The sequence below is a fragment of the Arachis stenosperma genome, chromosome 7 (assembly GCF_014773155.1).
Source record: "Arachis stenosperma cultivar V10309 chromosome 7, arast.V10309.gnm1.PFL2, whole genome shotgun sequence".
NCBI classification, from domain to species: domain Eukaryota; kingdom Viridiplantae; phylum Streptophyta; class Magnoliopsida; order Fabales; family Fabaceae; genus Arachis; species Arachis stenosperma.
This window is the reverse complement of record NC_080383.1, coordinates 30,524,235-30,596,323: the sequence shown is the minus strand read 5'-3', so window position 1 is coordinate 30,596,323 and position 72,089 is coordinate 30,524,235. Positions and strand designations below refer to the sequence as shown.

General features: G+C 33.1%; 2 protein-coding genes across 2 annotated transcripts; both read left to right on the top strand.

Moving 5' to 3' along the window:
- The first annotated feature begins 42,827 nt into the window (after nucleotides 1-42,827).
- On the top strand, nucleotides 42,828-43,316 carry LOC130939658 (dehydrodolichyl diphosphate synthase 2-like). The gene has a single exon (XM_057867747.1). The coding sequence runs from the start codon at nucleotides 42,828-42,830 to the stop codon at nucleotides 43,314-43,316; it is 489 nt and encodes a 162-aa protein (XP_057723730.1).
- A 10,121-nt stretch (nucleotides 43,317-53,437) lies between these two features.
- On the top strand, nucleotides 53,438-59,616 carry LOC130940468 (dehydrodolichyl diphosphate synthase 2-like). The gene is made up of 3 exons (XM_057868597.1): nucleotides 53,438-54,000; nucleotides 54,971-55,038; nucleotides 58,985-59,616. The coding sequence occupies exons 1-3, from the start codon at nucleotides 53,569-53,571 to the stop codon at nucleotides 59,424-59,426; spliced, it is 942 nt and encodes a 313-aa protein (XP_057724580.1). The 5' UTR covers nucleotides 53,438-53,568; the 3' UTR covers nucleotides 59,427-59,616.
- The last annotated feature ends 12,473 nt before the right edge of the window (nucleotides 59,617-72,089 follow it).

Sequence of the window (72,089 nt, the reverse complement as noted above, 5' to 3'; positions counted from 1 at the left end):
AAGAATAACGGAATGAAAGACTTGGATATTGAACTCAAGCCTTCTCTCTACCACATCTCAGTTATACATCTTGTCAGCGACTCATCTTTGCCAACCGTTCCGTTCTACTTGTAATTTCAACTCAAAATCCTTAATTTGGCTCAGCTCTAAGTAGTTTCTCACTATTTTTCCAATCATACTACATAGATTTTATACTAACCAAAAAGAGAAAAAAAAAAAGAGAGGGTTAGTGAATCACGTGGAAATTTGGTGACCCCTCTCCCCTCACCCATTTTAATTCTTCTGCCTCCTGTATAATACTCTACCACACAAAGCCTTACGCTATAGTTATAAGTTAGAAGTGGCGACGACCCCTAAAACTCAGAAATACGTACATAGTATTTGAAGAATAATAATATATCTAGGAGCGTGTGAAGAAGGCTAACAAAACAATAATTGTATCGCACTCGAAACATTGAAAATATAAAGCATCAATATACAAAAAGGAAAAACACACACACACACACACACACACACACACACACACACATATATATATATGAATCAAAAGGAGATACATAGCAAATACTAGTCTCGACCTGCGAAGACAAGGCTGGCTAAAAGGTATAATACAACCTAGAAGTAAACAAAATACAACCTATTTCTCCATAAATCAACATGTAAGAAGGATATACATATACATATACAAAAGTGGAGAAATAAACAACACTAAGCATAGAATACAAAATGCAAAGGAGTTTTTCTTTCCATAAAGAGTTTACACTCAACGAGGTGCATCACGTCCTACATCTGAAAATAATAAAATCCAACAACGAATGAGAATTCGAAGATTCCTAGTAGGGTAATAATTTCAAATAGAGACTATGTAAAAAGATATGAACTTGCTAGGAAATTCTAAACTCCAATCAACACAAGGTTCAAGCCAAGGGTTCCACTAATCCGAACAGAGTGATTAGACTAAATCTCAGATAAATTAGTGATTTTAGATTCTTAACTCTACTCAATACATGTCATCATCTCTCTCTCTCTATTATAATTGTCTAAATTCAGCAATTTTATATTAAAATTCAGTCCTAATGGTATCGATGTATTCTCAATGTTTAGCCTCAACCCGGAGCAAGTGGGACGAGGCCACAACCCTTGCATCTACCCAAGCAACTCAAATATCAATCAAACTTATTTTCATCATCGAATCATTCAATCATTATCATCGCATCAAGAACAACCCTCAACATCACCATCCCAAGCATAAGGGATCTCTCAATTGTTCAAACACATACAAAACAATATAAAAAATGCACAAATAGAGAGAACAGATAAAACAAGTAGCTCAAATAGCATATAGATACAATTATTCAATAAGGCAAGCCAAATACAAGATGCACACCCAATCAATACACACAAATGCAAATGATGCATGCTTGTCCTACTGGTCATGAGCTCATACGTCGGTTATGTTGCCAGACCCGACTCGGGTAAGCAAGATTCACCAACCATCCTTACCCATAGGTTCCACAAACAAGCAGAATTCACCAACTGTCCTTGTCTGGAATACGCAAGCGGGATTAACCACCGTCCTTGCCTATCACATTAGACCACGAGTAAGCAGGATTAACTACCATCCTTACCGGGTACCTCGAATAAGCGGGATTAACCACTGTTCTTATCCGGAACAAATATCAGTCAATGCATAAGAGGAATTCACCACCATCCTTGCGATTGCAATAAATCTTGAGCAAGTGTGATTAACCATCGTCCTTACCTAGAAAACCACGAACAAGCGAAATTAACCACTGTCCTTACTCTTGTATAACTCAACTCAGTGTGCAAGCGGAATTCATCATCGTCCTTGCTACGAGTAAACATCAATTCACAGTAAAGTCTTTAATAAGCTTTTGAAATCATTAAGTTCATGAACCACATTCTCATTCAGTTTACCAATTCCTTCGTCTCGTGAGTAGGATAACACCACTGTCCTCACAGCGGGCAAGATAAAACCTCCATCTCCACAACTACACTACAACACGAAACAAGCGGGACAAGAACTCCGTCCTTGTCCGGTGCAGGTGCCAAAGCAATAACAAATCGGTACGCAAGCGGGATAACACCCAAATCTTGCCACAAACAGATATCCAATCAATACACAAGCGGGATATCACCCAGACCTTGCCGATCTAGCCATTTAGGCCATAATCAATCATTATCAGTGTTTTTAAGTAATTTCATAAGTGATTTAACTCATTAACCCCAATTATTTTTCCATCTCATCGATTTGAATCCATAAACCCTATTCATGTATCAATTTACCAATTTCTTAATCATGTGAATGGTATGGCCTCTGTCCTCATCGCGGGCAGAATAAAACCACCATCCCCATAACACGTCATTCGATTTAACTAGTCGTTTATCTGGGAATAATTCAATTTAATGCCTTCAATATACTCTCACTCCTTCTAAAGGCTAAAAACCAATTCTCAAACCTTAAACAGGGGTTACAGAGGTAAAAAAAAAGTAGATTGAATAGGCAAAACCGGTTAGAATCAACCTTTCCTGAAAAATAGGACAATCGTGTGTAGGCACAAAAACGCGCACGAAAATTATTCGATTCTGAAATGCAAGTTATGCATACGCATGGGTCATGCGTACGCATGATTTCGCTTTTGTGCGTACGCATGGTATTTGCACGAAACTATTTCACTTCTATAACACCTAATGTTCTGAAAACTAGACCAAACTGGCTAGTTCGACCGGATTAATTGGAAATCGGTCATCTAGCCGATCCGGTTAATCCGTAAAACCGCTGTACAAAAAATCGATGAAAAACTTGGTCAAACCGGCCAAACCGATCGGATTTTTTAAGCTTCAATTTTTTAATAATGTCTAAAATGGCGTCGTTTTGACGCCAAAAAAACCCCACTACCCAGCCCACCCACTAACCTAACCCAGCCCTAACGTAAATGAAGTCACTCACCACTAGTCACTATGCCTCCCTCCCTCCACCCAAATTTTCTTTTCCTACAACGAGTAAAACCTTCTCCATCATCCTTACCATAGTCGACGCCGGCAGTGACCACCAGCTGTCATCGCCTGCTGGGATAAATCTTGGGTTGGGTCTGCTCGTTTCTCTCACTTCTCTTCTCCTCGACGTCGTACAAAGGCATGCTTGGAGCTGTTGGCGTCGCCACCACAAAAGGGCTGCTCCATCATTGCCTCTACTCGCCTTTCCATTCTCCACCGCGCTTGTTTCTTCGGTTCTAGTTGCTTCTTCTAGTGACGTCGCCGTTTTGCTCGCCTCTTTGCTACAGTTCAGCTTGTTTCACTCTATTCTTTACCAATTTTCCCCCTTTTTTTATGAATTTATTTATTTTATTTCTAAAATTATATGTTAAACTAAAACAATTTTGTAATATGATTTTGTGATATTGTTCATTTGATTGCTGATAAAAAAATTAATAATGATATTTGTGATGTCGGTTGTTAATATAATAGTAAATCTGTAACATTAACAATGGAGTTGAAATGAAACAAAATAGGTTTAAGATGTTTAACAATATGAAAGTCTTGACTTTTTCTGAGAGATTTGATACTAATTAAATTTTTTTATCATTCTAAGTTGTTATTTTCTGCCAATGTTATTGCTGATGAGTTAATAATATTGAACTACTGATTTCGTTAATTTTCTGCTATTATTATTGCTATTTTCTGCCAATGTTATTGTGAACATGTTTCTGTATTGATTTGCGTATTTTTTTTGTTAATTTTTCTATATGTTGTGTTCTCTCTGACGGCATAAAGTCACTCTTGGTATATGGTAAAAATTTCTAGAATTAGGTAATTGTTGAGAATGTAGTTTAGATGGTCCTTTTTTATATAGATTGGTAGCATTTGTAATTAAATAATGGAGGGACCTTGTGTTAATTACTATGAATGCATTATCCCTATTAGTGTTTTTATTGAGCATCTTAATGTATCTAGTGTTAATGCTTCTGGTTTCATTGTAGAAGGGAATTATATTATGCATTAAGAAAAAATTGTATCTACTATGCTTATCTCTCTAAAATTATTTTTATATTAAATTTTTTTACCTAGAAATTTTTGAATTTAAATAATTAAAATTATATAAAATTTTTAATAATTTTATTTAATATTTAACTAAACTGGTTGAACCCTAGTTGAATATCGGTTGAACCATTAAACTAGTGAACCAGTCGTCTCACCGGTTTATTAACCGGTTCGGTTCTCGCAACCTTGGTAACACCCCTCATGCGTACGCAGGACCCCTATTTTTTGCAACATTTGCAGAGTTTAATTTTTAACCTCCAAATTTAAACCTTTATAACTTTTTGTGCAATGATCCATTTTCTTTCATTCTTAAACCATTTTAAAGATCTTTTCACTAGCTTTAATTTAAGATAAAAAAGTTCATCTAAATCTGAATTTCGAGCTCCAAGTTATGGCCCGTTGAAGTGGATCAAAAATATATTTATTACCAAATCCTCACAATTTCCCAATTTCATCAATTCTCACTTCAATTTAATCCCAAACCATTCCAAAATCATTTCCACACATTTCAAATACTCAATTAGCACTCCTCAACTATTCCAAGCCTAATTCAATCCATTTCTAACTTATTTAATACATCTATTCTCAACAATAACATAAAACATTCATATATCTAAATTCTCAATCAAACTTCAACATACATAGTCAATCTTATCAATCATCATTATAATCAATAATACCACTCAATTCACAATATCACATCAAATTATACTCAATCATCTCATTCTCATCCAACAAGTCACACTACTTATCTCAACTTACCACATAGGGGATTCATCACCCTATCACGGCCTCCGGCCTAATTTCCACAAGAATAAGCATCATATTCAATCATACCATAATATTCATATCCAATTTCATCCACATGACCAGATATTGCTCAACAAGCACATAGTTCTCATAATCATACTAAATCACAATCCATCATTAACATACATCATTCAATGCTATCCTAGGGCAATTAACCTAGGTTTTCACATAGTGTTACATAGTGTCTATCCAAAATTAAGACCCATACCTTAGGTAGCGTTTATTTTTGGAGACAGTACACAAAGACATGGATATTAAATAATTAAAACGTGTTTGGTAGCAGAGACATAAACAGTGGACATATTGTCTCTGGAACAGTTTTTTTAATTTTGGTGTCCACTCTTTAACGAGGGACAATGATGAACACGGGAATTAACAAAGTGGACACAGATTTTTTAATGAAAATTCTTTTCCATTTTATCCCTACATATTATTATTATTCCATTGTTGCCCTTTTTAAATCATATCATAAGCCCTAATTTTATGTGTTGTGCAGCAACCTTCTCCTCCCAGGTAATCTTCCCCATGCTCTCTGTTTCGTCTCTCCTTCTTCTCTTTTTTGGATTCTTTTTTTGTCTCACTTCCCAAGTCTAGCTCTCTGTCTCTTTTCTTTCTCTTCTTGCTCTCTGTCCCTTTTTCTTATTCTTCTTATTTCTCTTCTTTTTTCGGTGTTCTGTGGTTTAGTACTTTATCTTATTCTTCTTTCTTTTTCTTTGTTTCTTTTTCTTCTTCTTTACTGCGTGCTTCTCCTCTTTATTTTTTTGCTCAACTAATTTAACTACAACATTTCAGAAGCAAATTATTTATTAGAGCTTGTAACAACTTTTGAAATTCACGTGTTCTTCTCTTTCTCAGTCACGCATGTATATAACTCTGCCTTTTCTCTTTGCTTCTTATTTTCGTTTGTATTTTTTTTACTTTAAATTATTGGTTCTTGTGGCTTCTTTTATTTTTATTTATTTATATTGTTTGTGATTTGAAAATATAAAAATTGAATATGAACATGAGAAATTATTTTTCTAGTGTCAAAATTTTTAATTTATACAATCCTGCTGTGAATGAATGATTGAACATATATATTTTGTTCAGAATGGAATAAGGAATGGAAAAAAAATATATTGAAGTCTTCTTATTTGTTTGAATGCAAAAATAAAATAATTAGTTGGTTATGTTGTTATTTTTATTCTTATTGATTATTTTTAGTATTTATGTTATTTTATAATAAATTATGATTTATATTTTTTATCTGTTGTTAGGGAAGAATGGAACCATTGGACCAATCTGAACAATTTAGGCGATTTCTTTTTATTTTATTTTATGATTCAGATTGAACTTGAGACAGCCACAATATTAATTTTGATGTTAGCATTTTTTTATTTGAAAAATAGGAGAAGGAGACATTTGTTGATTAGGAATAGAGAAATTAATACTAATCCCTTGAGACGGAATGTGTTAAGCCAAATCATAGGAGGAGGCGATAGGAATTGTATTTGGGAATTAAGGATGAGCGTAGAGGCATTAGGAAAATTATGTGAGTTACTTAAAGTTCAGGGTGGATTAAGCGATGAATGTCATGTAAATATACTTGAGCAAGTGATTATATTTTTAATAATTTTAGCTCATCATAAAAAGAATCGCACACTCCAAGTTAGATTTTATAGGTCAGGAGAAACAATAAGTAAGTATTTTAATAAAGTTTTGTCGTCGGTATTACGTGTCCAAAGCCTATTGTTTGCAAAGCCTGTTCCTGTTCCAGATGACTGCATAGATCCCCGATGGAAATGGTTCAAGGTACGTCTAATGAAGAAATGCGGTTGTGGTTTTGTATTATATATGGTTTGGTATAGAGATAGTTTTGAACCTTAAATTTCTTTGCTTTAGAATTGTCTAGGAGTATTAGATGGAACATATATAGATGTGACTGTCCCTGAAGAAGATAAATCAAGATACAGAACAAGAAAAGGTAAAATATCAACCAACGTCCTAGGCGTATGAAATCGAGATATGAATTTTGTGTACGTACTTAGTGGATGGGAAGGATCCGCATCGGATTCAAGAGTCCTTAGAGATGCAATTTCACGTCGTAATAACCTCAAGATACCAATTGGTATGTAATAGTTAAATTTTAGGTAACAAAAACACTTCAAAATTTTTATTTCATACAATTTTCTTAATCCTCATAACGTGTCTCTTTTAATTTATAGAAAATTATTATTTAGTGGATGCTGGTTATACTAATTGCAAGGGGTTTCTAGCACCATATAGGCATACTCGATACCACGTACAAGAATAGGCTTATGGTAGAAATGTGCCTAGAAACTTTCAAGAATATTTTAACAAGAAGCACTCTTCAGCTAGGAACATTATTGAGCGTTGTTTTGGTTTATTGAAGAAGAGATGGGCAATTTTGAGGAGTCCTTGTTTTTACAAAATCAAGACACAAAATAGAATAATTATTGCTTGTTGTTTATTACAAAATTTTATTCGGCTTAATATGGACTCCGATCCTGAGGAGGACATGTCACTTGAGAATGAGCAAGTGCTTATTGGAGAGGAGCATGGTGATAACCAAGATGGCGACGATGAAATTATTGACAGTATAGAGGGCAGCAATGAATGGACTGTTTGGCGAGACAACTTAGCACATGAAATGTACAATGAGTGGATGCATAGCTGAATTAATTAGTTGGTTTATTTCTTGTATGTGTATTTTATTTGAATTATTATGATAGTTTGTTGTGTTGGATTTTGTATTGTATTGATACATTATAAAAATAATCTCGTGATATGCTTATGATATGCTTTTGTGTTGTATTGATACATTATATGTGTATTTTATTTGAATTATTATGTGTATTTTATTTAAATATATTGTATTGATACATTATAAAGATAATGTCATGATATCCTTAGGATATTCAATTGAATTTTGATTGAGTTAATATAGATTGTAGGGACAAATGGACAGACATGTTTGGACTGATGAAGAGACAGAGGTATTTGTTGGTTTTATGGAGGAGCTTGTGATTGAAGGAAGAATAGCTGATGCAGGTCAATATAGGCCCAGATCTTTTGAGAAACTTGCTGCAAAAATGAATGAGAGATTTCCAGGTGGTGGTTTTCAAATAACTCATTGCAAAAACAAGGTTAAGAGGTTGAAAGAGAAATATCAATTTGCTGCTGACATGGCAGTGATGAGCGGATAATTTATACGCTTTTTGGCATTGTTTTTAGGTAATTTTTAGTAAGTTCAAGCTACTTTTAGGGATGTTTTCATTAGTTTTTATGTTAAATTCACATTTCTGGACTTTACTATGAGTTTGTGTGTTTTTCTGTAATTTCAGGTAATTTCTGGCTGAAATTGAGGGACTTGAGCAAAACTCTAAAAAAGGCTGACAAAAGGACTGCTGATGCTGTTGGAATCTGACCTCTCTGCACTCAAAATGGATTTTCTGGAGCTACAGAACTCCAAATGGTGCGCTCTCAACGGCGTTGGAAAGTAGACATCCAGAGCTTTCCAGCAAAATATATAATAGTCCATACTTTATTCGGAAATTGACGATGTAACTTGGCGTTGAACGCCAAGTACATGTTGCTGTCTGGAGTTAAATGCCAGAAAAACGTCATGATCCGGAGTTGAACGCCCAAAACACGTCATAACTCAAAGTTCAACTCCAAGAGAAGCCTCAGCTCGTGGATTGATCAAGCTCAGCCCAAGCATACACCAAGTGGGCCCCGGAAGTGGATTTATGCATCAATTACTTACTCATGTAAACCCTAGGAGCTAGTTTACTATAAATAGAACATTTAACTATTGTATTAGACATCTTTTGACAATTTAATCTCTTGACTGTTAGCCTTTGATTATTCGGTCTCTTGATCACTCAGGGGGCTGGCCATTCGGCCATGCCTGAACCTTTCACTTATGTATTTTCAACGGTGGAGTTTCTGCACACCATAGATTAAGGGTGTGGAGCTCTGCTGTACCTCAAGTTTCAATACAATTACTATTACATTTTATTCAATTCTCTCTTATTCTGATTCCAAGATATTCATTCGCACCCAAGAACATGATGAATATGATGATTATGTGACGCTCATCATCATTCTCACCTATGAACGCGCGTGATTGACAACCACCTCCGTTCTACATGCAACCGAGCTTGAATGTGTATCTCTTAGATTCTCCAACAGAATCTTCGTGGTATAAGCTAGATAGATGCTGGCATTCATGAGGATCCGGAAAGTCTAACCTTGTCTGTGGTATTCCGAGTAGGATCCTGGGAATCCGGAAAGTCTAACCTTGTCTGTGGTATTCCGAGTAGGATTTCGGTAATGAATGACTGTGACGTGCTTCAGACTCGCAAGTGCTGGGCGTTAGTGACAGACGCAAAAGAATCAAGGGATTCTATTCCAGCAGGAGCGGGAACCAACCAGTGATTAGCCGTGCTGTGACAGAGCGCGTGAGCGTAGTTTTCACTGCGAGGATGGGATGTAGCCTTCGGCCAGTGTGATGCCTCCAGACGATTAGCCATGCGAGTGACAGCGCAGAGGACCATTTTCCAGAGAGGATATAAAGTAGCCATCGTCGAACGGTGAACCCCTATACACAGCTTGCCATGGAAAGGAGTAAGAAGGATTGAGTTGAAGCAATAGGAAAGTAGGCGTTCTTGAGCCATACAGTATCTCCATTCGCTTATCTGAAGTTCCCACCAATGAATCTGCATAAGTATTCTATCCTTTTTATTTTCTTTTTATTATTAATTTTCGAAACCATAAACCAATTTAATCTGCCTAACTGATATTTACAAGGTGACCATAGCTTGCTTCATACCAACAATCTCTGTGGGATCGACCCTTACTCACGTAAGGTTTATTACTTGGACGACCCAGTACACTTGCTGGTTAGTTGAACGGAGTTGTGAATTCAAATAAAGCCAATTATTAAATTTCATACAAGTACAAAGACAATAGATCACAATTTCGTCCACCAAGTTTTTGGCGCCGTTGCCGGGGATTGTTCGAGTATGGACAACTGACGGTTCATCTTGTTGCTCAGATTAGGTAATTTTCTTTTCAAAAATATTTTTCAAAATTTTTCTTTTATTTTTCGTTTCTCCAAAAATATTTTCGAAAAAATCAATAAAAATCCAAAAAAAAAAACTAGAAAATCATAAAAACTAAAAATATTTTTGTGTTCTTGTTTGAGTCTTGAGTCAATTTTTAAGTTTGGTGTCAATTGCATGCTTTAAAAATTTTCCTTGCATTTTTCGAAAATTCCATGCATTCATAGTGTTCTTCATGATCTTCAAGTTGTTCTTGATAAGTCCTCTTGTTTGATCTTGATGATTTCTTGTTTTGTGTTGTTTGTTGTTTTTCATATGCATTTTTTGTTTGTTAGAGTCCATGCATTAAAGATTTCTAAGTTTGGTGTCTTGCATGTTTTCTTTGCATCAAAAATTTTTCAAAATTATGTTCTTGATGTTCATCATGATCTTCAAAGTGTTCTTGGTGTTCATCTTGACATTCATAGCATTCTTGCATGCATTCATTGTTTTTATCTAAAAATTTCATGCATTGAGTATTTTTGTTGTTTTTCTCTCTCATAATTAAAAATTCAAAAATAAAAAAAAAAATATCTTTTCCTTATTTCCCTCCAAATTTTTGAAATTTTGGGTTGACTTAGTCAAAAATTTTCAAAATTAGTTGTTTCTTACAAGTCAAGTCAAAATTTCAATTTTAAAAATCTTATCTTTTCAAAATCTTTTTCAAAAATCATATCTTTTCCATTTTTTTTCTTAATTTCGAAAATTTTAAAAATTATTTTTCAAAATCTTTTTCTTATCTTTTATATCATATTTTCAAAAATATGCTAACAATTAATGTGATTGATTCAAAAATTTGATGTTTGTTACTTTCTTGTTAAGAAAGGTTCAATCTTTAAATTCTAGAATCTTATCTTGTAGTTTCTTGTTAGTTAAGTCATTTTAAAAATTAAATCTTTTTCAAAATATCTTTTTCTTAAAACTTTTATCTTATCTTTTTATCTTATCCTTTTCAAAATTTTATATTTTTCAAAAATTTGATTTCAAAATATCTTATCTAACTTCTTATCTTCTCATCTTTTTCAAATTTGATTTTAAAAAATCTTTTTCAATCAATTAACTAACTTTTTGTTTGTTTCTTATCCTTTTCAAAACCACCTAACTACTTTTTCCTCTCTAATTTTCGAAAATATCTCACCCTTTTTTCAAAAATTCTTTTTTTTAATTAACTAATTGTTTCATGTTTTAATTTTAATTACATTTTATCTCTAATTTTCGAAAATACTAACCCCTTTTTCAAAATTATTTTCGAAATCCCCCCTCTCTTTTCTTATTCTATTTAATTATTTAATTACTAACACTTCTCTTCATCTCTCTTCATCTAAAAATCCGAACCATTCTCCTTTCCTTATCCCCTTTCTTCTTCTACTAACATAAAAGAATCTCTATACTGTGACATAGAGGATTCCTCTTCCTTTTCTTGTTTTCTTCTCTTTCATATGAGCAGGAATAGGGAAAAAGGCACTCTTGTTGAAATTGATCCAGAACCTGAAAGGACTCTGAAGAGGAAATTAAGAGAAACAAAATTACATTATTCTAAAGGTAACCTTTCAGAAATTTTCGAACAAGAGAAGGAGATGGCAGCCGAAAATAATAATAATGTAAGGAGAATGCTTGGTGACTTCACAAAGCCAACGTCCAAATTTGATGGAAGAAGCATCTCCATTCCTGCCATTGGAGCCAATAACTTTGAGCTAAAACCTCAGCTAGTTGCCTTGATGCAACAAAACTGCAAGTTTTATGGACTTCCATCTGAAGATCCTTATCAGTTTTTAACTGAGTTCTTGCAGATCTGTGAGACTGTAAAGACGAATGGAGTTGATCCTGAAGTCTACAGACTCATGCTTTTCCCTTTTGCTGTAAGAGACAGAGCTAGAATATGGTTGGATTCACAACCTAAGGATAGCCCAGACTCTTGGGATAAGCTGGTCACTTCTTTCTTGGATAAATTCTTTCCTCCTCAAAAGCTGAGCAAGCTGAGAGTGGATGTTCAAACCTTCAAACAAAAAGATGGTGAATCCCTCTATGAAGCTTGGAAAAGATACAAGCAGCTGACCAAAAGATGTCCATCTGACATGTTTTCATAATGGACCATATTGGATATATTCTATTATGGTCTCTCTGAATTTTCGAAAATGTCATTGGACCATTCTGCAGGTGGATCTATTCACCTAAAGAAAACGCCTGAAGAGGCTCAAGAACTCATTGACATGGTTGCAAATAACCAGTTCATGTACACTTCTGAGAGGAATTCCGTGAACAATGGGATACCTCAGAAGAAAGGAGTTCTTGAAATTGATACTCTAAATGCCATATTGGCTCAGAACAAAGTGTTGACTCAACAGGTCAACATGATCTCTCAAAATCTGAATGGATGGCAACATGCATCCAACAGTACTAGAGAGGCAGCTTTTGAAGAAGCTTATGATCCTGAGAACCCTGCCATGGCAGAGGTTAATTACATGGGTGAACCTTATGGAAACACCTATAACTCATCATGGAGAAATCATCCAAATTTCTCATGGAAGGATCAACAAAATCCTCAACAAGGCTTTAACAATGGTGGACGCAACAGGCTGAACAATAGCAAGCCATATCCATCATCTTCTCAACAACAGACAGAGAATTCTGAACAAAACACCTCTAATTTAGCCAATGTAGTCTCTGATCTGTCAAAGGCCACTTTCAGTTTCATGAGTGAAACAAGATCCTCCATTAGAAATCTGGAGGCACAAGTGGGCCAGCTGAGTAAGAAAGTCATTAAAACTCCTCCCAGTATTCTCCCAAGCAATACAGAAGAGAATCCAAAAGGAGAGTGCAAAGCCATTGACATAGTCAATATGGCCGAATGCACAAGGGAGGAGGAGGACGAAAATCCTAGTGAGAAAGACCTCCTGGGACGTCCCTCAAGCAAGAAGGAGTTTCCTATTAAGGATCCAAAGGAATCTGAGGCTCATATAGAGACAATAGAGATTCCATTAAATCTCCTTCTGCCATTCATGAGCTCTGAAGACTATTTATCCTCTGAAGGGGATGAAGATGTGACTGGAGAGCAAGTTGCTCAATATTTAGGAGCTATCATGAAGCTGAATGCCAAGTTATTTGGTAATGAGACTTGGGAAAGTGAACCTCCCTTGCTCATTAATGAACTGGATACTTGGATTCAGAAAATTCTACCTCAAAAGAAACAAGATCCTGGCAAGTTCTTAATACCTTGTACCATAGGCACCATGATCTTTGAAAAAGCTCTGTGTGATCTAGGGTTAGGGATAAATCTTATGCCACTCTCTGTAATGGAGAAGCTGGGGATCATTGAGGTACAACCTGCCTTGTTCTCATTACAACTGGCAGACAAGTCATTGAGACAAGCCTATGGAATAGTAGAGGACGTGTTAGTAAAGGTTGAAGGCCTTTACATCCCTGCTGATTTCATAATCTTAGACACTAGGAAGGAAGAGGATGATTGCATCATCCTTGGAAGACCTTTCCTAGCCACAGCAGGAGCTGTGATAGATGTCAACAGAGGTGAATTAGTCCTTCAATTGAATGGGGACTACCTTGTGTTTAAGGCACATGGCCATCCCTCTGTGACAAAAGAGAGTAAGCATGAAGAACTTCTCTCAGTTTAGAGTCAAGAAGAGCCCACACAGTCAAACTCTAAGTTTGGTGTTGTGAGGCCACAACCAAACTCTAAGTTTGGTGTTAAAACCCCATATCCAAACTCTTAGTTTGGTGTTGGCAACTATACAACATTGACCTGATCACCTTGTGGCTCCATGAAAGCCACTGTCAAGCTATTGACATTAAAGAAGCGCTTGTTGGGAGGCAACCCAATTTTATTTATCTAATTTTTATTTTATTCTATTTTATTGTTATTTTGTGTTTTATTAGGTACATGATCATGAGGAGTTACGAAAAAATCATAAAAATTAAAAACAGAGTCAAAAACAGCAGAAGAAAAAATTTACACCCTGGAGGACGCACAGGCTGGCGTTCAACGCCAGTAAGATGCATCTGGCCGGCGTTCAACGCCAGAACAGAGCATCATTCTGGCGCTGAACGCCAGAAACAAGCAACATTCTGGCGCTGAACGCCAGGAATGTGCCCAGAGAGGAAAAACTGGCGCTGAACGCCAGTAACAAGCATGAAACTGGCGTTCAACGCCAGAAACATGCTTTACATGGGCGTTGAACGCCCAGAATGTGCACCAATGGGCGTTTAAACGCCAGAATGGTGTGCAAAGGCATTTTACATGCCTATTTGGTGCAGGGATGGAATTCCTTGACACCTCAGGATCTGTGGACCCCACAGGATCCCCACCTAACATATTCCCACCTTACCTCCTAATCCTATTTTACTCTTCCCCATGTCACACTTCCCAACAACTTCAATCTCTGAATCTCTCTTCCCAATGAACACTCTTTCCCAAAACCCTTCACCAATCACCTCAATCTCTCTTCCCAATTACTCCCTTCACCATTCACATCCATCCACTCTTCCCCATAAACCCCACCTACCTTCAAAAATTCAAAACCAATTTCCCACCCATTCTCACCCTAAATGGCCGAATACACACTACCCCCTCTCCCTATAAATACCCTTCCATTCTACTTCAATTTCACACAACACAAACCCCTCTTCTCCCACTTAGCCGAACCTACCTCTCCCCCTCTCTACCATATTTTCTTCTTCTTCTTCTTCTCTTCTTTCTTCTCTTGCTCGAGGGCGAGCAATATTTGAAGTTTGGTGTGGTAAAAGCATAAGCTTTTTGTTTTTCCATTACCATCAATGGCACCTAAGGCCGGAGTATCCTCTAGAAAAGGAAAAGGGAAGACAAAAGCTTCCACCTCCGAGTCATGGGAGATGGAAAGATTCATCTCCAAGAGCCATCAAGACCACTTCTATGATGTTGTGGCAAAAAAGAAGGTGATCCCTGAGGTCCCTTTCAAGCTCAAGAAAAATGAGTATCCGGAGATCCAACATGAAGTCCGAAGAAGAGGTTGGGAAGTCCTAACCAACCCCATGCAACAAGTCGGAATCTTAATGGTTCAAGAGTTCTATGCCAATGCATGGATCACTAGGAACCATGATCAAGGTATGAACCCGAGTCCAAAGAATTATCTCACAATGATTCGGGGGAAATACTTGGATTTTAGTCCGAAAAATGTGAGGTTGGCATTCCACTTGCCCATGATGCAAGGAGATGAACGCCCCTACACTAGAAGGGTCAACTTTGATCAAAGGTTGGACCAAGTCCTTATGGACATTTGTGTGGAAGGAGCTCAATGGAAGAGAGACTCCAAAGGCAAGCCAGTCCAACTAAGAAGACTGGACCTCAAGCCTATAGCTAGAGGATGGTTGGAGTTTATTCAACGCTCCATCATTCCTACTAGCAACCGATCTGAAGTTACTGTGGATCGGGCCATCATGATTCATGGCATCATGATTGGAGAGGAAGTAGAAGTTCATGAGGTCATCTCCAATGAAATCTACAAAATAGCCGACAAGCCTTCACCCATGGCAAGGCTAGCTTTTCCTCACCTTATTTGCCATCTATGTTACTCAGCTGGAGTTATCATAGAAGGAGACATCCTCATTGATGAGGATAAGCCCATCACCAAGAAGAGAATGGAGCAAGCAAGAGAGACCCCTCACGGTTCTCAAGAGATGCATGAGGAAGCTCATCATCAAGAAATCCCTGAGATGCCTCAAGGGATGCACTTTCCTCCAAACAACTATTGGGAACAACTCAACACTTCCTTAGAAGATTTGAGCCACAATGTTGAACAATTAAGGGTGGAACATCATGAGCACTCCAGCATTCTCCAAGAAATAAGAGAAGACCAAAGAGCAATGAGGGAGGAGCAACAAAGGCAAGGACGGGACATAGAAGAGCTTAAGGACATTGTTGGTCCTTCAAGAAGAAGACGCCACTAAAGGTGGATTCATTCCTTGTTCTTTATTTCTTTCTGTTTTTCGGTTTTTAATGTTGTGTTTATCTATGTTTTGTGTCTTTATTTCATGATCATTAGTATGTAACCATGCCTTAAAGCTATGAATAAATCCATTAATCCTTCACCTCTCTTAAATGAAAAATGTTTTAATTCAAAAGAACAAGAAGTACATGAATTTCGAATTTATCCTTGAATTTAATTTAATTATATTGATGTGGTGACAATACTTTTGCTTTCTGAATGAATGCTTGAACAGTGCATATGTCTTTTGATCTTGTTGTTTATGAATGTTAAAATTGTTGGCTCTTGAAAGAATGATGAACAAAGAGAAATGTTATTGATGATCTGAAAAATCATGAAATTGATTCTTGAAGCAAGAAAAAGTAGTGAACAAGAAGAAGCTTGCGGAAAAAAAATGGCGAAAAAATAGAAAGAAAAAGAAAAAACAAGCAGAAAAAGCCAATAGCCTTTAAAACCAAAAGGCAAGGGTAAAAAGGATCCAAGGCTTTGAGCATCAATGGATAGGAGGGCCCAAGGAAATAAAATCCAGGCCTAAGCGGCTAAACCAAGCTATCCCTAACCATGTGCTTGTGTCATGAAGGTCCAAGTGAAAAGCTTGAGACTGAGTGGTTAAAGTTGTGATCCAAAGTAAAAGAGTGTGCTTAAGAGCTCTGGACACCACTAACTGGGGACTCTAGCAAAGCTGAGTCACAATCTGAAAAGGTTCACCCAGTTATGTGTCTGTGGCATTTATGTATCCGGTGGTAATACTGGAAAACAAAGTGCTTAGGGCCACAGCCAAGACTCATAAGTAGCTGTGTTCAAGAATCAACATGCTTAACTAGGAAAATCAATAACACTATCCGAAATTCTAAGTTCCTAAGAGACGCCAATCACTCTAAACTTCAAAGGAAAAAGTGAGATGCCAAAACTGTTCAGAAGCAAAAAGCTACAAGTCCCGCTCATCTAATTATAATTAATATTCATTGATATTCTGGAATTTATAGTATATTCTCTTCTTTTTATCCTATTTGATTTTCAGTTGCTTGGGGACAAGCAACAATTTAAGTTTGGTGTTGTGATGAGCGGATAATTTATACGCTTTTTGGCATTGTTTTTAGGTAGTTTTTAGTAAGTTCAAGCTACTTTTAGGGATGTTTTCATTAGTTTTTATGTTAAATTCACATTTCTGGACTTTACTATGAGTTTGTGTGTTTTTCTGTAATTTCAGGTAATTTCTGACTGAAATTGAGGGACTTGAGCAAAACTCTGAAAAAGGCTGACAAAATGACTGCTGATGCTGTTGGAATCTGACCTCTCTGCACTCAAAATGGATTTTCTGGAGCTACAGAACTCCAAATGGCGGGCTCTCAACGGCGTTGGAAAGTAGACATCCAGAGCTTTCCAGAAATATATAATAGTTCATACTTTATTTGGAAATTGACGACGTAACTTGGCATTGAACGCCAAGTACATGCTGTTGTCTGGAGTTAAACGCCAGAAAAACGTCATGATCCGGAGTTGAACGCCCAAAACACGTCATAACTCGGAGTTCAACTCCAAGAGAAGCCTCAGCTCGTGGATTGATCAAGCTCAGCCCAAGCATACACCAAGTGGGCCCCGGAAGTGGATTTATGCATCAATTACTTACTCATGTAAACCCTAGGAGCTAGTTTACTATAAATAGAACATTTAACTATTGTATTAGACATCTTTTGACAGTTTAATCTCTTGACTGTTAGCCTTTGATTATTCGGTCTCTTGATCACTCAGGGGGCTGGCCATTCGGCCATGCCTGAACCTTTCACTTATGTATTTTCAACGGTGGAGTTTCTGCACACCATAGATTAAGGGTGTGGAGCTCTGCTGTACCTCAAGTTTCAATACAATTACTATTACTTTTTATTCAATTCTCTCTTATTCTTATTCCAAGATATTCATTCGCACCCAAGAACATGATGAATATGATGATTATGTGACGCTCATCATCATTCTCATCTATGAACGCGCGTGATTGACAACCACCTCCGTTCTACATGCAACCGAGCTTGAATGTGTATCTCTTAGATTCCCCAACAGAATCTTTGTGGTATAAGCTAGATAGATGGCGGCATTCATGAGGATCCGGAAAGTCTAACCTTGTCTGTGGTATTCCGAGTAGGATCCTGGGAATCCGGAAAGTCTAACCTTGTCTGTGGTATTCCGAGTAGGATTCTGGTAATGAATGACTGTGACGTGCTTCAGACTCGCAAGTGCTGGGCGTTAGTGACAGACGCAAAAGAATCAAGGGATTTTATTCCAGCAGGAGCGGGAACCAACCAGTGATTAGCCGTGCTGTGACAGAGCGCGTGAGCGTAGTTTTCCCTACGAGGATGGGATGTAGCCTTCGGCCAGTGTGATGCCTCCAGACGATTAGCCATGCGAGTGACAGCGCAGAGGACCATTTTCCAAAGAGGATACAAAGTAGCCATCGTCGAACAGTGAACCCCTATACACAGCTTGCCATGGAAAGGAGTAAGAAGGATTGAGTTGAAGCAATAGGAAAGTAGGCGTTCTTGAGCCATACAGTATCTCCATTCGCTTATCTGAAGTTCCCACCAATGAATCTGTATAAGTATTCTATCCTTTTTATTTTCTTTTTATTATTAATTTTTGAAACCATAAACCAATTTAATCTGCCTAACTGAGATTTACAAGGTGACCATAGCTTGCTTCATACCAACAATCTCTGTGGGATCGACCCTTACTCACGTAAGGTTTATTACTTGGACGACCCAGTACACTTGCTGGTTAGTTGAACGGAGTTGTGAATTCAAATAAAGCCGATTATTAAATTTCATACAAGTACAAAGACAATAGATCACAATTTCGTCTACCAGGCAGCCTGTAGCAGTTTTGGACAACAAAGAGATCCTAGCTGCTTATACGAAGGTTGGTTTACAAGTTTGATTTTGTTGAATTAATTTTATTCTACTTGATAGTCTGTCCTTCTTTGTTGATCTTTTATTTTTTATTTTTTCTAGAAACAAGGAGTAAGGTTGTATACTCCAAGAAAGCCTTTTCCCCTTTATACCCGCTTAGAAAAAATATTTTGTAAGGAAAGAGCAAATGCGGATGCTGCTGTATACGGCAATGACGTTGAAGAAGAAGTGCAAATGAATGGGTACGAAGAAATGGATGAAGAAGATACGGATATCTTTAACTCTAACCATGATTGCAGTGAATCTCTACTCCAACAACCAAATTCTGTAGCTTCATCTTCTGGGAAGAAACAAGGAAAGAAGTCTTCCTCATTTAAAGCGGCAAAGGATACCAAGATGATGAAGGAGTTAACTGACACATTGAAATATGTGTTCGATCAACAGGAAAAGCGTTTGGATGCTTTTGCCCAAGCTATGGTAAACACTCGTGAGAAAAAAAAGGCTGGTGATATACTTAGCGAACTTGGATTCACTGATGATGAAGTTATTTCTATTGCACTCAAGTTCTCCACAAATCCTCAACTGGAAAAAATGTTTTGGTCATTGGGAAATAGCCAGAAAGCCGGACTTATTAGAGCTATATTGCATACTTAGAATTAGAGTTAATCTCTTTTAGAGTTATCATTTCATTTTGTGCAGATTTAGGTTCAAACATGCATAATTTTGAATGCAAGATTTTGTTGATGTTAGTGCATAATTAGTTTTAAGTATTGGTTTTATTATGTTATTGCAGAAACTTGTTCAAAATGGGTGCTTAATTAATTTTAGTTTTTTTCTTCAATTTACAAATGTTTCTTTTGTTTATGTTCAATTAGAATTTTTAGTCTACTGTGCAGAATATAACTTTATTTATGTTAAGCATGTGCAAAAGTACTCACTAGAAATGATGAAATGACAATAATAAAATCACATGAGGAGAGTAGCACACAGAAATATCTAGCTCTCTCATGTACCAATAAATAAAATATAAATTGCTACTGTCTTGATCGAATATTAAACATAAAAAAAGAAATTAAAAAAGCAAAAGGGTTTGATATTGGAGTAGTTGTCATCATCAAACTTGAACTGCAACCCTTCCATTTGAAGTAGCTGAGAGTTGAACCGCAGCTTCTGGTTTTGTGCCAAAGGCACTCTCATCATTGTTCTTGTCTCCCTTGCAGGAGCAGTAGCAAGCATATAATATCAGCTGAACAAGTCCAGACACTGCTATAGTTGTGAAATTTGCTAGTTAGCATTTAGATTATTCAAACAAGGCATTAACAAACACACCTTCAGTCCACTATACCACATATTTCTACCATAGTTAAAACTTGACGTCTTAGTCAGCATATTAACAAGATTATGGTCCATACATTAGACTGCCTTGGCTAAATATTTTATCAGGTGTAGAAATTATTCAGCAAGAGACAGCACTAAAATATCAAGGAAAGCAATAGTCCAAATATACTAATCAATTCAAATGATCAAAATTAAATATTTCAGTGGCATTTTTGTGCATAGAGAAGAACAAGCGATATGTGCAATAAAAAAACATTTAAAAACTACCTTTACTACAACTGTATGTATAGCACATGCCAGAACCCCTGTCACCAGCACGAACATCAGCCTCCAGAACTCTTTCAACAGGTCCAGCAGCAGCACTACAACCAGCACCAAGGGAAAAATGCATTCGATTGCAGAATGCCTTCACAGATTTTATATCATGAAGAATAAATATAAAATCCATAAGTTCGCCACCAATCTGGGAATACAAGATCAACACACAAATCTAAGCCATGCCAAGATTTTAAATACCTATACTAACTCGAACTTCTAAGGGTAATATTCAGTAAATGCAAAAGAGTTGTGTAAAGATAAAGTCACAAAAAATATTATGTCAATTAAGATTAAATAGTAAAAGAAAATTAAACACAGATGTATTTTGAAATAGGTCCACATCCATTCCTTCTACTCTTTATCCGGTTTTCACAATTAACTCATAATAGTATGCATAAACATATTGGTGAAATAATACTACACAAGAACTAAACATGCATATATTCACCTTACCTGAGCACCCCATCCTAAGCCCAGGGAGAGTACAGCTAATGGCGCAGACCATGATCCATCTGCTCTTCGAACAACAACCAAACCAGTACCAATTTTGTAAGAGAGAAGTGCACCAGTTTTGGCAACAGTTAAGATCGCTAGGCCTTTGGCATTTTTTAGTATCAAGCATATAATTTCAAAATCCATACCCACTTCACCGTCACGATCAAACCCTTCTTTTTCACCTTCCAACTCTCCTTCACTCTCCTCTTTGTCTTCCTTATCCTCTGATTCATCATTACCATCAGATTCAGACACTTCATTTGCTCTCACTTTATCTTTATCATTCTTATGCACCCTTTTATGTGGTGCCACCCCTTTGTCATGTTCTTAATGTACGGTGGCAGAACTATTACCCTTCTTTTCATCCTCCCCCGACACATCCTTCTCCTTATTCGACACGTCACCAAAATGTTGCTTTTCCTCTGCCTTAGTCTCCTCCTTCTTGTGTGGTAGTTGTGTTTGTGTTTGAACCCCTTTAGAAGAAGTAGAAGAGGAGGAAGAAGGTTCTATAATGTCTTCAAAGCTTTTTCTTTGTGTGGTAATAGACGAAGACGAATTTGAGAACACCCCTCACACAAAGATGAAGCACAAACCCAACATTGTCACAGCTGTCATCTTCACCCATAACCCATATGGGCGTTTCACTTTCCTAACCAACTTTACAATGGCCATACATCACTCACTCTAAATTCACCACGATCCCAAAATCCACTAGAATTCAACTAATCTTGCACGAATGGAATTGAATCAGACCGAGTCAAGCCATTATATCTAAAATCACAAATCCACATCCACTACACTCTAGCTAATCTAATTGGGGCAAAATTAGCTAACAATGAAGTAAATTTCTCAATTCTCACACACCCTTAATCTAAAAATCTGAAGTTCAGCGCAAGCTAGCTTTATTCATCTACATCTAAGTAAAAGATTAAGAAAATGTTGAGAACAAACATAGCATTATTCACTCACAACCTAATAGGCACCAAGCTAGATTTATCATATATGAATCTAATAGGCACTTTATAGTGAAATTTTTAATGAAATTCTCAAATCTGAGAAGGCACCGTACCTGATGAAAGTGAGGATAGTTAAGGTGTTACTGTTGATAGGAAAAGTGTCAGTTTCAAAGTGACTCAAGAAGAAAAGAATAGAAATAAATGAGATTTTGGCAAAAATAGAAAATGGGTGTTTGAGTTATTGGAGGTGGAAATCAAGAAGAGATTAAAAAGATGATTTTTTTTCTTCCTTTTTTCGTGCTATTATAAGTTTGAGATTCGATTGAGGAATGAAGAGAAGTACAGAAACAACTACTATTTATTTCCTGAGAGATCAAGCACAGAAAGTTCATTTCCTGAGAGATCAAGCATAGATAAATTAGACAACATTCCCAAACCTGAAGGCATTCTACCAGTTAAGCTATTCCCAGAAAGTAACACAGACTTCAACAAAATCAAACCACCAATTGACTCAGGAATAGAGCCAGTTATTGAGCAAGAACTTAAATCAAGCACCTGGAGTGCACCAAGGTAGTTTTATTGCTTTTGTCACCAAACCACTCAGGAATAAAACCATTAAGCACAAAACCTGAAGCATTGAAGGAAGCTAAACGGGTAAAATTGGCAAGTGCATCAACAGAGAAACTTGGGTGAAGATTAGCTTTATGTGTTCTTCTGAAACCGGAAATGTTGATTCCGATAACTGAACCCTTTTGGCAATGAATCCCGGTCCAATCCTGGCACGGTTCGGTTTTTCTTGGCCAATTTTTTGCTCTTATACCCAATGAAGATCGAAGTTGAAGCAACAAAAACCATTCGGTTCTTGAACTCGAGAGGGTTAGGGAGGGCAAGGATTAGAGATACATGGAAGGAGGGGAGGGATGTGTATCCAAACATAATACTAGACATTACGTTAGTGTCTTGTCCATCATATCCAAACACAATACACAAACAATAATTTTTAATGTTCTGTTCTGTTCTATCTTTGTCTCAGTGTCATGTTATGTCCTGTCTCTGAAAACAAACGCAGCCTTAATGACGCCGGTTTCCAACACTTGAATTTTGCTATGGATGGATCCAAGCTATAACCAGTTCACCAAACTTTTGCCAAGCGCTCCACAATCAACCAAAGCGACCAAATTTACACCAATAAAAGTAGAATTAATTTGACAATTTAAAGCCCTAAAATCATAATTTTAACAATTAAGCATAATTAAGAGAGAATTCACAAAAGCATGCTATTTCAATGACTTAGTGCAAGTTTATGTGATAAAATTCACTCATTTAAAGTAAAAAATTATCATCAAATATGGATTCATCAAATAGACAAATAGGGAGAACAGATAAAGCAATTAGATCAAATAGCATATAGATACAATTACTCAATAAGGCAAACCAAATACAAGATGCACACCCAATCAATACACACAAATGCAAATGATGCATGTCTGCTCTATGGCCTATGAGCACATCTGTTGGTAATACAGCCAAACCTGACATGTTCGGTAGCAAATCCTGGACAGTCCCTCGGTGCATGTATCCCAAAGAGGTATTCACTTCTCTTGGGAGAATTATCCGGAAAGGTCTAAGTGTCCGGTCACATCTTGTAACGAAGGGTCAAAAAAGTCTCAAATCTCAATCCGGAGCAAGTGGGGCGAACCATTGCATCTACCCTGGGAGTTTCAATCTCAACTTGGAGCAAGTGGGGTGCACCACTGCATCTACCCAAAGAGTTCTAATCTCAACTCGGAACAAGTGGGATGAACCACAATCCTTACATCTACCTAGAAAATTTTAATCTCAATCCAGAGCAAGTGGGATGAACCACTGTATCTATCCAAGGAGGTATCATATCAATCAAACTCCTTTCCATCATCCAATCACATCAACCCATCCTTTCAATCACTTCCAACTCATTTCGACTCAATAATTTCTTTCCCAATGCTTTCTACCCTCTAATCTACCGTCTCTGTACTCAATATAGGGGTTACAAAAGTTTACAAACTTTCCAAGAAAGTCAAACAGGTAAAAACAGAGATTATGTAAGAAAATAGGACTTATGCGTACGCATCACCCTTGTGCGTATGCACAAATCAAAAGTACATCGCAGCTTGTGTGTACGCATGACCAGTTGTTCATATGCACAACTTGTAAAATTTTTCTCGTGTGTGCGCACACCCTTTTCACGTACACACGACCCTTGACACCCGTTCTGACCTGTGCGTGCACACAACCATGTACATGCACACACATACCAGAATTTCTAGTTTTTTTGTAAGCTCTTAAATTTCATATTTTTACACCCAAATTCAAACTCTCATAACGTTTTCTACAAAATTCTTCATACATATATATATATATATATATATATATATATCCTTTCACAACAACAACACATCACACTCTCATATTAAAAACTCACAACCAAACTAAATTCAACCATTATTTCAACCAATTGCAACATAGCAACAATTCACAACAAATTAGATCAATTACCCAATTCTACATAATCAATTCATCAATCATAACATAATCACACCATCACTTACCTCAACTTACCAAGAGATTTTCTCACCTTATCAAAGTCTCCGACCTAATTTTCATATCACTTGCCATAATAAGAAATCATTTCACAATTTCATATCCAACTCAACAATTTGATTCACAATTCACAACAACAATTAACAATAAATATCCATTATATCACAATTTCTACACTAAACTAAACAATCAACCACAATAATCCTAGGTCTACTAGTCTAGAATCTCATGTCACATTACGTGGTATTTATTCAAAACTTAAACCCATATCTTAATATCGCAAATCTAAGCTTCCAAGCTTCCCTTCCAAAATTTTCAAGAAGCCCCAAATTGACTCACACTAATGTCCAAGTTTAAATTTCACAAGTCTACTAAATCAAGCTTCCAATTACTCAATCTAACACCATATCATACAATTTGTCACAATATCAAAACTATAGCTCATATAAATTGATGAATAAAGAGAAAAAAAGGATTCTTATCTTTACTCACTGAATTTAATGATAGAACCACCAAAAATATAAGCTAGAGAATTTCCATAACATTAAAATCACCAAAATTTTTCAATACCCAAGCTCAAAACGCGAATTCAGATTTGAATGAGAAACTGGAGCTGAAATTTCAAGTTACTCACTAGACTAATTGAATAGAATTGAAGATGATGAGATAAATTTTTTGTGGCCGCAAACGGCTCGTCAATCGAAACTACGTAGCAAAAGTTATGGTAATTTAAAGGTGATGGAAGTTAAAGTTTATTCTTCCCCTTTCTCTCTTCTCTTCTCCGCGAGCTCTCTCTCTCTCTCTCTCTTTCTCTCTCTCAAGATGGAGAGATGAGTGCTGAATTCCATTAAGTTATGAGCTTATATATGTGTGGGCTTGGAATTTGGGCCCAACATAGACCCGTTTGGTGATTTTTGGCTTGTTTGGCCTAACTTTGAACCAAAACCTTTAAAATAAATATCCGGGTTTCTATTTTAAATATTTTTCTCATTATTTCTACATTTTAAATATTTCCTCAAACATATTTAAACCGCCGGTACAGAAAATTTTAACGCCGGTACGCGTTTTTCCAAAATAATTATAGTTTCGCGCTCAATTTAATTTTCTTAATTCAAATTTTACATTTAAAAGCATAGATTGTAAAATTTTTACATATTCTGGGTGCCTTAATCCCAATTATTGCAGTTTTAACTAATTAATTTAGTTAATTTAATTTTCTCAAATTTTACACTTTATGTGCAATTTGGACAAATCAATCTCTAAAGTGAAGTACAAAATAGTACCCAAAGAGTTTTAAAATGCTCAAAAAAATTCCTAAACAATTTTAATTTTTTTTAAATAGTCATTTCAAATTATTGTAACACCCTAATAGTCAAATCCTTATGCTCGAGTCATAAGTCAATGATATTACGGTGGTATGACTCTCAGGTGGATCTTTAATATATAAATATAAGTATAACTAAAAGAAGTATTAATCGAGAATCCTGAAAAGAGTAAAAATAAATTCACGAAGACGTATCACTCACGTTTTGATAACAAAAAGATAAACCGTGAAGTCGAAAGCGATATAATGATAAAGGCATAAAGAAGAGAAAGAGATGGACAACATATAGATATATAACATAAGTACATAGCCACTAGTCGCGACCCGCGAAGTTTAGGCCGCCTAGGGTACAGTATGAAAGTAGTTGATAACAGAATCTCCTAATCTCTCCCAAAAAAAAACATAAGAGCCTCTATAGGCAAGTTTAAAAGAGTTCAATACATAATGTAAGCTTTCCAAATAAAGGTGGAGAGATTCTAAGCAAAATATAAAGTAGATAATATAAAGATCTTTGCCATCTCTCAGATGAACCACAGCTCACTGCTGAGTACATGGACCTGTATCTGAAAAACAAGAGATATATACAGAATGTGAAACCCCGACCCATGGGTTCTCAGTACGGTAAAAGTGTCAAATAAATACAATGCACTGCAATCAAAACTCACTAAGCATCCTAAACTTCTTTTCACCAAACATCCACCATATGATCTCGCTAATCCATAAATAGGCAACTGTTATAAGGGAATGCTAAATCTAATTCAGATTTCTCATGCTTCCCAACTTTCTAACTCTTCCACGAACCAGAATCAGAATCATAAACAAAACCATCACCAGTTGTTCTGTCTCAATAATTCTATATCAATACATCATATCCTCACTTGGAACAAGTGAATTTACTTCACTACGTCTACCCAGGGAGTTCAAAATATCTCATTCAATAAACATCATCATTATTCATTCACATCATCAATCCACCTCATCAAGAACAGCCCTTAGCATCCACCGACACCAGCATGTGGGACCTCTCAATTGTACAAACACAAGCAATACAGATAAGTAATGTACAATTAAAGTACAAGTAGAACAAGTAGCACATAATCAGGTAGCATAGCATATATGATAGCGGTGTTCATGGATCGGATCCGATCCGCATATCCGCGGTATTTATTCGAATCCGATTCGAAAATTACGGATATGGATCCGATCTGCAAGGTAATCGGATCGGATTGGATCTGCACACTAATCGGATCAGATTGCGGATTTTGTGTTGATATCCGCATATTCGATCCGCATATCCGCGTATCCGCAAAAATAAAAAAATAAATAAGTAAATATTCTTTTTATATTTTATTTCAACTAATAATTATCATATATATTGTATTATTTTAATTTATTATTTAAAAAATATGTTTAATATATTTTAAGATTACACATTTTTAAAAAAATAGAAAAATGAATTTTATTGATATTTTTTAATAAAAATAAGCTTTTAAAAATATGTTTGTGTTTTGCGGATATATCCGATATCTGATATCCGATCCGATTCACAAATGTGCAGATCGGATCGGATCGGATCCAAGCTTGAAATATGCAGATATGGTATCCAATCCGATCCGATTATTTAAGTGCGGATCGGATTGAAATTTCGGTCATATCCGATCCAATTCGATCCGCGGTCACCCCTACTAGAAAGGATTCTATATTTAACTCATGAGATTTTGATTTTATTTTGTGTGAAATCTTGGAGCCCTATTTCTATTCATTAGTTAATTACTGATAGTTCATTCATATGTCAGAAAGACCCAAGATATAATTTGAGAGGAATACTAGTGTAATCAGTGATTAATTCGGCATAAGTTTGCTACATAACCCAATTTTTTCCTTCAAAAAGAGTGATTAGTAGTACATATGATGTTTGATATTTCGACGGAAAAAAAATCGTTCCTATTCTCGCTGATTTAATCTTTTTTGCTTTTGTTTTTACAATATCCAAGCCAATTTTATTTAAACCAAATTTGTATAAGCAATTATAAAATCAGATATAGTGTGTGTTTGGATTACATTTGCAAATGAAAGTTTGTATAAAATTGATTTTCTAAAATTGATTTTGATGAAAAGTAAATTTGTGTTAACGTGATTTATATTTGACAATCTTTATATCCAAAATGAATTATAGTAAAATAAATGTTGTTTAGATTATAGTATTATACTACTCATAATAACTTTTAGATGAAAAATTAATAAAAAGACATCAATTTAAATATTTTTTATATTATCCTATCATCTTAATTTAGATATTTAAATATTATTGATTGATTTTATAATAAAATTAATATTTACTTACTTAGTTACTAATTAGAGTAACATATGAAAGTTAATAAAATATATTTTATATTAAAAATAAAAATATATTTTATTATTTATGAATAATTTTTTATTTAATTTGTCTTTTTAAATGGGATAATAATCTATATTATAAAAAATTATAATAAAACATAATATACAAGCATTATAATTATAAATTTTACATAACTGAATAAAAAATAAAAAATTTCAACTAAAACAAAAATATTAGAAATAAAAAATAGTAAATGATAAAAAAAAGTTAATATAAACAAAGAAACAATAAGAATTGCAAAAAATAACAGTATACATAAAAAATCAGAACATTAACAAAAATAGTATAAACATTATTTATCATATAAATAAAATAAATATAATAAAAAATAAAAATATGAAAGAAAATATTATAAATTTTATAATGTCAAACAAAAAAAATATTTTATAATTTTTTTAATACTATCAGTACTCTTTAATTTAGCATTATTTTAAACTATAAATTTTTATTATTTATAATTCTATTATTACTTATAATTAATTTTTTTTATTTATTTTGTCCTTTTTGGTAGGATCAATTCATATTATACAAAATTTTGATAATAAATGTAGTGTATAATAATTATAATTACAATTTTTACAAAGTCAGATAAAAAATAAATTTTTTTTATACAAAACAAAGATAGAGTACATCAAAGAATAGGAAAAAAAACTTATACAGATAAGAAATAATAAAAATTCCATAAAATTAGCAATATATATATCATATGAACAAAAAAATATAAAAATTAAAATATAAAAGAGAGTACTAAAAATAATAAAAAAGATTAAAATATTTACCTTTCTAGTAATTAAAACAAATCTGAATAATTTTAATCAAAAAAATTGAAACAAAAAAACTACGAAAAATTAGAAAGAACTACCGTGTGTGAAATCATAAAGATAATAGACTAATAGTTATCGGTATCTTTTTGAAAAAAAAAAAATAAAAAGTAAGGTTAATAAAAAGTTGTCAAACATAACAATAAAACATTAAAAAAAAAAAATCAAACGCACTTCTCTATTTTTTCTCTCTTTCCCAATGCATTTATCAAACATCACCCATAATATGAGATCTTCTGCTTCTAATATACTTATGCTGTTTAGGTGTTGTGTGGAAATAAGGACGCATTGTTATAGTTTTCTGGATTACGTGTCAGGCTTTCTCTTCTCCTTGATGTTGTCATTTATTTAGTCACCCCAATTACTTTCACTTTCTATTTTGGATAATGATAATAATTAAAATTATGATAATTATTCTTTATTATTTGAGTAAACTATTTTTTATTTATAAAAATTTCAAATATTGACAAATTTACTCATAAAATATGTAAGGTGTCTTTTGAATTTTGATGTTTCAAAAAGTATTATTAAAATTACATTAATATTTTTTATTATTTAGTAATATTTTTTAAAAAATATTGAGGTAATATTATTACTCCTCAAACTTTACGAATGTAACTTTTATTAGTCTTTAGAATAATTTTCGACGCGCAGTACATTACACTCTGTAAAATAACATTATTTTTGTTTTGAGACTCAAATGGCCAAAAATAATATTGTAAGTGGTATTTATTGAAACTTTTTCTTCCAAAGTCGCACATTATTTTTGAGCTACACTTTAAGAGAAAAGGCCTGTCAGCACACTTTTTTCTTGCCACGCTTTTAAAGCGTGGCCAAAAGTGGTCAATGGCCACGCTTTTGAGAAGGTGGCCACTAATTTGTGATTTGGCCACGCTTATTTTTGCCATGCTTTTGAGGGAAATCGGCACGCTTTTACGAGGATGGCCACTGAAGATTTGGCCGCGCTTTTATTTTTGTCACGCTTGAAAAGCGTGGTCGTAAAGGAAAATCGATACGCTTAAAAAGCTTGGCTACTTTATCTTCCAATAGTTACCTTTTTAAAATGTGCCCATATCCTGTGTTTATTTGGACACTCTATAAAAACGTGCCAATAGAGTTTCCTCCCCCAAAATTTAATTTTTCACCCATTTTTTTCCACACTTTACTTTTTTTTCTAAGTTTTCAGTTTTAACCCTAAAAATAACAACAGCATACACTAGTTTTATTTTGTTTCCATATTCACTTTTAACCCTAAAAGAATAGCCGTCGCATGTTCATCTTCATCACACCCAGCTCGGCTTCATGTTTATCTTCATCACTGCCGATGACCCCAGCTCGGCTTCATGTTCATCCCAGCCCTTCCTCTAACCTGCTCACCTGGCCCTCTCTCTTTCACACCCTAAATGGCGTTGTTTTAAATTAAAAAAATATTAATTTTGAAACCTAAACCCCAGATTCAGTTCGTCCTACTTCCTCATCACTCCTACTAGCAGCAACAGCTCCGGCCCAGCAACGTTCTCCGCCGCTGTGGCCGGCGTTGACACAGACGGTGACGCTTACCTCGCCTGCGTCCCTCTGACTCGTTGCTTTTACTACGTCTCTATCGCTGAGTTGCCAGCCAAAAATCGCCTGTGGCCTTGCCTTTCTGGTATCCGTCGAATGACATCTCTGCTTGTCGTCCCCTCCTGTGGCCTCTGTTCATCCCTAACTCCTGTTGGTCCTCGTCCTTGTCCTCATCACTAACTCCTCTGGTCTCTTGCTGTTCGAGGATAGTGGAGCTCGTTGCTCTCACTTGGAGATGCAGTCAGTAGAGAGTTAGTGTGATAGCTAGTTAGATGTAAATAAATTTGGTTCAATGACTTCAATCATATAAATAAATTAAATTTAAAAGAAAAAGGCTTAGTCAGTATTTATAAGAGTATTATTATTATTATTGATTTGGTCATTGTTATAAATTGTTTGGGAAAACTGGTAAAGCTGAAAAACATTCTTTTGATCAATGTTTTGATTTGTATACGTAGGATTACTTACTGAGTTCAGTTGTTCACCACTGAGCTTCAATAGTTTCCTGGTAACAGAACACAAATTCAGATTGATGTGGATTGTAGATTGAAGAGGAACAGTGTCTGCTCATTCAAGTTTTCAGGTGTTGCAGAAATTCCACAGTGCATCCAACTCTATTTCCCCTATAATTTGAATTAAGCAAGTGTAGTTTTGTGAAACTGATTTCAATTCTATTTCCTTGTTGTTGCTGCAACTTTTTTTGGTTTTACTTTTTTGAGTTATTATATGCTTAATAGACTAAGCAAACGTGCTTCTCCTCTGCTACTGCTCCACTCCCATGGATTTTTGTGGGGCTCGGAAACCCTGGTGACAGGTAAGAGGAACTAGACACAATGTAGGTTTAAACGCTTTCTTTTGCTTTCTATTAGTTTGCGCTTCTCTAGTTACCACTAACCATCCTGTGCAGGTGGGATTTGAGATGATTGATGCATTTGCTGCGTCAGTAGGAATTCCTATGGATACAGTCCACTGCAAAGCTTTTTTTGGAAAGGGTTTGTCCATCGGACTGGATTCATTATTGTATTTGTTTGTTTCTCTTTCAGCGTGTGTTGGATTTCTTGAGTTTTAGGGTGAGGTTGTCATTTGCAGGTTTTGTTGGTAATATTCCTGTTTTCCTCGCCAAGCCTCAAACATATATGAATTTGAGTGGTGAATCAGTAAGCAACTAAGATGTTCTTAACAACACCCTGCGGGTCTTTTTGTTTATGCATCAAGATACTTTTGTTACTAATGCCAAAATTACCTTAACCTTCAATACCTTCAATTGTTTATTGATTGGTCTTTGGCAGTCCATTTTGCTTGGAGTTTTCTTAGAGGATTTAAGCCAGTTATGGTGGTTTCCTTAGAGTAATTATTTTGCTACGATACTATTAATTCAAATTGGAGAGAGTTGAAGTAGCAGAAAAGTGCTTGAGAGAAAATTCTTTGAGTAGTTAACTATTCATTTTGTTTTAGTAATGTATTTTGCTTAGTATCCTTGTCCAGAACTTGTTTTATTTGTAATTTCTTCCCTTTTACTGTAGCTTTGCAACTATGGAGTTGTTATGTGATCCATTAATGAAATGCTTCTTGAAATTTTGGTCATTTTTAACTAGCTTCTAGATGTTGTTCTTTGTTGTTAGTAACAAAGTCTCTGTTGCAATGGTGGATCATGTAAATTTGATTAAAGTATTGTCAGAATTTTGTTGAAAATTGACAAAAAGAGGTAAGAATTAGGATGTTAGAGTTGAGGTTGTGGCTAATTGAATGATGCTGTGTTTGATTTATTGAATGATAATGATGTTGAAAATTCTGTTTGTTAGAGTGCAGAATTTGTTAAAAGGCTAAAAGTCAAGTTTTATGATTGAATAAATTGATGATACATGCTAATGATTACTTGAGATGATGCTAGACTATTTGTTATATATGATGCAGTAAATTGATGATAATATATGTGCATTGCTTAAGTGATTTGTGGCTGGATTACTATGTTGAGTAATGCAGAAATTGTTGATTTCATATGAGTATGCTTAAATGTGAAAAGTGACCAAAAATGCTGATTTATTAATCCTGAGCACTTGGGGCTAATTTAATATTTCTAACAGGTCAAAATAGGTAAAATAAAGTTAGAATGCAAGGTTAGAGTGAGTGAAAAGCTAAGAATTAATTTTTGACCTCTCAAAACCCGAGGTTACATGTTGCAGAATTATGCAGTTTTGGGAAGCAATTTGTGAACAAAACTGGGGGCAATATAGCCACTCAAAATGAGTAAAATTATTTTTCTATGAAACCTTTAAATGTCTAGATTGTTCCCCTAAAATTTCATAATTTTCCGACATGTGGTTTGGGAGATATGATTTCTAGAAAATGATCATTTTCTGCAGAAACAATGCTGTCTGAATTCTGGAACAGCAACTTCAAAACCACATATCTCAATACTCTGAAATTCTTTGGAGGTAAAACCAAAGAGAGGTAAAATATTAGGATGTCTAGTATTTTATATACAAATTTTAGGACAATTTCAATTTTGTAGAGAAAGTTGTGCTTCTAGAAGCAGGGCCGTTCACTGTTGTGACAGCATCCTTTTCTTAAAACAAAACCATATTTCGAAAGGCATAACTTTTTCTAGAGAAGTGAAAATGCTCTAGGACTTAAACTGGGTGAAATATGGGTAAGTCTAGTTTAACCACACTAAAATTTAGGAGAATCCAACCAAAGATGAATTTTATATGATTTTTCTAAATTGGTTACTGCTTGCTATTTTTCTGAAGTGTACTAAATCAGTAGCCAATTTTTTAGAAATCATATAAAATTAAATTCTTAGAACGCAGTTGCGAAACCAAAACCAAAGTACACTTTAGGATTCCTATTTAAAGTAAATAATAATATATTAGGGTTTCTTTTGCCCCATTTTTTATATGTATAATATATTAGGTATATGTATAATATGTTATATATCTTATATTTGCATATGATCTAATCTCTTGAAATTTTACTTGGCAACGAATATTGAAACTTTTGGTTGAAGCTTCCAAGAAGACTTTGTCAAAACAAAAATAAGTGTCATGACAAGGTAAAATACACACCTTCCATTAATCTTTTCATATTATGATTATGGCAAGCTATTAATTCATGTGTAAATCCACTTTGCTTGTTTTGTTATTTTTGAAGTTGCAATTTGACTTTTCAAGTGTTAGTTGAATGAGTGATTTTTTTTGTAGTGAGAAGATTAAGATGTTAATTAATTTTTTCTTATTGCACTTTATTCAAATCATAATTATTCTTCTATATAATTATGCAAGATAATTTTGAGGATGTTAATAAAGTTTAAGATGTTTATCATGGTGGTTTATTGGCAAAGATGAGTTGAGAATCAAATCCTAGTGTACTTCTTAGCAAGGCATTCTGTCTTTTGTGCAGATATAGGATTGAACAAGAACTTCGAACTGAAATAAAGCAAATTCTACCACACATTGACTAGGTATGACAGGATGTTGTATGAAAATTGGGGTTTTTTGGACCCTTAGTTTGAATGCTTTTTCATTATTAGGACCTTTAGAAAGAGTTTAATATTAGCCTTTTAACTGGCAGATATTTTGCTGGGTTTAGTTTGGGCTTCCTTAATTTCATTTTCAAATATGTTTGTTGCTAACATTAGTACTATAGTTTCTTTTTTTCTTTTTGTGTTTTTTATTTTCGGTGGATGATGGTTTAGGGGGTGTATCTTATACCTTGTTATGAATAAAGGGATCCCTATGTATTTTACTGTGTGGTTATCATTACAGGTTCTTTTGGAGTTTTTAGACATTTGTTATTCATATTATGTTTTATAATTTATTTTCTGTTTGTTTTTTCATTATTCATATGATCATACTTGTAGATTATTCGTGAAGTGTATTGTGGAGCTTTCCATGTGGTTGCTTTATCTGAGAAAGACCTAGTACAAGCTTAGAGTGATTCAATGACATTTCTTAATTCTCTTCCTAGAAATTCATTTTTGTTTATGTTTATAAATTTCATGTACACTGTCGTTGCGTGTATAGAGATGACATGGCTAATTTGGATTTGAATTCTATTAATGTAATACTAATTTTTATTAATTTTTTTAAAAGACATTCACATATTTTTGTCAATGTTTTTTTATTGTTTTTGGAGTGTAATAGAGTGCATGTAAAAGGAAATATTAATTTTTTTGAATTTAATAAGGATATAGCCACGCTTAAAAGCGTGGCAATAGGTTCATTTCTAGGTACGTCTAAAAGCATAGCCTTATATGTGAAATTTTCGATACGCTTTTGAAGCGTAGCAATAGGTTAACACCTATGGCCACGCTTTTAAGCATGGCAAGAGATATAAGCGTGGCAAAAAAGAAAGTGTGCCGATAAATCCACAAAAGCGTGCTGATAGAGCAACCGGCACGCTGGCGGATGTGACCCTTTCAAAAGCGTACTGATAGCTCAAAAAGTATGGCCAAAAGTTATTGACACGCTTTTTAGCACTTTTCGACACGCTTTAAAAGCGTAGCATTTCACTACTTTTGACCATTGCATCAGCTAACATGTCATGGCTTTTAAGTTCTAACTTTTCATCCTATGTCTTTTGAATGGATCTTTCTAAACGGAAGTCATGGTATATTTCTGTGCTATAGTGTGTCATACTAGAAGATAATGCTAATGGCACTATAGCATTTTAGGAAGTCATGTATATAGGTTATGTTGGATTATGCTTTTTTTTTCTTCTTTCTTTTTGATGATTTTGTATAGTTTTTCACTCTTCAAGCTATAAGATTGAACAAAGGTATCTTTATGCCTTTTTTGGGGGGTCTGACTCTATGCTTATATCTTAATTTTGATTTTGATTTTTTTTTTAGATCTTACACTGCACACGCTCAAACACACTAGAAATTATATGATATAGCAATCCAAAATAAATAGGCAAACTCAAACAATTTAAACATATGCAAATGATGAATGACTATCCTATGACTGATGATATCATCTGTCAGTTATATAGCCAACCCGACAAGTCCTGGTAGCTAACCATTGGACTGTCCCTCTGTCGTGCATCCCCATCTCGAGTTATTCTCGATCATCATCATGATCATAATCATAATTATACAACACCCACACTGGTGTTTATTCCACGGGGGCGAGCTCATCCAGAACTTTCACAGTATCCGGCCACACTTACGACATAGGGTCAGCAGAGTATCGAGTCTCTACCTGGAGCACGTGGTGGCTAGCCACTGCTTTCATCCAGGGAAATTCGTATCTCAGATAGTGGAAGTGTAACATTCACATTTCATTCAATACGCATATATGCAATCATACTTAGCCATAAATCAATAATGGCTCTGCCGTAACTCGGTAATAACTCAGTCATCTGACTCATAGTTCAATCCAGAACCAGCTAATTTATTAACAAATACAGCCCTTCGGCTCATGGCACGTAAAGCACTTCTACCGCAATCCTCCGTATCTCATATAATCATCTTTGATCATCATTGATCATAAATTTTCTCCTTCCTTCATTCACACGTTACCACATCCCCTAACTCCTTTCTCATTGCTAGGCATATCATAATGATTTAAGACATAAGAGGTGAGATCGGAGGCCTAGAAGTTTGAAATTTGGCTTTTAAAACTCAAAAATCAACTTTAGGATGAAAATCGGGTGACGCGTACGCACCGCCCATGCGCACGCGTGGAAAAGCCAAAAAGTTCATCGACGCGTATGCGTCGCCCATGCGCATGCGTGGATGGGAAAACAGCCAAGTGACGCCTACGCGTCAGTCACGCCTACGCGTGGGTGTGGTTTGTGCCCCACGCACAAAACTGGCACACTTCTCGCACAACTCTCGAGAAGTTGGCTAGGCATTTGGTGCAGCGCATCGACGCGTACGCGTCAACCACACTTACGCGTGGGGGTGCATTCTGCCAAAAATTTTTCTAAGTTAAAAGCTGCATAATTCACAGATTCGCACCCCAATCTTCCGACGGACATAACTTCTTCGTTTCAAATCATTTTTCGCCCGTTCTTCGAATGGCATGAACATCCCAGATCCAACTTCATTTCTAAATAAGTTTGGCACAAAACGGGGATCCGGAGTCCAAGTTATACTCCGTCAAAGTATGCCCCAAAAAATCACATTTTCATACAAAACCACAAAGAGCCATTTTCAAAACAAGTCAATTTCAACCCCTTTCAAAATCGACCAAAACATACCAATTTCATCCCCTTTTTGAAATTAATTAAAATATACAAAAATTAACCTCAAGCCTCCTCAACTCATACATTAACATTTTCATCAAAATCACAACCACCATCTCACCATATTAACCCATCTCAATCAAGTGGCTAAATTGCAAACACATTAACATGTCACACATCCTTTCTCATCCCAATTTCCAACAACACCATTTCCACTCAACCCTCGTTACACATAACCAATATCATACTCACCATCAACATGGTTTCACCCACAATTCAACCTCAATCAATCATCAAGCATATATCACAACATGCATATCTCTCATACATCATACCATCAAGGCATCAATATTGATAATCACATATATGACCACACCATATATCACAACCAAAACCAAACATACCTCATCTACACAATTTCATCCAAAATTATCAAATTCCACACTTCAACTCCTCAAACCTTATTATTCAATAACCGACCCAATTATTCGCATACTCAATATCTAAAATTCATCCAATCACATATATCATCACACAATGCACACATCAACTTACCTTCCTTACTTCTTTTCGGCCTCCGACCCAAAATTCACGGCCTCCAACCCAAATTCACAATTTAAATGCATATTCCACAAATCAATACTCATTACCCAATATATCAAATTCTCAATACACCAAACATACAAAGCCACACAATTCTCAACCCAATCATTAATTCACATTACATACCAACTATGCATATTAGCACCAACCATTTACACAATCCAAACTTAATCCTAGGGGTATCTAGCCTAGAAATTCTCATCACACCACACGGTACTTAAATGAAACTTAAACCGTACCTCTTGTAGCCAAACCAATTGAGACTCTTCTTTGAAAGTCTCCACCACCTTAACTCCAAGCCTCACCAAATCTTCTCAAGCAACACCAATCTTCCAATTGTGCACCAAATACACTAACATAACCAATTTTACATATATACATTAACATAGGGTTCATTAAAATGATAAATCACAAGGGTTTGAGCACTTCTTACCTTAACCCACTGAAATTTATGATAAATATCACCCATGACTCATACTAGAGCACTCCTAAACAACCAAAATCACAAGATTTTTTCAAAACCCAAACTAATCACGTTTTCAGAGGTAAAAATTGAAACTGGATAGAGAAAAATGAAATACTCACCATAAAACTTATATCAAATTGTAGAGGATGACAAGAGCGATGTGTGGCCACAAACGGCCTGTCAATCAGAGCTCCGAAGAGAAAGTTATGGTGATTTGAAGATCAAAGAGAGTTAGGGTTTTCTCTCTTCTTCCTCTCTTCACCATGCTGCGCCCAACACCCTTTCTTTAGGATAAAATGAGGTGAAATACTCATAACTAATGTTTATATATGTTGGGTCTTAGACCCACTTAGGCCCGGTTCACTTATTTTTGTCCGTTGGCCCAATTTTGGGCAAAAACCTTTAAGATTAGAGCTTTAAATCGCATTTTAAATATTTCTACCTTCTCTAATTAAAATTCCTAATTTCTTAAACGTATTTACTCATAATCAATTTTCTCAACTGCAGTACTAGACAGATCTCAGCCGGTACTACCGGTCAAAATTCCAATGCGCGTTTTTATACCGAAAACTATGTTTTCCAACTCAGAAAAATTCACTGAATCCAAATATCATATTTAAATTACCAAATTTCAACTGCTAAATTTTCGAATCATATTCGCTCTTATTTAATTAATTACGATTAGACCGGGTTTTACAATTATTTATTTATATATATATATAACTATTTTTAAATTAATAAATTTTAATTTCTAAAATTTTTGGCCTAGTTATCTCAAAATTGATTATTTATATATACAAACAATTTTTATGTATTTTAAAATTCTAAATTATAAATTAATTTTAAAAAAGCACTATTTTTCAAATAGAATAAAATAAAATAAATAAATTTATATTTATTTTTTACCATGCAAGATATTAATTTAATTTAATTTATAGATATCATATTTTATGAGATGAAAAAGCTAAGAGAATGCACTAATGTTGTTTGAAGAGAAAAAAGAACTCCCATTTAATATAAAATTTTTCACATAAATAATTAAAAATATTTGTACAAATATCTATAAAGATAACACTTTAAAACTTGCATACAATGTAAACCAAGCTACTTATAAAATTAAATTTGTAAATTTTGATAAATATATTAGAAACTTAAATATATAAATAATAATTTTCATAATGCCACGACTTCTTAGATTTAGTTATTATTATAGTTTTTACATTATATCTATATCTATATATATAGATAGAGGGGTATAATATGTTATTGGTTAAATAATATTATTTTTTATGATATTTTAAAATTAAAAAATAAAATTAACTTTTAGTATATATTTTGTTATTTTTATATATTTTATTTATTATATATTTTTTAATAATATTTTATTATTCTGATTAATAAAAATATTATAAGAGATTAATTTTTAAAAAAAATCCAAAACATTATTCGTCGTTTTGAAATTTTTAGAAATTTTTAAGGATTTTTTTTGAAATTTTTAAAAATTTTTAAAAACTATTTTATACCTTATTTTATAGATTGATTTGTCTAACATATACATATAAATACTTTTCAATCATGTGTATAAGTTAATGTTTTATTTTAGCTGTCATTGTTAATAACTAATGAAAAAGAATTATATTATCTAATAAAAATAAATATTAAAAATTATTTTGTATATTTTAAAATCTAAAAAACTAAAATATCTACTATTAAAAATTTCGGAAACAAATTCAGTAATTACTCTAATAATATAAAAGACCAAAAATCCTAAATTGGTTTCTGGTTGCTAGTTGCTAGTTGCTACATATAGCGTTTGTCTTGACTTTATTACTAGATGCATCAATATTGGAAGGCATGGAAGCAGAAAATGTAACAGCTGGTTTGTCTTCATCCTTTGTCGTGCATGCCCTTCTTCTTGCAAAGTTTTCTGTTTCACATACAGAGCAATTGAATGACAATTATTTAGGTAGATCAAGCTATACGCAAGCTGCTTTCATCCTCTCATTATAATAATATATGATCATAAATAATTGTAAGTTTTCAAATCATTTTCTTAATTTCTTACTGGAACAAACTACTCAGACACAAACAATCAAGTCAACTTCGATTATATTCTAGGTCAGTATCGTGCATGTGTCACTGGCATGTGTTGAACAATGAACGTGCACTACTTCACTACTCGTCACTGCTCTATCACTCCATGACAATGAAGAAATTCTAACTTAAAAATCTGCATATGTTCAAATATATCGTTTTTCAAGGTCTTCTAAAGAAACTCAACTTTGATATCCTTTTAGATGCCTCAGATTAACTCTGATGGTATTGTAAAAAAAGAAAACTGATGATTTATAAAGTTAAATATTAAAAATATAATTTTAATAGAAAAATTTGAAATAAATGAAATATTGTTAGAATTCATGATAATAATTTAAAAAATAAACTACATATTTAGATTTGTGTATGTAAAGTACAACTAGGAAACTGTATATTTTTTTTTAGTATAAAAATTAAAGTATACGGTAAAAGTGTAATCAATTTATCTTTTTGCACACTAGAAATAGATATCTACACCAATTAAGTTATATATATATATATTATTTCAAAAAAAAAAAAGAAAAAATACGGAGATAAACTAGCCCTCCATCTCTAGCCTACTACTATACTATTGTGTATATCATGCGTGTTAACCTTGACTTTGACTACCATATGATGAAGGATATACACACGCAAAGAAAAAGAATAAAAATACCATAGAATTAATATAGTAGTAACACAAAACCACTATTAGTTATCGGACGTAGTTGAGTTATTTATTCAATTAAAAATCCTAAATAACAAAGATGGATTCCATGGAGTGGGACTGCCCAAAATAAAATGATAACGCCCTTAAAAAACTTACAAAGAAGAAAATTATCAATAGATGAGAAGAGAGAATAAAAAAAAAGTTAACTATAATAAAATGTATTTTTTGTTTTTAATATTTATAAATTTTTTAAAATATATCTGACATTTAATTATATTTAATTTTATTTTTGATACTTTTAATTTATTTAAAATTATTTTAAATGTTAATTCTGTTTAAAATGTTAAAAAAATATTTTATCTAATTAATTAAATAACAACATAAAACTTTATTACAAAGAACTAACTAGTACTTTATTTCTAGGGATAAGTATTGTTTTCCCTCACGGTGAGAGTCGAAATCCAACCCGTCCCTGATCTAATTTTCGATTTAGAATCGTCCTTAATATTTTTTTTCGTATTAAAATCGCCATTTTTATTTTTTTGGACAAAAATACCCTCCCTCTTTTCCTTTTTCCCTCCCCCTCCCCCACTCCCACCCCCGGTCTCCCCTTCCCGCCTCCCCCTCCCCTCCCCTCCCCCCAACCCACCACCCCCTCCCCCTCCCCTCACCACCAACCCCACCCCCGCCCCGTCTCCCCTTCCCGCCTCCCTCTCCCCTTCCCGTCTCCCCCTCCCCCACCCCCTGGTCTCCCCTTCCCTCCTCTCTCCCCTGTTTTATTTTTTTAATTTTATAATTTTTATTAAAGTAAGAGTAGTTTAGGAATAAAATTAAAAATTTTATTAAAAATGACGATTTTAATACAAAAAAAAAATGTTAAGGACGATTCTAAATCGAAAATTAGATCAGGGACGCATTCAATTCCGACCCTTAACATGAGGGACCAAAACAATACTTATCCCTTATTTCTAGTATGAAACCGCACAATGTGAATTCAATAATAATAAGGATTTTTTCTATCACTTAAAATTAACTTATGACCAGTTTGATGAATAGGTGCATAAGTTATTTTTTTTTATACTTTTAACTTATGAAAAGTTATAGCATTAATCTTTGATATAATTTTTAAAATTAATTTATAATTTTTTAAAAAATATTATTTAAATATTTATGAATAAATCAAAAAGTAACATTTTTTTATAATAAATTTTTTTATCATTTTATTTTTAAAATAATTATTTTTAAAATTAAAAAATTAAATATAAAATAATTTATTTATAAATTATTTTTAATTTAATTATATTTTTAAATATTATTGACTAATTACTAATTAAAAATAATAAATTTTACTAGTCTTCTAATATTTTTTTATTAATGATAGTTTAAATATAAAATAAATACAAACAAAAAATATTAACTCCTAACATTTTTGATAATGGTCTTCAAAATTTTTGTCCTCCAAATAAATAAATTTGTAAATTGGATTTAACACTCTAGAACTTATTCGTCTCTTTCAAATCCCAACTAAACCAAATTTTCTAGCACACCCTTTATAATTTTTTTTGGGTGACTAGCACACCCTTATAAATGAAAGCACTATAGCAGTAAGTTTTACAGAAAGAATAATTTACTTTAGTTATTATTTTATAGTGAAATTTAAATCAATTTAAAATAAATGTTGAAAAGTATGTATATCTCAAGGTCTAGTCATCAAACCCACTTAAAGCTAACCATTTGGGTGAAAATAATTGATGTCACAAGGTTTTAGCAATGTAAAAAAAATAGTTAAAATGATCGTATATAATATAATATCTATAATTTTATATATATAATGTTCGTAGTTATATATTTATTATATTTAAAATTATATAATTATTTTAATAATAATGAATAAACATTAAATAAAATAATTTTTAATTGTTTGGACTCTGTTTATTCTCTTCACGTAACAGGACAAATGCATATACAACCATCACCAAGCGACGTTCATTCATTTCCCTTCTTCAACTAGCTAATCTGCCCAAATACGGCACTGTTTAATTTGAAAGCGAAGCTATCACTTATCCACACAAACACTACTTTTCTCCCTTAACTGCTGCTTATGCTTATAAATAAAGCTTCTCTCTCAAAACAAGGACCTTCGCATTCTCGGTACCGTCATCATAACCGTATTTCTCAATAATGTTCTCGTTAAAATTCCCTATCCCAATTGAGAACACGTTAACTCCTCCTCCAAAAACCAATAATAATAACAACAACAATAATAATAATAATACTAATTACAATAAATTTTCAGGATGTTCCTATTATTGTTCCGTTTATGCCAATAACAAACTCCGTGGAGGTATAATAAGGTCTCCTCCTACGTCGAATGTGGCGCTCCACAACAACGGAGCCTCCGTTGTTGGAGGGTGGCCAGAGACGACGGAGGCAAAGGAAGAGCCATTTCCGGAGGAGCTGAGAGCGGAGCTGATGCCGAAGCACGTGGCGGTGATAATGGACGGGAATAGGAGGTGGGCGAAGACAAGGGGTTTGTTTCCGTGGGCGGGTCATCAGGCTGGTGTGGAGGCGCTGAAGGAGGTGGTCAGGCTGTGCCGCAGCTGGGGGATTAAGGTCCTTTCTGTGTTTGCGTTTTCTTCTGAAAATTGGATTCGCCCCAAGGTTAGCTAATACTAATAGCTACCTAGTCTTCTCATCTCATCTCATTCATATATCTAAACTTTATTGTGTAGTAGTTTGTGAAAAGAAGCGCCAAGAGCAAGTAATATTTGAGATTTATAGCCATTAAATTCTCGTTAATGATAATTTTAATATTGATCAATTTTGTTATGAAATATCAAATGCATTGTTATCTAAAAAGAGAAAGTTGTCTAGGTTCAATACTTTTATTAAAATTTGGTCCGTATTTAATTTAATAAATAAAAATAAATAATTTTATAATATTAAATATAAAAAAAAGTTTAAGACGTCAGCATTTTTATTAAAATATCAGTACTTATTAGTTAATAAAAGAAAATGAGTAATTTTTTATTATTGAATAAAATTTCACACTATTAAAAACATCATTAATGGTTAAAATCATAAAATTTATTGACTCACTTCTAAATATAATCTTACATTATTAAGAATACTAATAATAACTAAGTAATGATTACAAATTATAAAATTTACTGATCTTTTAACACTCTTCATCTAAAAAATAATAATAATAAATTAAATGATAATGTATCTTAAAATAATTAAGTTACGTGTCATTATTTAATTGATAAAGGACGATAAAATATTTGATGAATTAAATTGATGTATACGTATTTTTTTAGAAATTATGTTTAATATTAATACAAATTTAAATTGAAAACTTTTAAATTTATTTTAATAAATATACATTCAAATTTTCAAGTTTTAAATTTTTTAATAAAATTTCTTGAATATTAAAAACCCTAATTAAGAAGATTCATTGTTTAATCTGCTGCTAAAAATACGAGTAGAAGAAGCTATTGTCACAGCTAATATGCCATTCTCATTTAATTATATTTTTTTCTAAAATGTCATTTTTTTAAGAATTAAATGTACAACTGTCATTCTCATAGTTACATTTTTTTTATTAGTCATTTTTGTTTTATACAAAATTCTAAAATCCAAATGAGTTACTAAATTGGTAAAACTAGATATTTAATGTTTAAAAATTTAACTAATATTTAACTCTTGAATTAAATATAATAAATATATATATATATATATATATATATATATATATATATATATATAATTTGTTGTGTTTATTATTATAAATCGATTAATTCCCAAAAAATTAGGTCGATTCTGTTGTAAAATAAAGGATATATCAAATAAAGATGTATAAATAGAAGACTCTATTATTAATATAATTAGCTCAATAATTATTATATATATATAATATTATATGTTGTATTGTGTATATATATACAAAGATAAGAAAAAGTATTAAAAATAAAGAGAGAGATATTGCATTTGATATTATCTCAATACAATAAAGATGGTTAATATTGCTATTAATATTATATGTAAAGAGTAATAAAAATAGAATTTAGAATACTTATAAAATAAAGAAGAGAAAGAATTGTAATAGTAATATAAAGAGAAGAGTATTTGTTTGCAACATAAAAGAATAATATTTGTTGTAAAGAGATAGAGAAAGGGAAGTATTTGTAACTGTAACTGTGTCCAATTCATTTGCCTCGTTCATGCTTTTATAGGCAAATAAATTCAACTATTCAAACTTTATTAATTATACTTTTCATGTGAATTTGCTCCTTACATAGGAAATCAGATCCACCCTTAAATGAGCATTCATCCTTATCTATCCATGCTGTAACACTCCCCCTTGAATGCTCATTTAGGATTATTGCCTCGTTAAAACCTTACTAAAGAAAAACCCATTGGGAAAAAACCTTAGTGAAGGAAAAAGAGTACAATATCCTTTAATAATGGGGCTGCCTCATTAAAAACCTTGTCAAGAAAAACCCAATGGGAAAAAACCTGACCAAGGAAAAAAGAGTACAGTCTCCCCCTCTTGTCGACATCAGTTGATGTCACGAAATCGGCGCATCCCAATCTCATGTACCAATCTTTCAAAGGAAGATTTTGGGAGTGACTTTGTGAACAAATCTGCCAGATTGTCACTTGAGCGGATCTGTTGGACATCAATTGTCCCTTGATTTTGAAGATCATGAGTGAAGAAGAATTTGGGAGAAATATGCTTTGTTCTATCGCCTTTAATGTATCCGCCTTTAAGTTGAGCAATGCATGCTGTATTATCTTCAAACAGGACAGTTGGAGCTATCTTATGATCAATCAATCCACATGATGACATAATATATTGAATCAAACTCCTCAGCCAAAAACACTCGCGACTAGCTTCATGAATCGCCAGTATTTCAGCATGATTAGAGGATGTTGCAGCAATTGTCTGTTTCGTGGACCTCCAAGATATAGCTGTACCACCATATGTGAATAGGTATCCTGTTTGAGATCTCCCTTTATGAGGATCAGACAAGTATCCGGCATCTGCATAGCCAACTAGTTGTGACTTGGATCCATAGGGATAAAACAATCCCATATCAACCGTTCCATGAAGATATCGAAAATTTGTTTGATTCCACTCCAATGTCTTCTGGTTGGAGAGGAACTATACCTTGCTAGTAAATTCACCGCGAATGATATGTCAGGTCGCGTATTATTAGCAAGATACATTAGCGCTCCAATGGCACTAAGATATGGTACTTCAGGACCAAGGATATCTTCATTTTCTTCTTTAGGACGGAATTGATCCTTTTTCACATCTAAAGATCTTACAATCATTGGGGTACTTAATGGATGTGACTTATCCATATAAAATCTTTTCAAGATCTTTTCTGTGTATGTTGTTTGATGAATAAAGATCCCACCTTTTATATGCTCGATCTGCAGGCCGAGACAAAATTTAGTTCTTCCAAGATCTTTCATCTCAAACTCTTCTTTTAGAGTTTTTATAATTGTTGGAATCTCTTCAGGAGTCCCAATGATATTTAAATCATCAACGTACACAGCAATTATAACGAATCCAGATGCAGATTTCTTTATGAAAACACATGGGCAGATATCATCATTCTTGAATCCGTTTTTGGCCAGATACTCAGTAAGACGATTATACCACATTCGTCCAGATTGCTTTAGACCATATAAAGATCTTTGCAATTTGACTGAGTATAACCCTTGCGAATATTCACTGGATGGTTTAGATATCTTTAGTCCTTCAGGGACTTTCATATAGATATCCCGATCTAATGAGCCGTACAAATAGGCTGTTACCACATCCATTAAATGCATATGCAGTTATGATATGCAGATAAACTGACCAAATAACGCAATGTTATCGCATCCACTACAGGGGAATACGTTTCTTCATAATCTATACCGGGCCTTTGTGAAAAACCTTGTGCCACAAGTCGGGCTTTGTAGCGCACAACTTCATTTTTCTCATTTCGTTTCTCACAAATACTCACTTATATCCAACAGGTTTTACATCTTCAGGTGTACGGACTACAGGTCCAAAGACTTCACGTTTTGCAAGTGAGTCTAATTCAGCCTTCATGGCTGCTTCCCATCTTGGCCAATCATTTCTTTGTCGACATTCTTCAACTGATCTTGGCTCAAGATCCTTACTTTCATGCATGATATCTACTGCCACATTATATGCAAATATTTCATTGACAATTGTCTTATTTCGGTCCCATTTCTCTCCTGTAAAGACATAATTTATCGAGATCTCGTCATTTTCACAATTTTCAGGTACCTGAACGTCTTCTGGCGTTATATCAGAATTTTGGACAACTGCCGGTGTCTTTACTATGTCTTTTCAACAGGAATCGTATTTACCTCTTTTCTCTTTCGAGGATTTTTATCTTTGGAACCGACAGGCCTGCCACGCTTCTGGCGTGTATTGCTTCCGTGGCTATTTGTCCTACTGGAACATCAATTCGAATTGGGGCATTTTCCGCCCTGCCACGCTTCTGGCGTGAATTTGCTTCAGTGGCTACTTGTCCTACTGGGACGTCAATTCGAATTGAGGCATTTTCCGCTGGTATATAAGATTTGGTTATCCTCTTTGTATCGGAAAATGCATCAGGCAATTCATTTGCTATTCTTTGCAAATGTATAATCTTTTGAACTTCTAGTTCACATTGCCCTGATCGAGGATCTAAATGCATCAACGATGATGCATTCCAATTAAGTTCCTTTTCAGGAAGCTTATTCTCTCCCCCTAATGTTGGAAATTTGATTCATCAAAATGACAATCCGCAAACCGGGCTTTAAACACATCACCAGTTGTATCTCAAGATACCTCACTATAGAGGGGAATCATATCCAACATATATCCCCAATTTCTTTGGGGTCCCATTTGGTGCGATTAGGTGGTGCAATGGGAACATATATTGCACATCCAAATATTCTTAAATGGGAAACATTTGGCTGCTGGCCAAAAGCTAATTGCATAGGAGAGAATTGATGATAACTCGTTGGCCTCAAACGAATAAGTGCTGCGGCATGTAAAATAGCATGCCCCCAAACCGAGGTTGGGAGATTTGTTCTCATAAGCAAGGGTCTAGCGATTAATTGGAGGCGCTTAATAAGTGATTCTGCTAACCCATTTTGTGTGTGAACATAAGCTACTGGATGTTCAACACTTATTCCATTAGCCATACAATAAGCATCAAAAGCTTGGGAAGTAAATTCACCAGCATTATCAAGACGAATTGCTTTAATTGGATTTTCTGGAAATTGTGCTTTTAATCGAATAATTGAGCCAGTAATCTCGCAAACGCCAGGTTGCGAGAAGATAATAAGCACACATGTGACCATCTCGAAGATGCGTCTATCAGGACCATAAAATATCTAAAAGATCCACATGGTGGATGATAGGTCCACATATATCACCTTGAATCCTTTCTAGGAATTCAGGGGACTCAAATCCAATCTTTACTGGTGATGGCCTTAAAATTAACTTTCCCTGAGAACATGCAGCACAACAAAATTCACTAGTTTTAAGAATCTTCTGGTTCTTTAGTGAATGTCCATGAGAGTTTTCAATAATTCTCCTCATCATGGTTGTTCCGGATGACCCAATCGGTCGTGCCAAGTTATGAACTCATTTGAGTTAGTAAACTTCTGGTTTACAATGGCATGTGATTCAATTGCACTAATCTTGGTATAATACAACCCAGATGAAAGAGGGTAATTTTTCTAATATAACTTTCTTATTTGAATCATGAGTTGTGATACATAAATACTCATGATTTCCCTCATTCATCGTCTCAACATGATATCCATTTCGGCGAATATCTTTGAAACTCAACAAGTTCCTCAGAGACTTGGTAGATAATAGTGCATTATTTATTATAAATTTTGTTCCTCCAGGAAACAAAATTATAGCTCTTCCGGAGCCTTCTATCACATTGCCTGAGCCAATAATAGTATTAACATATTCCTCTTTTGGCACAAGATGGGTAAAATATATCACTTTTGAGAATAGTGTGCGAACTTGCACTATCCGCAAGGCATACATCTTCATTACATATCCTTGCCATTCTCTTCAAAAACAAATAATAATAAAATGAGTAGTATGCACAGTTAAATTGAATACTTGATCAGAATTATTTTTCTAAGAAATTGTACATAAAATAATGTCATATACTAAAATTTTATTTTAAAATTTGACACATTTAATAATTTCAAAATTCATAAACATTAATATTTCATTATTTATGTACATCACTTAAATACATAAAACTTAACAATAAGTTCTTTACATTATTTATTTACATAAATACTTCACAATCTCATATTAAACTATTCCATCATTAATCAATGACCAATATTTCCTTCAGGATCCTCAAAGAAATCAGATACATCATAATGAGTGGTGGAGTTCTCAGCATCATTTGAAACAAATTTGTTTCCTTTCCTTTGTCGTTCTTTTTCAAAGATGCCTGGTAAAGATCGACTAGGTGCCTTGGGGTACGACAGGTACGTGACCAATGGCCCTTTCCACCACAGCGGAAACACTTCTCCTCGGTTGATTTATTCTGCCCGATATTCCTTTCTTTGTCCCACTTCTGGTGAGATCCTCTCTTTTGAACATAATTCTTTTTCCTTCCATAATTTTTCTTGTTATTAAAAGCTTGCCATTTACCTCTTCTGGGGTAATGATTTGCCGCATTTACTTCAGGAAATGGGGCGGCGCCAGCTGGGCGCGCTTCATGATTTTTTAATAACAACTCATTGTTGCGTTCGGCAACAAGAAGGCAAGAAATTAACTCAGAATATTTTTTAAACCCTTTCTCTCGACTGCTACTGCAGGAGCACATTCGAGGCATGGAAGGTTGAGAAAGTTTTCTCCAACATATCATGATCAGTTATTTTTTTCCCACACAATTTCATTCGTGAGGTGATTCGAACATTGCAGAATTATATTCATTTATAGATTTAAAATCTTGTAAACGCAAATGCGTCCATTCATACCGGGCTTGAGGAAGTATCACCGTTTTCTGATGATTGTACCTTTCTTCAAGGTCTTTCCAAAGATCTGCAGGATCTTTTAATGTGAGATATTCATTTTCATCCTTCGTCAAGATGACGACGGAGAAAAATCATGGCTTTAGCTTTATCCTTCTGGGATGCATTATTGTCAACCTTAATGGTATCTCCAAGATCCATTGAATCAAGATGGATTTCAGCATCCAATATCCATGATAAATAATTGTTTCCAGATATATCAAGAGCATTGAATTCAAGATGAGAGAGTTTCGACATAATGAAAATATTACCTGAGTCTTCCTAAAGATTTGATCAGAGTCTCGTGCTGATAACGTGTTGTAAAATAAAGGATATCAAATAAAGATGTATAAATAGAAGACTCTATTATTAATAATTAGCTCAATAATTATTATATATAATAATATTATATGTTGTATTGTGTATATATATACAAAGATAAGAAAAAGTATTAAAAATAAAGAGAGAGATATTTGCATTTGATATTATCTCAACAATAAAGATGGTTAATATTGCTATTAATATTATATGTAAAGAGTAATAAAAAATAGAATTAGAATACTTATAAAATAAAAGAAGAGAAAGAATTGTAATAGTAATATAAAGAGAAGAGTATTTGTTTGCAACATAAAAGAATAATATTTGTTGTAAAGAGATAGAGAAAGGGAAGTATTTGTAACTGTAACTGTGTCCAATTCATTTGCCTCGTTCATGCTTTTATAGGCAAATAAATTCAACTATTCAAACTTTATTAATTATACTTTTCATGTGAATTTGCTCCTTACATAGGAAATCAGATCCACCCTTAAATGAGCATTCATCCTTATCTATCCATGCTGTAACAGATTCGGCCAATTTACTAAAATTTGACCATTTTTTAGATTTTTTATGGGTTCTTTAACAATTAGTTTTTATCTTAAATCAGAATTTGTGATCTCAATTCCCAATTAACTTAGTCGAGACAATCAATTCACTTCAATTCTCAAAAACACATGATTTTATATGAAATCACTATATATTAACATATGAAGGTATGTATATTATTTAATCTAATAAATATTAAAAATAGCATAAAATGAAATCATTATTATTTAATTTAAAAGACTAAATAACTTATTATAGAGTATAGACATAATATTACAATTTAAAATAAACCCTCAATTTATATACGAGTAATTTTGTACAATAATAATAATAATAATAATAATAATAATAATAATAATAATAATAATAATAATAATATGTCTATCTAATATAGCTTTGACTTTATAACAGGGGCGAAGCTAGATGGTGGGAAAGGGGGGCGATGGCCCCCCTAATTTTAATTTTTTACATGTAAATTATATGTAAATTTTAGTTTAGCCCCCCTTAAAATTTTATTTTAGTCTTAGTTTATTGGATAAATATTTTTGGCCCCTCTAATATTTTATTTAGCTCCGCCCTGCTTTATAAACACTAAATGGTTTGGTGCAGAGTATGAGTATCCAATCATTTTTCTTTCACAGTCATAACTCATAATAATAGACTGCAAAATCACAAGAACTGAAATCAGCTCAATGTCCCCAGTTAACCTTCATAATGGTAATTAATAATATTCCGCTCACTCATTTTAGTGTGCGTGTATGTATAGATATATATACAATATCATTCAAAGTGCGAATACTTTCTTTTAATTATGAACTATCTTATTTGCAAACTAAAAAAAAAATTACTAAGATAGTGTTTTATTTAGACTTTTTCTAATCACCATTGCGTTTATATAATTAAACACATATTGGGTTTAATTAATATATAAATGTCTAAAATAGACACAAATTTAAGTAGTGTATAATATAATTTTTTTTCATTAATATAAGAATGGATTATTATTTTGTAGAAGAATTATGCATGTATGCAAAAATCGGTTATTAAATTAATAGTTATTAGTATAGAATATATATTAAAATATAAAATATATATTAAAAATAGGTTAAATATATATATATATATATATATATATATATATATATATATATATTAAGAAATTTAAAAACTAATAGAATTTATTATTTTTGACCTGTATATATTTTTAGTCATTAATACAATATATTTAGTTTAATAGTTATTAAATTAATAGTTATTAGTATAGAATATATTAAAATATAAAATATATTAAAAATAAAATAAAATATATATATATATCTATATTAATATATATATATATATATATATATTAAGAAATTTAAAAACTAATAGAATTTATTATTTTTGACCTGTATATATTTTTAGTCATTAATACAATATATTTAGTTTAATAGTTAAATAATATATTTTTAGTTTATATTTTTAAATATTATTAATTAATTATTGACTAAAGAATTAAATTTTATTGGCTTTCTAACTTTTTATATTTATATACAAATATATGACAGTTAATTTTTTTATAAATATAATATTTTTATTTAAAAAATATTACAAACGAAGATAACCAAATCCTTGGTAAATGGAATAATAGTTTTGCATTTACATAGCATAGGTCTATTTGGATAGTTTTATAAGTAATTTTTTTTAAAATTTTTAATTTATGAAAAGGTATAATATTAATGTTTAGTGTAATTTTTAAAATTAAATTATAATTTTTAAAAAAATTATTTAAGTGTTTATAAAAAAGTTAAAAAAATAATTTTTTTATAATAAAATTTTTTTATTATATATATTTTTTAAAATAAATACTTTTAAAACTAAAAATTAAAATACAAAATTTATTTATAAATTACTTTTAATATAAATATTTATTATTTAAACTATTTTTAAAAATGAGTTTAACTATACTGAAACCAGGTATACTCACGTATACTCACATTTTTCTTTGCGAAAAGAAAAAATAATCTTCCATGAAATACAAATTAGCAAAAATATCTCACGGTCAAAATCATCAGATGACTACTGATTCTGGAAAAATAAGTATTTTTTTTTTTCTAAAATAAAAAATATAAGCCTAACAAGTACGTAAGAAAATCATTACCTGATCTTCGGCACGAAAAGAATGATACAAACATATACTGATTATCGTACATAACCATAACCATCACTCAGCACATCACATTACTAAAAGCCAAGTGTTCCGTCCTACCCCAATATGCACCATTCATTCCCCGCAACTTGAATGCCATTCTGCTCCAATACGGCAGCTTTTGAAAGCGAACGTTCTAATTATCCACACAACCAAACTAAACCCGTTTCATTTCCGCAGACACTTCTCAGTTCTTTTTTAAAGAGATCACTTTAATAAAGATATTAAAAATATTTTTTTATTTAAAGATATTTATATATATTATATTATTATTAGATATTTTTATTAAATTGATTAATAATTTATTTTGTAATAAATTAGAACAAAATTAATTTATTATAACAACAATAATAAACTCAATTATTTATAATATAATTATTAGATCCAAGATTGAATTATACAATCTAAATCGAATATTTTTAAATTTTTTTATAAAAAAATAAATATATTTCTAATTTTTTATTTTACAGACATTTAAACTTTTAAAAATTTAAAAATATAATTAGATTTCTAAAAAATTAAATTTATTGTTATTATTATAAAAAAATTAATTTTATTTTAATTTGTTAAAAAATTTAAAAATAATCAATTTATTAATACGTCCAATAATAAGTGACATATAAAATATTTTACCCGTCTTCACCAAGCATCGCTTTTCTAATGTCACTTTATAAATGAAGCCCCTCTTTAAACTTTCTCTCACACAAAAAACTAACCTTACATTTTCAGCGCCAGAACTTATTCCAAACCGGGATAACCTTATCGCTATTCCGGATTCATAATTCTCAAAATTCAAAAATGTTCTCACTAAGACTCCCTATCCCGATCGAGAACACACTAATAACTCCGCCTCCAAAATCCAATAATAACAACACTTATAATTCTTCTCTCTGTGCCCATTCTTATTCCTCTTATTCCCATAGCCAAACAAACCGGTTTCTAACCGTTAGGAATGTGGCGCTTCAAAAAAACGGGAACTCAGTCGGGGATTCGAAAGATACGATGATGCAGCCGTTTCCAGAGGAGCTGAACGCGGAGCCGTTGCCGAGCCACGTGGCAGTGATAATGGACGGGAATGGGCGGTGGGCGAAGATGAGGAACCTGATGCCATCGGCGGGGCACCAGGCTGGGGCGGAGGCGCTGAAGGAGATGGTGAGGCTGTGTGCTAGTTGGGGGATTAAGGTCCTGACAGTTTTTGCGTTTTCTACTGATAACTGGGTTCGCCCTAAGGTCAGTTTCGTATTTTCATTCATGGCGCTAAATGAAGCTTAAATAAACCAACTAATACTTAACTGACAAATATAACTAACATTTGTAAGTTGTTATTCGCCTCAAATAATCCTTTTTTTTCTTTTTTATTTTTTTCCCCAAATAATCGTGTATATATATATATATATGAAAGAAAAAATTTAAGAGACTAGCACTTTTATTAAAATTTGTCCAATATTTAACTAGCAAAGAAAGGTAAGTAATTTCACACTATTAAATAAAATTTTATACTATTAAAAACACTAATAATAATTAATTGATGATTACAAATCACAAAATTTATTGATTTTTAACACTCTTCTTATATGAAAGAAAAATGTAGGCGTGGCCCCTCTAGCAAGACAAGTAGTTATTTAAAAGTTCTAAAAAAAATATCAATTACATTTTTGAAAAATTTTGCAATTAATTTATAAATGTATTAAAAAATTACCAAGAGTGTGTTTCATAATTATGAAAAAAAAAGTATATTTTCAAGTGATATAAATATATAATTATGAAAATGGGTATGAAATCAGGGTTTATATTATTTAATATATGATATTTAAAGTCAAATTGATAAAGTCATTGCAACTAAAAAGTAGTGAGCTTTTGATTATAATTATAAATTTTAAAATATTCGTTTATAATCTCATATATTATAAATAAAATCTTCACAAAATTAATTTCTGTTATTCTTTAATACAAATTCGTATTGTCTTAAAATAATATTATTAGGAGTTAAAGTACTCTTTTTTATAAACAAAAATATTTTTTTTAAAAAAAAATAAGACAGAAATTGAATTAAATTTTTATTCTCTAATTATTTTAAAAGTGGTTATTTTAAAAATAAGTTTTCAAATAATTCTCCCAAAAATTATTTACGTCAATGTAGTTTTCCTCGTATGTTGTTTTTCGTTATTGGTTTACTCAGACTTTGTTTGTGGTGCTGCAGGTGGAGGTGGATTTCTTGATGAGCCTGTTCGAAAAAACAATAAACTCTGAAATTGATGTTTTTATCAGGTACTTCCCGAATAAAGCACTTTATAATTGAAACCCTTTTATTATTTTTTGCTACATTAGCAACAATAAAATTAAAAATCTATAATTCGAATATATGCATACTATTTGAGTTTCTCACCAATATATAAAATAAAACACGAATAGTAATTATTTTTTATTACTTTAACCGTTGATTGGTATTGTTATTGTTATTATTATTGGTCTGGTTCTTTTGGCTTGTTGGTATCATCTTTTTTAGGTTTTATACAGAAAAAAAAAGATAAGGAGGAATTGATATTTTTTTTGTAACACCTTTATTATTATCAGAATGTCACGCTTCCGGCTGCGCCACTCTGATAGCAAGCAGTATTACAATGACTTCATATACTTAATAATAAAATAGAAATCTTTAACTCGAAACCATATCGCTGTTTTTTTTTTTTTTTGAAAACTTGGAAAAATACTTTTTCTTGAAAACAAACCAACATATATATATATATATATATACAAAAGCTCTTATTACATAAATAGCTTATGAATATAATATACATAAATCATTACAGTTCTTATTCCTCTTAGACATTATAATATTGATGGCGAGGGATAAATAAATAACAACTAAAACAACATCGAATAAGCAAAATGTAATAAAACTCTTTGTGAGCCTCGTCATCCATTTCCTAAAAAGATAAAGTTGTACGGGGTAAGAACCTAACCACACGGTCTCATCACGGAGTTTTAGAATTGTCATAAGAAGATTTTTAATAAGAAAATCGTTTTCAAATTCAGTAATTATCGTTGTCTTATGAATCCTTTGAAAAAATGATGGTTTAACCATAAAAAAAATTCAAAACTTTTTTTTAAAAGAAATCAGTTAATTATCCAAAATTCCAAACTCACTTTTGAGATAAAAGAATCTCTAAAGTTTCCTAACAGTATGAATGATCAACCTGTTCCAAACATAGGTTCATTAAGTCTATGCTGAACCAGCTTGATATTTCATACTTTACTAAACCACACCATAAACCAATCACGACTTCAGGCCCAAACAGCTCAATCAACATCCAATTCACCACAATTCACCCACTTTCAGTCACAAACACAAATAATGAGGTTCAAACACAATCAAGAGCAGTTACGTCAAGTATAGCAATTAACAATTAAACAGAATTATTCATATAAGCAAACCAATTACAATATGTACACCCAAACAATGTCACATAGATGCATATGATGAATGCCTGCCCTATGGCTAATGAGCTCATCTATCGGTTATACAGCCAACCCGACATGTCCTGGTAGCTAACCATTTGATTACCATCTATCAATCTCTCTCTCCCTCAAGCGCATTCATGGCTCGCGCCTCCTTCTCCCGCAACAGCAACGACGCTCCTCAACGGCGCTGCGCCATCCTCTCCTCCCTCATTAGCGTTGGCGGCGATGGCCTGCAGCAGTTTTCCAAATCTCCTGTCTGCCATGTGTGTGTGTGTTTGTTTAGTGTGTGGGTTGATGAATGAAAACTAAAGGTGAGGGTGTGAAGGAGATGCGGGTGACGGTGGTGAGTAATAGGGGGGTTTGGCGGCTATTGAGGGGGAAAATAAAAAGCATGGCAGTGAAAGGCGGTGGAGGTTAGGGTTTATGGGGTTTGCTTTGGGAATTAGGGTTTAATTTGGGGTAAGAGTGAAATTACGAATTTTGGTGAAATCGGAATTTAGTAAATTTTAATAAAATTAGAGTATATTGTATAAATTTAAAATCTAATTTAATCCCTTAAAATTGTTTTTAAAAATATAATTTATTTATCAATTTGATAATTGAATTTTAATTAAGTATTCTAATTTAAAATATAGGGTAATATAATTAATTTTTTTTATTATAAAAATTAAAGTATTAAATTTTGAAGTCTCAATTATTTAAACTAAATTATAAAAAATTCTTATTATTTTACATTTGTTAAATTTTATAATTTAAATATAGAAAATAATTCGATAATTATAAAATTAGATAAAAGTTTTAATTTAAATAGTCAAAATAAACCTCATTATTTTTAAATTTCTTAAACTTTAAATTATAAATAAAAAAATACTCAATAATTATAAAATCAAATAAAAATCTTAATTTATTTTAAATTCAATTTATCGAAACTTATTTTAATTATTTTCAATAAAATATAATTTCTGAGATTAAATTTTTTAAATGATAAATAAATTAAAATTAATTTATAATAAGATTTTCCAAAACTTCTAGTGTTATACTTTTTAGCCTATCAATTGGATATCGTATATATAGAATTAAAAAAAAATGTTAAATGACTATAGCACAATAAATTCATTACTAAATTAGTTATTATATATTTTTGGTTATTATGTAGTAATTTACTCAATGTATACTTCGACTTTTAAAGGATTAAGCTCCATTTTTTTGTCTGAGAATGCGGTATATTTCAGTCTTCTGAAGAAAATTGAGTGAGTACTAACAAAAGGCAACAAAATAATTCAGATATTAGATCTTATAAAATTTATTATGTGATATCCTCTTGAGCAGAGATGGAATTTAGTTAAGACAATGAAAGGCTATAGTCCCCAAATTTTTTATAAAAAAAATTAGTAATACTTTTTTAAAAAATAAAAAATAATTCAATTAACTTAAATACTTTGTTATGATTTAAAAGCACTCAATTTTAATTCTCATATCTTATTTTTATTGCACAATAATTTTTAATTTTAAACATTAAAAATATGTTAAATAAAAAAAGTTATCTAAACAAAAAAAAATTCATCTAACAATCAAATCAAATCAAAAAAGTTATCTAACAAAAAAAAAAATCATCTAATTGAATAAAAGATAAAAATCATTATTATAAAAACACGTTGTTTTGCTAGCAGCTTCTTTATTCGTATTTCGTAGCTCTCTATTCAACAAGCAACACTCTCTCTACTTTTGAGTTCAAATATAAAAAATTAGGTATTTTTTATTTATTTAATTTAATATTATTTTATATTTTATTGTTTATTTAATTTAATTTTTTATATGATAAAAAATATTAGAATATCTAAAAAGCATTGATATTATTGTATTTGTATAAATTGATAAAAAAATTTAATAAATATTATAAATTATTGAAAAGTTTAGTTCTTATTCAATTATTGAAAATTTCAAGTCACTAAAGACTCGAAAAGTACTATTATAAACTATTTTGTATTTTTTATCTGTAAAATTATTTATTTATGATCTTATTAGTAACAAATTTAAAGAATAATTATATTTATAAATTTTATTTTAATATAAATATTATTATTAAATTTTTATGTTAAATTCTTTGCCCTTCTAAAATTTTGTTTCAAGCTCCGCTACTGCTCTTGAGATATAAAAATAAGTATCTTTTATAGGTATTGAATTGATGAATAGAATTGATATTATGACCATTAGTTATTAAATCAGAATAATAGTTATTAAGATTATCCATTATAAATTTAAAAGGAAGGCAAATAAAATTAAGTTATGACTCATAATGCACAATAATAAAAATCAAACTATAAAATAATAGATCAATTTATCTATAAATAATTATATAATTTAATTTATTTTTTATATATGTTTTATATTTTAATATATATTTTACCTTCGTAATTAATTTTAATGGCTAATTTATAATATACGCTTAACATATAGTTGATATAATTTAATTGAAGTGAACTTGATATCATATCTAAAATAAAATAAAATAAAGATGAGTTTGGTATTAAAATCGAGATGGAATATATCTAATTCAACTCCGGTAATTAACTCATAAACAACAAATGTCTTACACTTTTAAACTATCTAAAAACTTTATTATTAAAAGATGATATTTGTAATATGCACACCTTACGTTTATAAATAATAGTCTGGAGCGTCAAACCAAATGCTATTTCTATCTTCATCTCGTTAATATTAAATGAATCATTTTTACTTGTTACATATACAGGGAAGGAATCCGAATATCCGTGATTGGAGATGCATCAAAGCTCCCCAGCTCATTACTTAGAATGATAAAGTATGCAGAGGAGAGCACAAAAGAAAATTCAAGACTCCAACTCATAGTAGCAGTTAGTTATAGTGGAAAATACGATGTGGTCCAAGCATGCAGGAGTGTGGCAAAAAAAGTCAAAGATGGGATTCTAGATTTGGAAGAAATCAACGAAGGCATCATAGAACAGGAATTGGAGACTAACTGCACTGAATTTCCTAACCCTGATTTGCTAATAAGAACAAGTGGTGAACTCAGAGTAAGTAATTTCTTGTTGTGGCAATTGGCATACACAGAACTTTACTTCGATGGAGCACTGTGGCCAGATTTTGGCAAGGAGGAGTTTGTAGAAGCATTGAGTTCATTTCAGCAGAGAAAGAGGCGCTTTGGTGGACGCTAATCATCATAATAACTATTAATTTAATATCTCTTAAAATGTAATATTATGTATATAATTATAAGTAGTCACCTTTGCCTTTACGATGAAGGTATTGACTTGAATAACAAGTAAATAGAATTGGCAATGGAGTAGTAATTTTATACTTTATGATGAAATATGACCCTAAATTAATAGAAAATTATATTTGTGAAGCTTTATTTTTGAATTGATGATCTAATTTAAACTAAAATATCACTTTTTCATATGTCAAATCATAATAATTTATCATAAAACAATATTAATTAGTTTACAAGTTTAGAATTAACCAATTATTATAAGAGTGATGCTCATGGGCCATCATCTATAGCTATTATTAGTGGTTCATGAGTATAATAAAAATTAGAGTAAAGGACAAATAGGTCCTAACCTTTTTTTTTTTGCAGACATTTTCGTCCTCAAAGAAGGGAAAATATATTTAAGTCCCTCACTCTTGAAAAACGTGGACATTTCAACCCTTCAGAGAATTTAGGTGTTTGGGCTGGACGAAAAAGTCTCACCTGGCAGAGGTGGCACTGATCTGGCCGTTACAGAACTCACGTGGCAGGAGACTTTTCGAAACAAGACATATAAGTTTCCGAAGAGTAAAACGACGCCGTTTCGTTACCTCCCCCAATCGTTCATATTGTTCTGCCCTAATCCCTCGTCTGCACAGAAACGGCGAAGTAGGTGTTGTGGGGAGTGGAGGAAGAAAGGAAATTCTTCCTTCCATGGCATCTGAAGGGGTATCATCAAGTTGGAGAAGAAGTGAAGGTCAGTTCGGCTCGAGCTCGCATCCTAACGGGAAGGATGGCAAAGATGGCGTCTCACCCAAGTGCTGGTGTTCCATTCTTTTCTCTATCAGGTTCAGAGTTCATTGAGATGTTTGTTGGTGTAGGTGCTTCAAGGGTGAGGGACTTGTTCAACAAGGCAAAAGCGAATTCGCCGTGTTTGGTGTTTATTGATGAGTTAGATGCTGTAGGGAGGCAGAGAGGTACTGGCATTGGTGGAGGAAATGATGAAAGAGAGCAAACACTGAATCAATTACTCACTGAAATGGACGGATTCATCGGAAACACTGGTGTTATTGTCATTACTGCCACCAACAGACCTGAGATTTTTGAAGAGAGAAGGAATTTATATTGTAGAAGAATGATTCAAGAAAGTAAAAAAAAATGGCATGGCTTTTTTGAATTTGTATCAAATTCATGTGATTAGAATGCAATGTTTTCTAAATACTTAATACATTTATGTTATCATAATATCATAGTAAAATTTACCACTCATGATTAGAGGTACATAAAAATGGAACAGCTTATGTACTAGCCTATTCACTCATGATCCTTACAAGTTAGGATATCTACAAAATTAATCCACTAAACTACACCAAATCTTACTTTACCATGATTTTGGTCCTTGCCAATATATTTTATAAAAAAAAGAAGAATAAAGGAACTAGATATTAAAATGGTGCACAATATCCATGAATGAGGTATATGTTCCAGCTATTCCAATTACCACAGTTGCTACGATTATAGCCACTATGGCTATTGTTTCACACCCCAAAATCCTGTATTTTTCTGAAATCTTCAAGTAGCATGAGCATGGAAGAAGAATAGAAGCTATGACACTTAGAAATGCTCCAACCAGAGACATTAGTTCCCCAAATAAAGATACAGTGAATGCAATAATGACAATGCTGGTTACCATCATAGTGCTGACCAAAATTTTGGTGAATCTATTCTTATACTTTGTTGGAAGCAAATTTTTCAAAGCATTGGTGAGAGGTGTTGTCATCAAAGCATACTTTGATATTGGATTGACCAATGTTGTGTATATTGCTACTCTTGAGCTTAATTTGTCTATTGGTAGGTTCAATGTTACTTGTGATTGAACGTTTGGACCGAACAAGAGGTATCCGATTATAGCCATAGAAGTATAACCAGCTGTGGTTAAAAAAAAAAAAGCACACAAACAGAACCTACAATGTAAAGAAAAAAACCCAAATTAGATGAGAAACAAAAGCAACTCCTCTTGCGTGAAAATTTTACATTAGCTAGTCCTCCATGATATATATTTTTTATCAACAAAATTTTGCCTTTCGGAATCAGGTCTTCCATTCTCAAAGCATCGAAAACCTTGATCAAGGAAGGAGCAATTGCCAGAGTGATAGAAAGGGTAGGATTCATCCCAAATCTAGTTACCATCATAAACAGTGTATTGATCGCCCTTTTTAGAGAGAAACTGAACTAGTGGAGGAACAGGGAAGAAGAAGAAGAAGCAGCATAGTTCTCCAAGAGCGTAAGCCTCTGTAATCGAGGTAGAAAAAGCAGGAGAGGAAGACGAGAAGGGTGAGCAAGAAGAAGCTAGCTATGCCAAGATTGGGAGAGCAAGAACTCATAAACAAGAAGAGGCTACTTGGGTAAAACAAAGTCTTCCCTTTTTTCTTCATCCACTACACCCATTTCACCGTTTCTATGGAGTCGAAGGATTAGGGCTCAACAATTTGAAAGATTGGGAGAGGTGGTGAATGGTGTCGTGTTAGTGCGTGGGGACTAATTTGTCCTATTTTCAAAAGCTGAAAGTCACGTGTCATCCCATAACGGCCAGGTCAGCTTCATGTTTGCCACATTAGAATTTTTTGTTGGATCCAACGGAGTGAATTTAATGGAGGGATAAATTTGCCCACGTTTAAGAAGGGTCAGGGACATGAATGTATTTTTCAATCCTTGAGGACTAAAATGTTCGCAAAAAAAAGGTTAGGGACCTATTTGTCCTTTACTCTAAAAATTAAAGAAGTTGATGCATACACAAGGCAGAATTTAAATTTTGGACACTTGTTTAAATAGACGAGTAAGTTAAGATTTAGAATTTACGATTGTGATAAAGGTTTTGAAGCAGCTTGTGGAGCCTCTTATGTCTGGACAAGTATAATAAAGACTTTCAATAGCTTAAAGAAAGGCTTTGAGTGGAGTTGTGGTAATTTGGGTCAATCTTTGTGGTTTGATCACTAGTCTCCTTTGGGAAAGCTGACGGATACCCTCCCTCAAGTGCATATCACTGATTTTCAACTCTCAATTGCTGATGTTATCCATTATGATGGATGGAATTTTAATAAGCTATATGCGTCTCTCTCCAAAAATATCATATTGGCTCTTAAGAATCTGTCCGTTCCTGGACACAACTCTCACGTACTAAGATAGGTTTAGAAAGCGGCATCTTTCAAAGAGTACATTGCCAAATGCAGCTATCTGTGGTTGGCAAAAAGAAAATACCATTGGGATGAAAATAAAGACTGGATTTGGCTTTGGAAGACTTTTATTCCTGAAAAGATCAAATTTTTGTTGTGGTTATCTCTTCATAATGCAATTCCTGCAGAGCTGTTTCGATATAGCCATAACCTCTCAGCCAGCAATATTTGCCATAAATATAGGATTCATGCTAAATTGATTCTCCACTGCTTCAGAGACTATAAAAAAGCTAAAGCCGTTTGGAATGTTCTTAATCCCTCTTTTCTTGACAGCAGTGTATCGTCTGACTTTTTCCCCTGGCTTAAGCAGAGTATCTCAAGGAGGGAATGGCTTACTGTAGTCGATATTTGGTGGATTTGGCAACATCGGTGCCAAGATGTTTTCAATCCTAAAGAGCCTTGGCTGGAGAAGGTAGTGATGCTTGTTAGAAGTCTGAGTTATGAGTTGATGTCTTTAGGAAACAACCGATCTATCATCACTAATATAGATTAGAGATTCAAGGAGCCTCTCCCTATCCATACCTACAAGGTGAATTGTGATGCAAATGTCTTCTGACATGCCCAATTGGCTAAGTTTGGTTGTGTTTTGAGGGAAGATAGAAGAAGCTAAGTGTTGGGTTGTTCTGGTGCTCTCCCCTTCTGGCATATAGCTCGGTGTGAGCTATTGGCAGTTTGGCAGGGGTTAAAGTTGGCTTGAGAAGAAAATTGCAAGAATGTTATATGTGAAGCAGATTTTCTAGATGTTTATCATGTTTTGAACAATATTAATAATCGTAACTCGTTTGACAAACATGACATTGTGTTTAAGCTCCAGGAGCTCTTGGCTAGGGAATAGGATATCCAGTTTTACCATATTCGAAAGGAGGCAAATAGCATTATTGATTGGATGTTGAAAGTTGGTGGCGCAAAGAGTGCGACGAGTTATGTAAACTAGATCAAGCCTGGAGACGTATTGGGGCAGCTTCTGGTGAAAGAGATCGTTATTTTAAATTAGTGGTCTCTATTCTTTGAGCTTGTCCTTTTCTCTCTCATTCTTGTAATGCCTTCTTAGACACCATATATATATATATATATGTGAATTTGGATGCTCCGGGGCATAGTTTGTCCTGCTGGAGTCCGAACTGGCTTTCCTTGGAGCTAAGAGGGCGGAAAGTCGTCTACTTGCTGGGGAGGCGGCGTTGGGCACCTGCAAAGGGACTCCAATGCTCAAGTAAGTAAGAGTGTGAGATTATTCAGAATAAAGCTAAATGTATTGCGTACCTGTGACTAAGTGAGTCACTTGTATATAATGGAGTTACTAAAGATAATTATCCGTATCGTTTGTTACCAGTTTGGACGGTGTCTTTGTTGGTGGCTCGATATTCGGAGTTTTAGTAATTTTATGGAGAGATTTATGGGGGGAATTATGTGCTGATCCTGGTTCCGGGATTATTGGTATAGACCGGTTTTAGGGTAACGGATCAATATTAATTCATTCAAAGAAAAGTAGTATGTCAAAAGCTTTTATACATCTTCAAATGTTCTATGAACAAGATGATAATATAAATTTATCTTTATGCATCAAAAGTAAATTTAAAATATATAAAAGAAATATTTATAGACAAAATAACATACAACAGTTTTAGCATAACCAATATAATTCTTAAGAAATCTTAGGAAATCAAGTGTTCTTACTTAATTATAACTATCGTTCTTTAAAATATCTTATATCATTCTATTGTTCACATTGTCTCTCCAATTGTGTAAGCATATTTGATCTCTTCTTTCGAGAGTCTCTACGAACCAAATAATTAACAGGTTATATACTTGTAGTATCTCAATTACATATGCTTTCATTGAAGTATTTGTTGGCCATAAAAATATAACAATTAATTTTTACATTCAAGTCATTTAACCAACTAAGTTTAACCAAGTAGCTTTAACCTGATTCACCTTTACGCACCACTATTTCTAACAAACTTTTGACTCAATGCGCAAATATATAACTGCTTTTTTCATGTGGATTTTATTTTCTTTCTCGATTTTTCTCAGCATTTTCTATGTCTCTATGTTCTATTCCATCTCTGCGCTCTCTGTATTTCTCTTCTTTCTCTACGTTTTCTTCGTTCTCTGCGTTCTCTTCGTTTAAGTTCAGTGCTCTTTTACCTGATTTGAAGATTTGGATCAAAGTTTTTAAAATCAAGCTGTGAAATCAGGTTTAAACATGTATTTCATTGTCGAAGATAATGAATATTTCAAGTTCAGACTGTCAATTGAACCAGAGCAAAGTGGATTATTGTTTTGAATCGAATCAAGTGACTGAGGTATGGTTCGATTCTAGTTAATGTAGTTCGTTAGTAGTTTATAATTCTGTAGGTGAATAATGTTGTCTTTGTCTTTGAAAATTGTTGTTCATGGTTGATAGTTTGAATTGAATGTAATGTAAGAGTTATGAATCTGAATTATTATTGTGATGAATCTGTTCTATTTTCGTTTCGCTATATTTCTTTTTATAAATTGGTGTATTTTGGTAATCTTTTGGTTTATTTTTAAGTTCAGACTTTCAATTGAACCAGGTCGAATTGTATTATTGTTTTGAATCGAATCAAGTGGTGAGGTGTAGTTTGAATCTAGTTAATGTAGTTTGTTAGTTTTTTATGATTCTATAGTTGAATAATTTTATTTTTGTTTGCGAAAATTACTATTCATGGTTGATGGTTTGATTCTGAATGTAATGTACAAATTCTGAATTTGATTTTATTATTTTGATGAATCTGGTTCGTTCAAAGTTTCGGTGTATTTTACATTCTAATATGGTGTATTTTGGAACAATTTCAATGTATTTTAAGTTTCTGTGTGATGTTGATGAGCTGCTTGTTCCAAAGGTTGGGATGACTTTTAATATGCTTGAAGAAATTAAAAAATTCTACAAAGATTATTCTAAATTTGTAAATTTTTCTATGAAAATTCAGAACACAAATAAGAAAGAAAATGAAATTAAGAACCAATTGATTACATGTACCAAAGAGGGAAAATAAAAATTGAACATATCTCCAACTATGAAGATAAATTTCTCAGCTGGATTAAATTGTTCTGTAAGAATTTATATACATATATTGAAGAATGTGGGTATTTGGATTATTTTGAAAGTTGTGTTGCATCATTCAAATCAAGTAGTGATGCTTAAACAACACAGGCAATTAAGCATGTCTATACGACGTACAATAGAGAATAACGAGGAAGCCAGATTCAGACTAAGGCAAACATATCAATCATTTGTCACAGTAACAGGGGGTCATTGTGAATTAAGTTTTACTGAAAAAGATGTGAGAAATTACATCACGAAAGAAGTGTGGAATGTTTCGGAACTAGAGAATACAAAAGAATTTGGAAAATACTTATTAAGAATGAAAGAGAAGAATCAGAATTTCTTTTTCGAGTTTGAACTTGAAGTTGATCAGTCAATTAATATTGCTTTTTGGGCCGATGCAAGAAGTAGGGCTGCCTGTGAGTATTTTGGAGATGTTATTTCATTCGATACCACTTACAATACAAATAGGTAATGTGTTATTCTGGTTTATGTGTATTTTGAAATACTTTCGGTGTATATAGATAGTTTTTAGTGTATATATGATTTGTTTCTGTGTCGTTATATTAAGGTATAATATGATTTTTAGTTCTTTTGTTGGGGTGAATCACCATGGTCAGTCAATACTTCTGGAAAGTGCTTTGATGAAAAACGAGGATATTCAATCATTCAAATGGATATTTGAATATTGGCTTCGTTGCAGAAGAGAAAATGCTCTGAAAAGTATTCTTACCGATCAACGCGTAGAGTTGTAAAGGGCTATTGAGGCTTGTATGCCCACAACAATTCACCGGTGATATATTTGACATATCATGAATAAGATCCCAAGTAAATTAAATGGCTACAAGCGACACAAAGAAATTGAACATGAGATGAGTCATGTTGTTTGGAACTCTTTTACAAAAGAATCATTTGATGGGAATTGGAATGATTTTCTGATGAAGTATGGTGTTGAGGACAACAAGTGGCTTTTAGGTAATTGTGTCTTTATTAGGATTAACTGATGTTGTTACTTTTAGTGTGTGAATATTTATGTATTTTTCTTGTGCAGTAGAGGTGTCAAACTGTATGTCTTTTGGTGTATTTTGGTTCTGATTTAGGTATTTTCTGGTTTTTTTAGAGCTTTTCAAAGGTCGTCATTTATGGATTATGGTATATCTCGATCACACTTATGGGTCAGGATGAAAAGCACACAAAGGAGCGAGAGCATGCATGCTTTTTTAATAAGTTTATTACACGCAATAGTTCACTTTTCCAATTCGTCAAACAATATGATAATTGCCTAGGAAGTAGAGAGCAGAGAGAGAATCGGATGCTGCAGATTTCATACCGTCATACCGTGTGTAACAAAATCTTCAAAAGAAGCTCAATTTCAGCATGTGTATACTCACGAGAAGTTTAGGAAACTCCAAGCACAATTTAGAGGAAAGGTGAATTGCATCATAAGATCAACGCAGTCCGCTCTAGGTTATACGGTATATGAAGTTGTAGAATAGATTTCTAACTCAATATTTAACAAGTTTGTGGTTACATACAACTTGATATCATTTGAAGTTAAATGGCAGTGCTTATATTCGAGTCAAGAGGGATATTATGCCATCACTCTCTGAGCGCGTTATGCTTTGAGCGCATAAATAAAGTGTCATCAAGATATATATTGGAACGATTGAGTAAGAATGTAAAGAGGAGGGACACACATATCAAGAGCATTCACGACGAGTCTCTATTAGAGCCAAGAAGTAAGAGATTTGACGATTTGGTATTTCGGTCACAAAATATTTGTGAATTTGCATCAGAATCTAAGGGGTTGACTGGAATTCTGCACTGTGCTTATGATAATGCTATGGTTGAGATGCAAGAATACAAACCCAAAAGCAAAAGAAAATGTTCATTATCTCATGACGATGCTTCGTAGAAGATATTAACGAGTTTCAAAGCTCTCCACAGGTAAGAAAAAGAGGACGTCCAAAAAATAGATTGGGATCGAACACAGAAAAACAGATTGCAAATGTTGTAAAGAAAAAGAAAAAGAAAGCTCTAAGTGAGGTAAAAATGATGTTCTTTAAACAAGAAAAAATTGAGTTTGTGCATGTTAATAGTTTTGCTAATATATGATTTACTTTTTACAATTGAACCTTTTTTTATGGTGATTCATTGGTGCAGTCAAATTTCATTCATTATCATAGACATATTATGAATTATCAATTTAGAGGTTCAAGAGAATAAGATAGATTTTCGGTGTTTTTATGAATTCATTTCGTTGTTATTTGACACAATTTCGGTGTAATCTACGTAATGTTCTTTTTTATATAGAAATGAGGTTTAGTGTTTATATTTTTTTGTTTTGTTCTATTTACCATGGTTTGAAGTTAGTTTTATCAATTATTTGATGGGATTTGTTTATTTTAAATATACAGTACACAAACAATTCAATACTTAAGTAGTGTAAAAATTCAATCTACAGAATTCGGTGTTTATTTGAATAGTTTTTTGTGTATTCAGAAAATAATTCGGTGTATTATAGAATTTATTCTTCTTTTCCTGCATTTTTTGGAACCTGGATTTATTCAGATTAACAACATTTTAATACATTACTGATGCATGAGCATCATAAGTATTTTTTTCTCCATGATTTGTATGGTGATTTGTAAGAATCGATTTAACCGTTTTAATAAAATAATAATTTTAATTGTCCAGAATAGGTTCGAAAATATAGAGATGATATTTTAAAAATAAAAAGGTGAAATTTGAATTCAATGAATTTTTCTAAGTGAGAAAATGTATCTTTTGCGAAAATTTTTTATAAAAATGCATACCGGTGTTTAAGCCGGTAGTACTAGCTCTAGTCTATCCAGTACCGCGTATTTTGGAAAAATAAGATTTTAAAAATTAAATTTATTATTTTAAAAGGACAAAAATAATTTAGAATCGAAAATCGGACACTAATCTTAAAGGTTTTGATCCAAAGTGGGCCAAACGGACTAAAAATGCTAACGGGTGAGACTGGACCCAAGTTAGGCCCAAGTCCAAGTTATATAAACATCCTAATGAGCATCTCATTTCTAGCCCTAAAACAAGATAGGGGCGCTGATAAACCACTATTTTATGACAAATCTTGTACTTAAATTGAATGATTTTATCAACTCTTCACCTACTTATTCATATGAATTTGCATGGTTTTACAATTCCTTCCTTAGGATATGACATATGTGAAAACATGTTTCCTATGCTTTAAAATTACCAAATTTAATTATCCTTTATTACCATTCGATGCCGTGATTTGTGTGTTGAGTACTTTCAGGTTTTATAGGGCAAGAATGACTTAAAGGATGGAAAGCAAACATACAAAAATGGAAGGAAAGCACAAATTAGAGTCCCTGGAGGAACTGGCAGTGACGCGTCCGCATGGACGACGCGAATGCGTGGTTCGCACAAAAGAGAATCGACGCGAGCGCATGGATGAGGCGAACGCGTGCCGCACGAAACACAACTGACGCGGACGCATGATTGACGCGACCGCGTGGAAGAGCAAAACTCCAAATGACGCGACCGCATGACCCACGCGAACGCGTGACGTGCGCGATCTGCAGAATTTGCAGAAGTCGGCCCCAGCGACTTCTGGCCCTTTTTGGGCCAGATCCAAGCCCAGAGAACATAGATTAAAGGGTTATAAATGGAGGAATCTATCCATTCATAGAGGGGATATACTGGATACATCATACAACATACATTCATACATAGTTTTAGGATTTAGATGTAGTTTTTAGAGAGAGAGGTTCTCTCCTCTCTCTTAGGATTAGGATTTAGAATTTCTCTTGATTTTAGGATTATCTCATCTTCATATCAGGTTCAACATTCCTTTATTTTGACTTCTCTTATTTGTTAATTATTTATGTTGCCAAATTGGCTTATGGACCATTCATGTTATGATTTTCTTAATTAATACACATTGAAGTATTTCAGACTCATGATTATTTCGCTCTATTTATGATTTATTTTCCCTTTTGGCTTTGGTTGATTGATTGGTAACTCTTGAGTTGTCAAACTCATCGTGATTGATAATTACTATCTTTGCTGATTAATTTAGATTCCTATAACTCTAGTCTTTCCTTGAGGAGTTGACTAGGACTTTAGGTGTTAAATTAATTTGTCCACTTAACTGACCTTCATAGTTAGAGGTTGACTTAGTGGGAGCAAAAATATAATTCTCATCACCATTGATAAGGATAACTAGGATAGGACTTCCAGTTTTCATACCTTGCCAAGAGATTTCTTAGTTATTAATTTATTAATTTCTGCGACCCATTTCTCTTGCTCAAAACCCTTTTCAAAACCCAAAATACTGTTTTCCATAACCAATAATAAAACACACCTCCCTGCAATTTCTTGAGAAGACGACCCGGGGTTTGAATACTTCGGTTTATAAATTTTATTGGGTTTGTTACTTGTGACAACCAAACATTTGTACGAAAGGATTTTCTGTTAGTTTAGAAGCTATACTTACAACGCGACTATTTTTATAAAATTCTTTACTAGCAGGCGCTGCTGAAGTGAGAAGAGTGGAGGTGAGGGTTTGCACTATTCACCTTCTTCCTTCTTTTGGCCATAACCTGAGTTTCGGAACTCCGATTGACGAGTCCTTTGCAGTCACGGGAAGTTCTCGCCGAGCTCTTCAATTCTATCTAAACAAAATGGAAAGCAACTCGAATCCCAAGCTCCAGTTTTCTGTTATTTGACAAATTCGAGTTGTTGCTTTGTTAGATTGAGATTTTCATGATTTTGTTTGTTTAGGGGTGATCTAGCATTGGAATATTGTTGGATTTTGTCCCTAATACCGTTGGGTAAGGTAAGGTCTCGCCAAACCCTTGTATCTAGTTATTTTTGTGAACCCTAGGTTTGATGTTGGTATGTTGTATGATGCTAGATTGAGTTTTTGTGTTTGTTGGAGTTGATTTGAGGCTTTTGGATCGAATTTGGTGGCTTCGTGGTGCATGAAATTGAACTCGCACAACTTCACCGGTCAAGTGCATTAGGTCCTCCAAGTAATATCTCGAGTGAGTGAGGGTCGATCCCACGAAGATTGTTGGATTGAGCAAGTAGTGGTTATCTTGCAGATCTTAGTCAGACCAATAGAAAGATAATTGTTGTTGTTGTAGGCGCATAAAACTAAACAATAAAAAAAAGCAGTAAAGAACTGATATAGAAACAGTAAAGAGAAATTAGTGAAGGCTTTGGAGATGTTTTATCTTTTTGGATTAATACTTCTTACTGTTTACTTCAACAATGAATGATTCATTCTATGACAAAGTTGTAAGTGATTAGATCGTGGTCAATTAATCTCCTCTAATCCATATCCAACGCCATGGATCGCGGTCATTTGTAACACCCAAAGTTTAAGAATACACAAGTTTCAGGTTCATATCACTTCATTTTGATTAATTAATTGGCAATTGGAAGTGGTGCCCTATTTTCAGAAACCAGTTCAGAGTTTTCAGCAAACAACCCATCTTTCAAGTGACTTATTTAAGTCTACAAAATAGATATGGACATGAAATTTGTATTCACTTAAATAGACTGATAGATCTTTAAAATCCTTTTAGAAGCAACTCAAAATTTTGTTTAAATCAAAAGTTATAGCGTTTGGAAGTTGGTATTGCAGAATCAGAAAATTAGAAAATTCTGCAACAACTACTAAACTTCAAAAATTCATATCTTCCAAATCACTAGGCCAAATTTTCTGAAATTTTTATAGGATAATCTTGACTTATAGAAAGTTGTTAAAAAAATGGGTTGGTTTAAAAATCATGTCCAGATTATTCCCAATTTTCGTTTTAAGTTGCTGTCCAAACAGTTTAAAAATTTTTGCAGCAAAATTTCTCAATTTCAGTGACAAAATTTAGTTTTCTAGGTTTTCAACTTATACTAATCCACCATTCCGTTTGTTCATCATCATATCTACTTAAATTATATCATAACCCTATCCCAAAATATAACCCTACCCCGAAACCTCAGTTCCATGTCCGAACCGTTGTGCCTCTTATTTTGGCACGGTCGTATCTCTTGTTTGTAGTGTCGCCCATGCAGAAGAAGGTGCGTGAGGTTCAAAAGTAAAGAGATTCCCTTGAAAAGCTTCTTGACAAGTTGCAAGAGAACAAAGTCGTTTGGTGGTTGAAGGATTCATTTCCATTTAATTGGAGTTAGAGTTAGTTATAGGGTTTTGATTTTGAAATATTAGTAAAGTGGTTATGAAGGTGATGAATGTATTTTGTGATTATTTTTTTAAGTTAAAGAGGAAAAATATTTTTTTTTTTAATATTTGGAGAAAAAATTG

Bases quoted from the DNA above. Each gene is read 5' to 3' on its own strand.
- LOC130939658 (XM_057867747.1), top strand. From the start codon at position 42,828: ATGTTCTCGTTAAAATTCCCTATCCCAATTGAGAACACGTTAACTCCT.
- LOC130940468 (XM_057868597.1), top strand. From the start codon at position 53,569: ATGTTCTCACTAAGACTCCCTATCCCGATCGAGAACACACTAATAACT. The intron at 54,001-54,970 runs GTCAGTTTCGTA...GTGGTGCTGCAG, and splicing joins ATAACTGGGTTCGCCCTAAG to GTGGAGGTGGATTTCTTGAT. The intron at 55,039-58,984 runs GTACTTCCCGAA...TTACATATACAG, and splicing joins GAAATTGATGTTTTTATCAG to GGAAGGAATCCGAATATCCG.